This window comes from Microtus oregoni, unplaced genomic scaffold, assembly GCF_018167655.1.
Source record: "Microtus oregoni isolate MIOR12 unplaced genomic scaffold, Mior012 000101F_ref0000407, whole genome shotgun sequence".
Taxonomy (NCBI): Eukaryota; Metazoa; Chordata; class Mammalia; order Rodentia; family Cricetidae; genus Microtus; species Microtus oregoni.
Window position 1 is genome coordinate 1,703,573 of NW_024544715.1, and position 72,089 is coordinate 1,775,661.

At 42.4% G+C, this 72,089-nt stretch overlaps 1 protein-coding gene across 6 annotated transcripts; it reads left to right on the forward strand.

Moving 5' to 3' along the window:
• Positions 1–10,591: 10,591 nt before the first annotated feature.
• LOC121443159 (aquaporin-4) lies at positions 10,592–54,210 on the forward strand. 6 transcript variants are annotated; one of them, XM_041644832.1, is made up of 6 exons: positions 10,592–10,671; positions 13,959–14,373; positions 15,757–15,921; positions 16,417–16,497; positions 20,175–20,435; positions 54,119–54,210. In XM_041644832.1, the coding sequence occupies exons 1-6, from the start codon at positions 10,640–10,642 to the stop codon at positions 54,140–54,142; spliced, it is 978 nt and encodes a 325-aa protein (XP_041500766.1). In that variant the 5' UTR covers positions 10,592–10,639; the 3' UTR covers positions 54,143–54,210. The 6 variants fall into 6 exon arrangements, with proteins under 6 accessions (XP_041500766.1, XP_041500765.1, XP_041500767.1 ...); XM_041644831.1 differs by lacking the exon at positions 54,119–54,210 and adding an exon at positions 48,736–48,786; XM_041644836.1 differs by lacking the exons at positions 10,592–10,671; positions 54,119–54,210 and adding exons at positions 11,481–11,596; positions 48,736–48,786 and having other exon boundaries at positions 13,963–14,373.
• Positions 54,211–72,089: the final 17,879 nt, after the last annotated feature.

The following is a 72,089-nucleotide window of genomic DNA, read 5'->3' on the forward strand; positions in this document are numbered from 1 at the left end:
GCCATTTAAAGACTACCAAGCAAAAAAAGCCCAGGGCCAGAAGATTTTAACACAGAATTCTACTTTCAAAGAAGAGCTAATACCAATGCTCCTTAAATTATTCCACAAAATAAAAACAGAAGAAGCACTGACATCTTTTTTGTGAGGCCACAGTCACCCTTACACCTAAATCACATGAAGACTCAATAAAGAGTATTACAGATCAAGTTCCCTCATGAACACTGATGCAAAAACACTCAATAAAATACAAATCAAATCCAAGAGTACATAAAAAAGATCATCCACCACGATCAAGTCGGCTTCATTTCAGAGGTGCAGGTTGGTTCAACATATAAAAAAAACATATCAATGAAATCCACCATATAAACAAACTGAGAGAAAAAATAACACACACACTCATGGTCATTTCACTAGTTGCTTAAAAATACTTTGTCAAAATCCAGCACCCCTTCATAATAAAAGTATTGGAGAGATCATGGTTACAAGGTACATACCTAATCATAATAAAAGCAATACATAGCAAGCTGATAGCTAACATTAAATTAAATGGAAAGAAACTTAAAGCAACCCAACTAAAATCAGAAACAAGACAAGGCTGTTCACTCTCTCCATATCTATTCAATATAGTACTTGAGGTCCTAGCTAGAGCAATAAGACAACTAAAGAAAATCACAGGGATACAGGTTAGAAAGAAAAAAGTCAATGTGTTACTATTTGCAGGTGATATTATAGTATATATAAATGTCCCAAAAATTCTACCAGGGAACTGATAAACACCTTCAGCAAAGTGACTGGATGTAAAATTAACTCAAAAAGAAAAAAAAAAGATCAGTAGTTCTCCTATATACAAATTATAAATAGATAAAAAAGAAATCAGGGAAATGACACCCTTCACAATAGTCACAAATAATATAATATAATATAATATCATAATATAATATAAAATATCTTGAGGTAACTCTAACTAACCAAGTAAGAGACCTGTTTGACAAGAACTTCAAGTCTTTAAAGAAAGAAATTGGAGATGATATCAGAAGACAGAAAGGTCTCCCATGCTCACGGATCAGCAGGATTAACATAGTAAAAATGAGCATATTACCAAAAGCAATCTACAGGTTCAATGTAATCTCCATCAACATTCTATCACAATTATTTTCAGACCTTGAAAGAACAATGATTTTCATATGGAAAATCAAAAACCCACATAGCTAAATCAATTCTGTGCAATAAAAGAACTTTCAGAGGTATCACCATCCCTGATTTCAAGCTCTACTACAGAATAATAGTTATAAAAACCGCATGGTATTGGTATAAAAGTAGACAGGTTGATCAACGGGATCAAATCAAAGACCTATATGTAAATCTATACAACTATGAAAACAATGTTTGACAAAGAAGCCAAAACTATACACCGGAAAAAACAAAACATCTTCAACAAATGTTGCTGATCTAAAGGGATGTCAGCATATAGAAGAATGCGAATTCATCCATATTATATCATCCTGAACAAACTCAAGTAGAGTGGATCAAAGAACTCAACTTAAAATCCAGATATACTGAACTTGTTAGAAGTGAAAGTGGGGAATAGCTTTGAATGTACTGGCACAGAAGACAACTTCCTGAATAGAACACCAATAGCACAGGCACTAAGATTGAAAATTAACAAATGAGACCTCATGAAACTGAAAGACTTCTCTAAGGCCAAAGACATCGTCAAAAAGGACAAAGCAACAGCCTACAGAATGGGAAAAGATCTTCATCGAGCCCACATCTGACAGGGGGCTGATGTCCAAAATATATAATCAATTCAAGAAACTAGACATCAACAAAGCCAATAAGTCAATTTAAAAAATAGGGTACAGCTCTAAACAGAGAATTTGCAGCAGAGGAATCTCAAATGGCCAAGAAACACTTAAGGAATGTTCAACATCCTTAGCCATCAGGGGAAATGTAAAGCAAAATGACATTGAGATTCCATCTTACACCTCTCAAAATGGCTAAGATCAAAAACACAAGTGACAGCTCATGTTGGTTAGAAACACTCCTCTATTTCTGGTGGGAGTGTGGACTTGTACAGGCACTTTGCAGATCAATATGGTAGTTCCTCAGAAAATTGGGAATTTCTCTACCTCAAGACCCAGGTATACCACTCCTGGGCTTATACCCAAAGGATGCTCCACCATGTTACAAGGACATTTTCACAACTGTGTTCACAGCAGCTTTATTCATAATAGCCAGAAACTGGAAACAACCTAGAAGTCCGTCAACTGTAGAACAGATAAAGAAAATTTGGTACATTGACGTAATGGAGCATTGTTCAGCTGCTAAAACAATGACATCAGGAAATTTACTAGCAAATGGATGAAACTAGAAAAGATCATCCTGAGTGAGAAACCGAGACCCTGAAGACAAACATGGTGTGTACTCATTCATAAGTGAATATTAGGCATAAAGCAAAGGAGACCCATGCTACAACCCCACAGACCTAGAAAAGATTAACAGAGTTCAAGGCAGGTGCTGAGTAAATCTCACTATGAAGGGGATTTATAGAATGGACATTGCCAGTGAAGAGGGACCTGGAAGGGGGGATGGGATAGGTACAGGAGGAATCAAGTTGTGGGAGGATGGACAGAGAGAGCATGGGAGAAACAACTGGAATTGGGGGCATCTCTAGAGCTAGAAACATAGTGAAATAGAAACTCCCAGAAATCTTTGAGAGTGACCCTAGCTAAGACTCCTAACAATGGGAGATATGGCCCCAGAACTGCCCATTTCCTGCAATCAGACAAGACTTCCAGAGGAGGGATTGGTACACCAACCCAGCCAGAAGCCCTTAGACCTACAATTTGCCTGGCCTACAAGCTGTGCTGGGATAAAGATGGAGCAGAAATTATGGGAAAGGCCAACCAATGATGGACACATCTGGAGACCCATACCCTGAGAGGGAGCTCACCCCTGAGGACCAGGATCCAGAGGCAGGATACCCCCCAGAGACCTAGAATAATACCTAACACTAATGGCAAAAATAGTCAAACAATTCTTAATGATATACTGCTATTCGCATAGACTTGCGCCTAGCCCAACTGTCATCAGAGAGGCTTCACCCAGCAACTGATGAAAACAGACACAGAGACCCACATCCAAATGCTAGGCAGAGCTCAGAGAATCCTGCATAAGAAGGGGAGGAAGAATTGTAGGATCTAGTGGTGTCAAGGGCACCACAAGAAAACCCACAGAATCAACTAACCTGGGTTCATAGGGGCTCATGGAGACTGAACCAAAAGCCAGGGAGCCTGCATGGGACTGATCTATATGTTACAGCTATGTAATTTGTTCTTCGTGCAAGACTCCTAAGAGTGGGAGCAGGGGCTGTCTTTGACTCTTGCCTGCTCTTGGGTCCATTCCTCCTATTGGATTGCTTCAAAAACAGGGGGTGCCTAGGCTCACTGCAACTTGATATACCATGACTGTCTGATATCCATGGGAGGCCTGCCTGAATCTGAAGAGAAACAGTGGAGGAGTAGATGGATGGGGAGGGGGAAAGGAGGAAGAACTGAGAAGTGGGAGCAAGGGGAAGAACTGGGAAGAGGGGATGGAGGGGAAACTGATTAAGATGTAAAAACGTAAATAAATACATACATACAGAAAGCATTAAGGGCTGGGGATGTAGCTCCATAGTGAAGTACATGCTAAGCATGCTCGAGGCACTGAGTTCAACCCCTAGTAGATATAAATAACAAAAATTTAAAATATGTGATCAATAGCAACTACATGCCCTCCTAGTTTACAAAAGTCATTATCATGTGCTACTCAGAGAATCATAAAGACTATTTCAACAAGTGCGTGTCCCATGCCTGGCTGTTTGCATAAGAGAAAGGAATGGAGCTCCAGTCCACACGGATGCACGGCAGGACACTACCCATCTCCCCAATTTTGTGTGATGATTTTTTTTTTATTTTTTAAATTTCATTTTATATTCTATCCACAGTTCTTCCCACCCACTCTTCCTCTCATGCCCCTCCACCTACCCCTAACCCACCCCCATCCACTCTTCCCAAGGGATAAGGGCTTCCATGGGAGTTAACAAAGTCTAGCACATTAAGTAGGGGCAGGACCAAGCCCTTCCCCCCTGTGTTAAGGCTACACATGGCATCCCACCATAGGGAATGGGCTCCATAAACTACCTTATGCACCAGGAACTGATCCTGGTCCTACTACTAGGTGCCTCACAGATAGTCCAAGCTCCTATGTAGCCAATCTGACTACAGAGGAAGGCCAGTTTGGGCTCCCTCTCCACTATTGCTAGGCATCTTAGCTGGGGTCGCTGTTGTGGATTCTTGGAAATTTCCCTAGCACCAGGTTCTACCTAACCCCATAATGACTCTCCTTATCAAGATCTCTCTTTTATTGCTCTCCCACTTCATCCCCTGAGCATCCCACTCCTCATGTTCTCATCTCCCATCCCCTCCCCTTTACTGCATCATGAAATTTGTAGGCAAATGGATGGAACTAGAAAAAAAAAATCCTGAGTAAGGTAACCCACACTCAGAAAGACAAGCACGGTATGTACTCACTCAGAAGTGGATATTAGATATAAAGCAAAGGAAACAAAGACTACAATCCACAGCTCCAGAGAAGCTAGGTAACAAGGAAGAGGGAGAAATGGATCACCTAGGGAAGAGGAATTAGATAAGATCCCCTAGGTAAGCTGGGGGCGGGATGTGAGGACTTTTTTAAATGACTTAGGGATAACTGGTTTGGTGTATTAGTTACATTTCTGTCCCTGTGATTAAACACACCAATCAAGGCAATATGTGAGAAAAAGTTTATTTGAGCTTATTGTATCAGAGGGATAAGAGTCCATTGTAACAGGGAAGCATGGTAGCAAGCCACAGGCATGGCACTCAGGCAGGAAGCTGGGAGCTCACATTTCAGCTACTAGCACAAAAGACAGAGTGAACAAGAAGGGGGGTGAGGCCTCGAAGCCCACCTTCAGTGACATTCTTGATCTAGCAAGGCCTCACCTCCTAAAGTCCCCAAACAGCACAACCAACTGGCGACCCAGTCATACTTCAACCACCCCGATGGGAATGCTTCAAGGAAGAGGTAACTGCCTAGATGCATTTAAAGACAAATCAAAGAGTCATTTGACAGATGCTGGGAAAGGGGTCACCTTTAAGACCAAGTTAGGGGCTGGCAAGGTATGGCAGCATGAGGTCTCTACAATAGGAACACGGGCCACTGTGCAACAAAATACACAAACACGTGGGAAGACGAAGCCACCGGAAAGGACACAAAGGACATGACACTGCTGGAACCTGGTGAGTTTCTGCAAATATGCCTTTTAATTGCAGCAGTGGGGGAAAAGGAAGTGCAGAGCAGAGCAAGGAAGGAAGTCCCGCACCCAGTTCATCAAGCTCATCCAAGGATATTCTTCATGGCTTGACTCCTGCAGATCAGTTACTTTGAGGAGCCAGTCTGTAGTAGTCACTAGCTACTTCTGCATTGGAAAACATACTGATCCTAGAATTATTGTAAAAGCTTTAAAAAGAATCTAAAATTATTATTTTTACCTGCTCAGCCTGCCATACCCTGCTGAGCACAGAATTTAAAACTTGTGTACTGTAGGGGAGACATGCTTATGTGGGGTGTATGTGTGTGTGTCTGCACGTAGAAGCCAGAGACCAACATGGGGGGCTTCCACTCTATGGGGGTGGGGGACATGCTTATGTGGGGTGTATCTGTGTGTGTGCACATAGAGACCAGAGACCAGCATGGGGGACTTCCACAACAGTTCTCTACCTTGTTTTCTTTTGAGATAGGGATTCTCACTAAACTTGCAGCTCACTAATTGGCCAGACTGGCTATGAGCAAACCCTGGGCTCCTCCTGCCCCTCCTAACCAGACGCACTGCCAAGCCCGGATTTTATATCAGTGTTGGGATCCAAACTCAGGCCCTCTGCTTGCACAAGTACCACTTTGCTGGGAGCTGTCTCCACAGCTCAGGCCCTACTCATTAAACTGAGAGTACCTCTGTTGGTCCACAAGGATTCTGAGCTGCTCTGTAGTGACCACTACCAGTGATAGTGACCACCACAATACAGTCTAATTAATTCAAATTTGGAACAATCTCTACTCCAAGCTGCATTTGAATGATTAGCTAGTTTTTTAACCTGGTCCAGCTCAGTAGATCCCAAGTTCTTGACTTCCCAGCAACCCAATTTTTCCCTGCTGTGTCTACACTGGTCCTAACTTTGGACTGCCATATTAGCTGCGGAGGAGATAAGGAGCAAGAAAAGCATCCAGTCACCCAACCACATTTCTGCTTTTTTGTACAATTGCAGATGAAACACGGTCACTCAATAAAGTCCTTCTGTTTCTCTTTCCCTCCCTCCCTTTCTCTCTCCCCACTTGCCTGGACAGGGGAACCCTAGACCCTTTGGAGGTCTGCCAGTCACACCAAAAGAATCTCTTGACTATTTTCCCAGGGAATTCCTGCCTTAAATGTCAGCAGAGCACAGATCTGCAGCAAAGGCAGTGGCTTAAGGTCCGAATCAAGGAAAACACACTTGTCCTACCAACTAGAAAACCCCAGCCCATCCACAAGGCATGGGGGCAAGAGGAGATTAATGTTGAAAAGACTCTGCACTCGCTGGGAATCAAGTTTACTCACCTCTACTTCAGCAAGCTGAGTTAAGCAATCCAACCCTTGCTGCTGCTGAATCACTGTTTTTTTTTTTAATTTATTTATTTATTAAGGATTTCTGCCTCCTCCCCGCAACCGCTTCCCATTTCCCTCCCCCTCCCCCGATCAAGTCCCCCTCCCTCATCTGCTCGAAGAGCAATCAGGGTTCCCTGATCTGTGGGAAGCCCAAGGACCGCCCACCTCTATCCAGGTCTAGTAAGGTGAGCATCCAAACTGGCTAGGCTCCCCCAAAGCCAGTACGTGCAGTAGGATCAAAAACCCACTGCGATTGTTCTTGAGTTCTCAGTAGTCCTCACTGTTTTTATCTGGCTCTGTGAGAGGGAAGAAATGCTGGAAATTACCCTGAATTATGACCATAAGGCAATGCCTGATGAGAGCATGAAGCTTCGCTGGTCCTTTCGCTGTGGTGGCTTTAGTGGCTATAGAAGCTGCTGCTGGCCGGGCGGTGGTGGCGCACGCCTTTAATCCCAGCACTCGGGAGGCAGAGGCAGGCGGATCTCTGTGAGTTCGAGGCCAGCCTGGTCTACAAGAGCTAGTGCCAGGACAGGCTCCAAAGCTACAGAGAAACCCTGTCTCGAAAAACTAAAAAAAAAAAAAAAAAAAGAAGAAGAAGAAGAAGCTGCTGCTGTTTGGTTTGTGTGTTTGTTTCTGATGAATATACTGATACATAAGAACTCTGGGGGTGGGGGACTCACAGTGCCGAGATTTGTGAAACAGAAACAAGATTATTAGATGAGATTGAGTCTTCTTTACCAGGTTGCAGACACCTCCTAACCAGTACTGAGACATCGCTATGTGCGCACACACACACGCACACACTTTTGTCTTAGTCTTTAGTCTGAACACATAGAGAAATATTAAATTTCTGTGGGTGAGAGAAGAGGAAGAACCCAGAGGTCTCAAAGATATCACGCATAGTCATCAGCACCGAAGGAAAGCAGTGTGGAAGCAGGTTAACAGCTCAGAAGCACGGTGTGTCTGTTGGCCAGGCTTTGCTGAGTTCCTTTTGCTTTGTAAAATTTTCCTTGTGTGTTATTAACCTGACATCACAAGGCTCTTCAACAAAAACTGCAGAAGGTGGTCTGACATGGAAGGCCAATTTTAACATGGTGTGCCATGTGGATATGCTGTCCCCAAAGAGAACATAGCCTGTAGACTAAAAAGCTTAAGATTTAATTACAAAGTTACTTCACTCATATGGGTGTGTGGGGGTGTGTATGAATGTGTGTGTGAATACATATGTATGAGTGTGTGTATGTGAGAACACGTACGTATGTGTGTGTGCATGTGTAGGTATGTGTGTGCATATGTGTGAGTGTGTGTGTATGTATGAGTATGTGTGCGCATGTGTATGTATGTGTGTGAGTATGTATGAGTGTGTGTGTATATATGAGTGTGTGTGTGTGCACATGTGTGAGCGTGTGGTTGTGTCTTCAAGTCAAATGTCAACATAGGTGTCTTTCAGTTGCCCTCCACCTTCTTTGAGACTGGTCTTCCATTGAAGCAGGAGCTCAATGATACAGGTGGACTGGTCAGTCAGAAAGTCCCAGGGCCCCTCCTACCCCCAACTCCACAGTACTTGAATTGTAAGCATGTGTCACTCTGCTGCCTTTTATGTGGGTACTGGGGATCAAATTCATGTCCTCAGGCTTCCATGGCAAACACTTTACCAATCGAGCCATTGCCGAAGCCTCATGTTAGGGCACTTTAAAAGACTTAAGCTATTATTACCCAATGTGAGAAAACAAATTAATTCCTACTGTCCTTTGCATCTAACCCAGATGCAAATGGCTGAGTTTAGAAGCTGTTGTTACCTGGACTAAATTTCCTACCTCCTCCTGCCTCACTACCTTTACTTGAAGCTTTCTTCCTACGCTGTCTCTGCACCCATGTCCACAGGCAGGCCCACAGGAAATGTCCGTCTATATCCAACCAAGTAGCTTCTTGCTGCACTAACCTGTTACGTGTGGGAAGATGAGAAAAGCCAACTCAACTACAAATGGGATAATCATGCCCAACAAAAACTACTTCCGGTGGGTAAAGAGTTAACCCCTCCCTGTTCTGTCTTAGGCCACTATGCAGAGTACCAATGAGTATAACGGGCGGTGCCAAATAGGGTGGCTCCTCCCTTGACGAGAACACTTGCCCCTTAGGAACTGGACCGTCAACACATTAGCCAGCCAGAGAAAAGGGAAACCCTGGCAACCAAGTTTTTCTGGCAGTTTGTGAGGTGGCAACGGGAACTGCAAAGGCCACGCAGGGCATACAGATGAATCCAGGGAACCCACAGTCGTCCCAGCACCCACAGCCCCAAGAAATACTTGGCCCTGTGAAGTCTTAGATCTCAGTGCAAGGTGTTTTCACAGAGCATGAAACCCTTCAGAACTACTTGAGTTCAGGTACCCTGGCTCCATTTTCTCACACTTAGTCATCTGCCCAGAAAGTCAAGGGTTTTAGTTAGTGGGGGAAATGCACAGCTTTTTTGAAATCTAAACAGTAAATCTCAAGAGTCTGTATGAAATGCTTCCAAGGGACTTTGTGATTTCTTGCAAACTCTCCCTCCCCTCTCACCAGAATATTCTGACTTCAGCAAGAATGTCGTTAAAGGTTTCACAATAATCACAGAACGACAGCACCGTGAAGGAAGTCCATACAAACGCTGTTACCTGAGGATTACTGAGGAAAAAGTATTACAGTGTTCCTTTGGAATTCCCATTCAAAACTTTAATCCCTTTCCCAAGGAGGGCTGAGAGCTTTGTACATGTTGCCTTGTCTCAAGCGAGCAAGTCAGACACCTAGGCAAAAAAATGTAAAAGTGCAAGAGTCTTTCACTTCTAAATATCTTTCTTATCATACTGAATACTAAAAAAAAAAAAAAAATTGAGATACACACACACACACACACACAATCTAAAATGAAGAAATCAGAGAAGTCCACAGGTATTTATCACAGTTTTAATTTCTGAATTGAGCAATGTATTCCTGATAATCATTATAATGATTAGACATCATTGATCAATTATCAAGACACACTCAGAAACTAGGGGTTAAGATTACTCCTTCTCTACGCACCTGGGGTCTATCTAAGGAAAAAATCATAAAGATGATTTGATCGGCATGTAGGTGTTTCCTACGCCCTCTGCAGCATGCCAGGTGGGGACACTTTCATGACCGACCATGCAGCTATGCGTGTAAAGGGGGCCCACACTCTGCTCAGTGCCCTGCTGTGACAGTCTTACAATCTGAGTAATTTCTGAGCACTGGGTCCTGCACTCAATTTGAACAGAAAAGTATAGCGTCAGCCCTGTTCCCAGGTTTCCAAATACTAAATTTTTTCTACTGTTCCTAATAATTCTGTCCCTCTCTAACCTCTGTGTTTTTAAAATCTGCTGCTTCATCCAGAGAAATTGGTATAATAATCATTATTATTATCGAACTCAGGAAGTGGACACTGTAAGTGGAGTTACAGCTGTTTGTTATGATTATCTTTGTACACATTTCAAATAGAATTCACTGGCTGTTTGCCACTCGAAAGACAATGTCTAACTCCCAATTCATCCGAATTGCTGGGTCATACAAACCTGTTTTCTATTAGTTGTTCAGTTTCAATAAGAAAGCTACAAGACAAATACTCCCCAATTATTCGTGATCAGATTAATTCAAATAAACACTCAGGGAAGTCTTCACTTGGAAAGATTAGTAGCAAAAGACATATGTCAGCAAGTGCTTTGCATCCCTGAAATGCCTGTGTCTCCAGTGATCAGGTACAGAGACGATTTCTAGTTCAAATATAACTTAGCGATTGCCACATGGTGCAGAATCTTTCCACCCCTACACTCCAAAAACCCAATCAGACAAGTGCCCGTAATCTGACTCCCAGTTCACTGGAGCCCAGGGGCAGGCAATGAGAGCTGCACTCTGGCCAGGGACGGCATGAGTGACAGAGCTGCAGCGAGGCGGTGGGGGTAAGTTCTGCTTTGCTTTAAGGAAACAATGCTGCGTGCTACAAGATGAAACTCTTTCATTGCAGATATCCGTGTCTTCTCAGACAGAGTCTAGGCAGCGACAACGGGACAGGTTGGGGGTTCTTTGAAGCCTGGGGACTAAGTTTAGGCACAAGAGAAGCAGAGGGAAAGGAGAAGAAAGGGGATGCTTTTTAGCATGGGAAATTACTCTGTAATAATTTTCATTAGAAAAATTACTCACCCGGGAACTGTTCAGAAGTGGATGAGACAGTGTATTCAGCTAGGGTGGAACGTGTCTGGTTCACTGCACCCGGATCATATCAACAAATCCCCCTTTGTTCTGGGGGGAAAAAAATCAAAACAGCAAGAACAAATTATGTTGGTCCATTTCCTGTGAATGTAAACACATCAGGCCACGTTGATGGTGATGGTGCAGCCATGGGCAATGCTGGGGAGATTCCCACAAAGGCAGAGAGATACATAGATGCTAGAAGTTTTGAGGTTCACAGCTAGATGAGGCTGCTTTGGGGGATCAAATTTTTTGTGGGTTTTAAGAAAAAGAAGGAGCTAAAACCATTTTAAGGTTTCTAGTTACTGTTCACAGGCTTGGCTGTTTTGTTCTTCAATTTCTCTAATGAAAATTTGAAGTTTAAAGAGCTTAGGTCTCTGGAGAGGGGGACAGGTGTGCAAATGAGCAGGGAGAGGTGACAAAGGGGTGTTAAAGGGAGAGGCTGGCCATTTCCAGGACCGCCTCCCCTGGGTGCCCTGCTCCCTGCCCACCCAGCTCCCTTTACTTCCTGCTTGGTCTCTTTCCTCTGTGTGGTCGGGCTGGAGAGGACAGCGCCTGTAATAGCCTCTCTGCCACCTGGCTGCAACCTGGGCTGCTGGTGAGTTCGGAAGTGACTCTCCTCACTCCCGTTTCAATGTGAGTTCTCAGAGCTTTTCCTCTTGGGGACCTTTCCCACGCCTCCCCCAGGGCACCCTCTCTGCCCCATTCCAGCTGCTGTTTTTACCTCTCTGTTATCTCCCCTAAGACACACATCATGCATTGTCCCAGCTGTGGTCTTTATAATTGCATGATTTACTTAGAGGACCTCACTTGGGCAGGGGACAATCTGGGGTAGAGCTGGCTGCCCCCTTGGGTGGGTGAGCGTGAACACACCTTGTGTTCCCTTTTCAAGTCAGAAGGAAAGCCCCATAGTCAAACAAATAGCAAAGGAGAAGTCTTAAAGGTGAAGAAAGCCTTCCGCAGTCTGTGCCATCCGGGGCTTTCTTACTACCAATACAGAACCTAGGCTCCCTAGACCAATAAGTGATGTTCAAAAGATAAGAACCTCACAATATGTGTGGGAGGTTATGCGATTCTTGAGCCCTTGGTTTTCCAGCCAGCCCTCTACATAGTCTACTATGCTAAACGCTGCCGATCTGTCTTATGAGAGACAAAAATGAATGGCCTTGGTAAGGAGGTGACTGGGGTGACTGTCCTTCCAATTTCTGGTCAAAATAAGCAGTTGCGTGGGTGTCCTCCAACCCCACCCTTTTCAACTCGGAAGATCTAAAGACGGTAAGGAAGGGGCATGGCAAGAGCAAGTGACTCCCTTCCCAAAGCCTGCTTTGGCGTCTCTCATTTCCTGGCCTCATTCCCAGCTGCTTCCTCACCTCCTGCTCCCCTCCGCACCTCCACAAGCTCCTCAAGAGGATGCCGATAATGCTTCTCTAGCCCATGGGAGAGAAGTCCTCAACAAAAAGCACCTTAGCCCCCCTCACAGAGCCTCCGCACTGTTTCTTGACACGCCCCCTCTTTCTTGCTAAATTCGCAAGCTCTGTACCCTCAGGGAGGGTAGACTGCATGGGGGCTAGCTTACATACTCCAGGCTCCCGGATTTGGAGGTGTTTAGGACTGCTGTCCCAGTAACAGTTGAGGGACAATCGAGCCATAGGAGGCACTATTCTGCTTCTCAAACCCTTTTGAGGCTCCCCTCTCTGGTACCTGACCCCTCTGACAGCTACTTCTGTCGGTCCAACTGGGAGCCTGGCACCAGCCTGGAGTGCCCACAGCCTGCCCTTCCAGAGTCTCTCAGGCTCCCCACTGGGGACTGAGATTGTCACGTCCCAGTGCTACAAGCCCAGATCTGCCCAAGGGCTGGGGCCCCACTGGCTCCCAAGCCACTGCCACCTGCAGTTTTTCACCTTCTTGCCCAGGGCAACAGCAGGGAGTGCCCCTGTACCAGCTGAGTCCCTGCCTGTCCCCAGGGCCCACACCAGTATAGGAAGCCCTCCACGACTTTACCTTCCCAAAAGACAGTTGCACAGTCCCAGCTCCAAATCCACACGCTCTTGAGGGAAGGAGTGGGTATAGGGTTCTATTAATCCATTTTCAAAATGCCTTTGTGAAGCTACAAGATGCCAAACTGGAAACGATCTGCCTTTGTACGGTATGTTTTTCCTTCTTCGGTATTTTCTTTATTCTTCCGAAATGTATACATAATAAAATAGGATCACATCCACCCACGTCGTCATCTTATCGAACTCTCCCCATATTCCCACACCCCTAATCTCTGGATGCCCTCATCCTTGGTCATAGGAGCATCCTCTTGCAGTGGGCAGCAGATGCTGCAGAGATGCATAACAGGCGCTGGGAAATCAGTCTAAGACTGAACGCTCTACCCCCTTCTTCAATTGAGTTATTTATGTGTGTGATGAGTGATTTGCCTGCAGGTGTGACTGTGCACCACCACCTGGGTGCAGTGCCCATAGATGGTTGGAAAGGGCTCTGGGGCCTCCGGAAGTGGAATCACCCGTGGTAGATTGCCACTGTGTGGGTGCTGGGAACCAACAGAGGTCCTCTGGAAGAACAGCTAGTATTCTTAAATGCTGAGTCATCTCTCTAGCAAACTCCCTCCACTTCAAGGGCTTTCTGTTCAAAACAAAAGACACAGGGAAAGTATATGCTTTAAAGCTTGCCTAAGGGAACTAACTCCCAGTAAAATGTATTTTATTCTTAAACTCTTAAGGAACTTGGTTGAGACAGTGTCCTTTCTAGGGTCAGCTGGGGTTGCAGCCCAGTGAACAGGAACTAGAAGGAGATCAGAAGAGCAACCTCTTGGCTACTAACTAGGGAGACTTCCAGAAGCATTCTGTCTTGGTTTGCAAAGGATGTTCAACAACCCATCCCCAGCCTGCAAGACTGAAGGCCTGACCCCCTCCGACAAATTTCAATGCCCCTTTTGGCTGGAAAGCTAAGTTAGGTTGGTGGCTTCTGATTCTTATTGTGTTCCTCTTTCCAGTAAGTGTGGACATTCTTGCAGTAGAGAGAGGATCATGGTGGCTTTCAAAGGGGTCTGGACTCAAGCTTTCTGGAAGGCGGTCGCAGCAGAATTTCTCGCCATGCTTATCTTCGTCTTGCTCAGCCTGGGATCCACCATCAACTGGGGCGGGTCAGAGAACCCCTTACCTGTGGACATGGTCCTCATCTCCCTTTGCTTTGGACTTAGCATTGCTACCATGGTGCAGTGCTTTGGCCACATCAGTGGTGGCCACATCAACCCCGCTGTGACAGTGGCCATGGTATGCACAAGGAAGATCAGTATTGCCAAGTCGGTCTTCTACATTGCTGCACAGTGCCTGGGGGCCATCATTGGAGCCGGAATCCTCTACCTGGTCACACCTCCCAACGTTGTGGGAGGCTTGGGAGTTACCACGGTAAGAACTCTCATGTGTGTCTCATGTTAGGATACCAGGATGCTTACAAACTATGCTCCAAGCTGGCTCAGGGCCGTGAGAGACAAACACAACACAGCCTGATCAAGGAGCGAGGGATGTAGCTCAGTTGGTGGACAGCTTGCCTGGCATGTAGGTCCTGGGGTACAGTGGCGTACATCTACAATACCAACACATGGGAAGTAAAGGCAGAACCAGAGGTTTGAAGTTGTCCTCATCTATGTATCGAGTATAAAGCCAGTCTGGACTACATAGAAAATCGTCTTTTAAAAAAAAGTGGAAACTTATTATAGTAGTTTTTAAAATACACACAGAAGAGCCAGGCATGAGGGTTGCCTATCATCCCAGCCCTTGGAAGGTTAAGGCAGGAGGATCAGGAGTCAAGACTGAAACCCAGTCTAGACAGAGGAAAGGCATTGAGAGGACATCATTGTTTACTGTTTAGTGACTTAAACATGATTAAAAAGATCTCAGCATGCTTTGTTTCTCTCCCACCACAGTAAAGACGTAACGATATGAGTATGTTTTTGTTTTTTGTTTTTGAGGCAGGCTCTCACATTCATTCTCTAGCTCAGGCTGGCCTTGAACTTGCAGCAATCCTCCCATCTGGGCCCTCTATGTGCTGGGATTACAGGTGTAAATCATCGTGACTGGCTTGACTGTATTTTTATCATAAGGCCTTACAATTATTTGTTTCTTAGCAGGGGCAAGAATTTGTTGCTTTTAATGTCGGGGACTTTAGATGATCGGTGTAAAGTGATAGGCCTTTAATCTCAGCACTCAGTAGGCAGAAGCACTCAGATCTCTGAGTTTAAATCCATTCTGATCTACAAAGTAAGTTCTGACAGCCGGGGATACACAGAGAAACCCCTGTCTCAAAATTAAAGGTGGGGGAGCCCACAGTCATTGATCTTCACCTTGCTCTTCGTGAGTGGGCAGGATTACTGGGTAGCTCGGCACCAGTCTGACTTTAAACTCGTATTTTAGTTGAGATACCCAGGAGCTAATCTAAACCTAATCTATGGGGCTAATAATTGCCTCATGATATTATAAATCTCTGAAGAAAATCCTTTACACTCTAAGTGCAACAGTAACACATTTTGCTTTGTTGCTAAATACAACATTCAGTAAAAACTCAGTCACTGTAAAAGTAATTATCTACAATGGTCCAAAATGAGTGTAAATTAATTCCTTCATTCTAGGAGGTGAAAGGATGGAAATTTCAACCTGGGGTTGGTAGAAGACTCAAGTTAACCATCACTTCCCATGCCAAAAAAAAAAAAAATACACCCTTCAAACTGTTGCATTGCTTAGAACTAGACTCTTGATTCAGTTCTGATGGAGTATCTTTCTCTCTCTCTCCAGGTCCATGGAAACCTCACTGCTGGCCACGGACTCCTGGTGGAGTTGATAATCACATTCCAGTTGGTGTTCACTATTTTCGCCAGCTGTGATTCCAAACGGACTGATGTCACCGGTTCAATAGCTTTAGCAATTGGACTCTCTGTCGCAATTGGACATTTGTTTGCAGTAAGTTTTAAGTCCATTTGAATAATTGATCGTCTCATTTAGCCTCACCCTGAAGCAGGCCTGAAGATGCTGTTTGCAGTTGAATCTCTCTTTGGTTGTTTTTAGTATTAAGCAGCTGGGAACATTGTACTGTTTCCTGTGACCATCCATCCCTCTGCAGCTTTTACCAGTAACCAGTGACCTGGCCAGTACAAAACCACTGCAACATTTGCATTATTTCAAGAGTGCTGTTTATTTCAGTGTTATCATTTTAATAGATACATGTTAAACAGTCTGCCAACTAGCTGGACATACCCATGTACCATACTGCTTGTGCCATACAATATAGAGCTCATTCAGATCCAGCCATATCTGTCGATGTGAAGGGACCATGACAACTACAAAGTGGCTAAATGTCAGTGCTCCTCTGAAGAGACAGCAGCAAGTTACAGCAAATGGTCCCTGTTAACAGTTCTATTTCCAAAATGTCTGAGGTTTTGTTCTTTTTCTCCGCAGATCAATTATACCGGGGCCAGCATGAACCCAGCCCGATCTTTTGGACCTGCCGTTATCATGGGAAACTGGGAAAACCACTGGGTAACTACTAAATTGATAAGTCCCATCTTACTGAAGTTAGGAACAATCGTCCACAAGACTCTCTCTTTTTTTACTTTGGCCTAAATTAGTGCACTAGTTTCTGTTGCTTCCCCTCCCCCAGCCGCCCAACTCTCTAGTTATTATTGCATCTGTCACAGGGAGTAAAACAGTCCAGTAGAATCCTGCTACAAAAGACCTCACAGCCTTCTGTTCAAGGTTTTCACTGAGAGTTGGGTTTTCTTGAAGCATTAGTCTGGACATGTATCTGACAGATAGCAGCAGAATGCTTGTACATAGGGTTTCCTATGTAGAATAAATTTAAATGATAAACGTGTACTGAATATTAGTGTTAAAATCATTGAAAGAAAGGCTTCCTAGCAACAACAGAAAGCAACGTTATTGTTTTAAAAAGAGAGAAAGAACTACTTTAAAGTACCGCCTATGACAAAGGTATTTAAGATCCTAGTTTGCATAAGCAGAGCATAATTCATAGCACAGGGGCTGGAAACTAGTGAACTGTGGTTGGTACCAAATAAATGATGCAGATGTTTATGCCACTGTCACCACAGCTGTAGCCAGAAAAACAAATGAGTGCCAGGAAGGTGCACTTTTTAATCTCAGGACGAACCTTCCTGTCAATCTGGGCCGGGAGTAGTGAGAGACATAATCATTACTGTTTCAATTGTTTCTATCAACAAGAGAATTTATATCCTTTAAATCACAGACAATTGTCTATGCCACTCATTAACTTAAATAATCTACAAACTACAAGAATAAAACATATATAAGCAAGCTTGAAAAGAGACTTAACTTTTACTGCCATTCACATATTGTGAATGTGATTTCACACTTTTAAAATTATGACTGTAACAATCTGTTGTTTGTGCTTTGATCTTATGCATGTGACTACAGTGGCTTTGGGAACAGCTACTCAAGGATGACATGGCCCAGCAAAGAAGGAAAATATCATACCATGACTGTATAAACTCCTTTATACAAAACGTGTACTAAGTTGTTGAGACATAATTTGGGCACAGACATGCAAAATCTTGATCCCCAAAGTCATTCTTTGGACTGGTAGTTTTGCCACTGATATTTCTGAGAGGACTTACTACATTAACAAAAATAGAATTTACTTTATGTGTGTGATGTATGTTGAGGAGTGTGTGTGTGTGTGTGCTCATATGTGTAAGTATAGACACACACATGCCAGGGTATCTGGATATCAGAGGACAACCTTGGGTATCAGTTCCCATTTTTTATTTTGTTCACAACAGGGTCTCTAGTTCACCATTGATCACCAGGCCAGCTCGCCCTGGGGATTCTCTTACCTCTGCTTGCTGTATACTATCTTCCTGTAGGAACACAGCAATTACAGCCATGCACTATGGTGTCTGGATTTTATGTGGGTCTCAAGGACTGGAATTTACATCCTCACACTTGCATGGAGTCACTTTACCCATTGGGCAATTTCCCTATCCCCAGAGTGGAAAATTTTAACGATAAGTTTATTGATTGTACAATAAATGGGTGAGTTTTAATTAGGTAATATAATGTCAATTTAGGAAGTTTTTAAAAACACTTTTATGTAGTTTATGTGTTTTTCTGTTTTCATCAATAAAATTATTCATAAAAATCAAAAAGTACTTTAAAGTTACAGAACTCTGTGTGGGAATAGCAATTTGTCACCCAGATTTATCTTTGAGGACACAGAGCCTGCTGTCTCCTCCGGAGTGTTATGGAAAGGGTAGTGATTGTTTGCTGAGGCTGTTCTCCTTGTGGGACTTGAGACCTGTGAAGTCGCACCGATCTAATGAGTTCTTACCAAGGGAACAGAGAGCAAAGGCATTTAGAGGAGGGCTCTCGTTTCTCCTTTGAAAGGGCACGGGGAAGATAAACTCTCCTTTGGGCTCTTTCATGTTCAAGATAAGGAGCTTGGCTGGTCCAGCGACTCTCCAGCTACTTCCCTGTTAAGGACATGTGCTCAGCTTCGGTGGGAAGCCTGGCTCTCCTTTAGGCTGTACAGTAAAGATACCAAGTACAGTTAATTTCCAGATGGTGTTTTAAGCAAGACATAGTAATTCTTTTCAGATAAGAGAACAAACAGTAAGTTGGTAAAAGGGTGTTCTAAAGACAAGTAAACTAGACAGCTCAACTCAATCACTTAAGTATGCTATCTTAAGTAAGCTTGTAACATCTCCAACTGTCAACTTTCCAATGCATAAGAATGTATATTTTAATAATATCTGTATCAAAGGTTATTAATGAGATGAGAAAAGTGCTCTATACAGTCCATTAGAGTGCTCAGTAAACTGGGGCGTGGTCCCAAATGACTCTATTGGATGAACGCCTAACACTCTCCAAAGTGCATGTACTCTACAGCACACGTCCCAGCCTAACCAGATGAGAGCTGGCTCATTCTAGGTGCATTACTGAGTGATCAAACATGCTGTTTACTGACCTCCGTAGAACCACTGACTAACCCTAGTCTAGTCACCACATGAACAGATCTACACCGCAGCACTATGTGGAGGGGAAACACTCTCCAGTGAGAAAGATGCATGAACTCTAGCATTTCCTCTACAGCGGCGAAGACATCAAACTTTAAAGAGAAACTAATTAACAGCCAAGTTGGTTGCACACAGTTTTAAATTGTCTAAGAAGTAGAAACCTAACGATTTTCATGAGCACAAAACTGCTAAGTGGCATTCCATTTAGTCGCCACAGCGTGGGAAATATATATATATATTATAGCCCTGCTTTGCAGATAAAGAAAGTAAAACACAGAAGTCACTGGTGGTATAATCTAATTGGTGAAGTGCTTACCCAGCATGACCACACACTGGGCTTGGTAGCACATGCCTGTAATCCCAGCACTCCAGAGGAAGACACTGCAGGTTCAGCTGTTCAAGGCCATCAGCCTCAGCTACATGGGTATAAGAGACCTTGCCTCTAAGTGGAAACTATCCCTTATCTAAGCACTCACACTGCTAAGTAGCGAGGAGTGAGCTGTATTCATTATGTATACTGAGTAGCAAATACCTTAAATGATAAAAATGCATGATTATACAGACAATCAAGGTAAGAGGCTACTGCAGAATACATAAGAGAAACATGCAGCAAAAACTTCTTTTTTTCTTTTTATTTGAAGGAATTACCAGTAGAGTCTGCTTAAGTTGTGGGGCCACCAGAGCAGAGTTATTTCATGTTAAGGTTTATCATAAAGTTGATAAGCCTGATGTGATGGTACCCACCAATATTTTAAACACTCATGATGCTGACAGTGGAGGAATGTGAGTTCAAGGCTATCCTGAGTTATGCAATGAGTCTTAAAAACAGCCTAAGCTAGACCTTGTCTCTAATAATATTAATAATAATCAGAACATTTAAAATATAATATTAAAATAAAGAAGATAGAAGACATTATTCTTTCTTATTTTATGTTCAAATGCTCTTTAATAATTTATGGATCTTTGATGTAGACTTGGTATATTTTATCATTTATTTTCAGATCCATCGTGTGTGTGTGTGTGTGTGTGTGTGTGTGTGTGTGTGTGTGTGTGTGATGCAGTTGCTGACTTGATTAAGTCTGTTAAACTGTGTACTCACAAGCTGTCGAGTGAGACCACTTTTCACCCTCCTCTATTTATTGCCTCTCCTCTCCCATTTTTCTCCAGATATACTGGGTTGGACCAATAATAGGCGCTGTGCTCGCGGGTGCCCTTTACGAGTATGTCTTCTGCCCTGACGTGGAGCTCAAACGGCGCCTTAAGGAAGCCTTCAGCAAAGCTGCACAGCAGACCAAAGGAAGCTACATGGAGGTGGAGGACAACAGGAGTCAAGTGGAGACGGAGGACCTGATTCTGAAACCCGGGCTGGTGCACGTCATTGACATTGACCGCGGGGAAGAGAAGAAGGGGAAAGACCCGTCTGGAGAGGTATTGTCTTCGGTATGACTAGAAGACAGCACTGAAAGCAGGAGAGACTCCCTAGAGTTCACCTCAGATGTCCTGCCACCCATCAAGGAAACAGATTTGTTATAAATGAGCCACCCGAGGTTCCTTGTTTCATGTCGTATTACTCAGTTTGAACAACACATAGTTTACTATTATCAATGGGGGGAAGAAGAAACCTATAATGAATATGAAATGTTAAAAAAAGGAAATATTTTTTTAAATATCCCCCAAAGTTCCCTTCGTTAATAACAACAGAAAATGCATACAAAGATTCGGCTAAGTCTTGCCTTACAGAGCATGTGGGTGCCTCTATGAGGAAGCTGGTATTGTCAATCCTCACCTGAATATTGACTTCACTGGCATGACTTAACAATGACAAAATGTAGTATGTCACAGTGCCTTACTCATTCAAACGAAGAAATGTAGTAAGTTCTTTCATGATCCATCCCTTATTTATAACTACGTCGGAGAAAAACAGTAGCCGGGGTCATTGCTGATATGCCATTAGTATTTATATGACAAATATCTGACCGGCAGATCCCAATCTAAGTTCATTATAATCCTTCTTCCTCCTCAACTCCCAAGAAACTATAGGGCTAAAATTACGAAATTTGGAAAGAATATTATTTTGTGTCCATGTGTTAGCTCCATCTAATGGAATATATACATGGGACATCCACTGAGGTTCAGGATAGACAGACCCATGGAATCTGATGGCAGAGGAAGGGGGAGTCTGTATCCCTGTTAGCAAATGACTGATCTGTTTTCAGTGCTCGTTCTGAAGTGCGCCACACAAGCTAACCACCTGAGCTTTTAACTGCTTCATTTACTTTTTAAAATTTATTGGCAAAACTGGGGAATTTGTCTGTCATGCTGTTATCTATAATGAAGCATTAGCTGAGACATTTTTGACAAGATCTTTACTAGCTGTGTCCTGACTCTCTGTTGGTATCTAAGCCCTGCTTATTCTAGAAGGTGTAAACTGGTCCTGCCCATCCCAACTTCTAACGCCGCCTCTCTTCCCTCGACATCTGCTGATGAGCTTCACTGTGAGTGTATTAATACTTAGCGTGAGCCAAAATATGTGGCAGAGAAGGCACAACACGGTTGTCTAATTAAAAGGTGAGGAGACAGTCTGTTTCAAGTGTAACATGTGACCCATTTTTCCTAGCGCACATAGAACTAAGTGTTTTTAAAGTATTTACCCCACTACCTGGTTTATCTGTTAAAATTGTTTGGTCTTCCCATACTGTTTTGCCTTCTGCCAATAGAACACTGTGGAAACCCCAGTTTCTTCCATTATAACTATCTAGTCTAGCACTTACCTTGGACAATGCACTGCAAATGTCAGTTTCTCTTAACAAAAGTTAGTAGTGGGAGAGAGAAGATCCATTTCTGTGAGGACTAGCCAGCTAGCAAATGGCTGATAATCGAGGGCTTTCTTCTCCCAAGCACAATTCCGACTGTGTGACTTCTCATTGTTAATGGCAGTTTTGTGTCTGTGGCAGCAAGATAAAGGACCACTATTAAAGCTGATTCTCTTCGGTGCTAGGAAACTGATGTGCAACTTCCCAGACAGCCACGACCCTAGCGGATGCCTCTCAGTGCCACCGGCATCCTCTACGGTAGATGCTGGAAGCACAAGCTCCCTTTGTGGGGCGTCAAATATACTACACCAGAAACAGAGGTTCCTCCATAACTGAGTGGCACTCACAGAACCAGGGCATAAACCTCCCAAAGGTGGGTCGTGCGCATTATTTCAAGTATCTTCACGATATGCTACATAGGCTTAAAGGTCAGGGTGCTTCAGTTCAGGAGGTGGTATCAACCATCAACAAACATGTCAACTTCGTTGGCAGGATAGCTGAGCAGATGCCTGGTCCCCCTTTCAAAACCCTGGCCTGTGGCTGTTTCTGTGTGCCGTGCAGCTTACTTCGTGCAGACGCCTTTAACACTCATGTCCAGTGACCGCGTTCAACATGGTAGGGACTGAAAAGCAGTGAATTCTGGCTTTGTGCTTTGATTTTTAGCAACTGGCATAGTGCCAGGCACACAGTAGGTAATCAAATCAAGCATGTTATTCGATAAGAATATATGACTCTCATTTAAGATTATCAATAATCTTTTCTAATTTTTAATTTTGCTCAATATTTAATAAAAGTATAATTTCTCGTAGCATCAAGGGAAAGCAACATGGACGTGAAAACAAAGAGCGTGTTCTTACAATCTAGTGTTTAAGAACAGAGGGGAAGGGCTCCAGCACTCTTCATCTTTGCATAGAAGACAATATGTCTTGTATTTCACTCAAGGCTCTGCCAGTAAATAAGTAATGAAATTGTACCTTTCTAATGACATCTTTGCAGCAGGGGTCTATTGCCTTGTGGGTGGCACCAAATTATCCAGTGTATTAGGAGATCAGGGCTTTTTCCTTTAATCCCTTCTTATTAATGAAGTGCGTACTGCTGAACAGCACAGTGCTGTTCCCAAGAGACAGCCCGTGACTGAAACAGCGCAGAGATCAGAACCGAGAAACCGGAAAGACATAAAAGATTCATACGAGCCACGGAACAATGCCAGCTGTGTTCCCTCGGGAAGAGAACAGACACGCCCCAAATTTCAAGGTGGTCCATACAATGAAAATGTGCATAGTCTGTCAAAACAGTAAAGAAGGGAATCGTTTCCTTTAAGATTTGGGGGGTTTTTAAAAAATGTAGGGCTCAGATTTTCAATGTGTGTTTTCATTTTCTTCCAAAACTCCTAACTTTTTACACTGCTAAGAAGTCTTTTCTGGAACCTAAACCACTGGTAATTTTAATTATTTCTGTCATGTGACGCCACTCATAAATCCTTTTCTTCAAACATTGGAGGGGTGTCCTACCACAGCTCATGGACACCGCTGGCCAGAGCTTCTCTTAGTTAAAGATTTCATAAGGAGATTAGAAATCTCTGGAAAACGTGCATGATATAAATAAACTGATTTACTAGAGGTCAATTCCAAAAAGCACAACTCTTCTAGATGAATCCAGGCAATGTGTGTACTGATCTAACCTCATTGTGGGAGCAAAATTTCAAAACTGCATAACAGATCAAAATGCTGGCACTAATCCTTGCATGGCCCTTTGCTGCAACTCGCCGACACCTTCCCCAGATGTCACAAATGTGACAGAGACACTGTCTCTTTGGCAACTGAATAGACAGCTTAGTAAAAAAAACTACAAATAGTTCTTATGATGAGACTACAAGATATGTAAATTTGGAACATTTGCAACCTGAAAGTAGTAACATCTTCCCCCAGTAAACTCAAAGAGTGGAAATTATTAGGAAAGGGTGGTTGCTATATTAATAACAAAACTCACTTTCTTTACCTCAAATTTTCTGAGCTCATGTCTAAACTTCATTGCTTTTCAGAAAACCCTAATAACACAAACCTTTGAAAATTGTAATTCTCAGAAATAAATGTTAGACTTTAACCTCAAAAATCAAAAACTGTGAATACTCACTTTTTGCAAATAATTTCCCATACCTTTGAAAATACACAACCAACATGTTCTAGAACAATGCCGTGAACACTATATTTAAGAGCAGTTACACAGTTACCCTTTTAAGTAAACAATAAAGAGCTAAAAAATAAACCTAAGTTATATGTCCTATTGTAATGTATTCCTAGAGCCTTTTCAGGGTTGATTAGGCAAACACACAATTTACGGAAACATATAAACAATTATTTGTCATTTTATGACCCAAATCACAATAAACTTGTAACTCATGATGAACTAAAGAAGATAAAATAAATGTATCGTTATATTCATAATAATTTATTAACTGAAATGTTATTCCAACATTAAAGTTAATGCTAGAGAGATTTAAACTGTAATGTCTAATATTTGAAAAAGTCTATTAAAAGTCTTAGCAGCGTGACTGGGCTCCATGTCTTATGTTGCATGTCATGTTACTGAAGGTGAAGTGAAACATGCCCCGCCACTGCTGAAGCATGCACGGGCAGCCCGTTTATACTGGGTTTCATGGTCTGAGTTGAGAAGGATGACTGACCAGTTCTCTTCTTCAAGGAACAGGTTCCACCAAGATACGAACTCAGATCCTCTGGATTCAGAGTCCAGAGTGTTAACCATTGCACCATAGGAGCTAGTGGCATATCTAATATTACTAGACTCGCACAAATAAATCCGTAATGTTTTTTAAAGTAAACTGTATATTTGATAATGTTTTAAAATTCAGTTGCAGTATTTGTACTTCCATTAAAATGCATGGGGCCGTTGATATTTGATTATAATCTACACCAAATGGTGGCAGATGCCATAAGTTCATTTGTATTTTCTGAAAGCCGGTATAATTTATACTTCAGTTGTCCCTGACTGCAAACAGTGAAGATTGGGTTTTCTTAGGCTTCTTTCATAATGTCCACATCTACAAAATAGACAATAGGGTTAACAGCTATCATCAGAGTGAGTCTAAACTCCAACACCTGACTGGCACTGCTGCATAGATGGTCTACCTTCAGAGTGTTTGGCTGCTCCTGTCCACCCAGATGGATAACATAGGCTCAGTAAGTTCTTATTTGCCCCACCCCCATTCTTGGTTTAAAGGACTTCCCAATTTTTAGCAGTTATAGACCTTCCTTGCAAGGTTGGGGGAATCATGATCCTTAGGAGAGAGATGAATATGTATCCCTCAAAGCATCTGTCATATTATGGTGAAACGGTTTGTTTAGGTGCCTGTCTCCTCCACTAGATTCTAAACTCCTTAGTGGCTATTCATGTGTCTTATTTATCCTCTATGTTTCTCTTTCCCCACTCTCATCCCTGTGCTGCAAGAGGCTTGACACCCACTGGATGAGGGCTCGCTGCAAAGACAAAGCAGTTAAAGAGTGTCTTAGAAACATGAGAAAATGCCACAAAGCTTTGTTCTTTATCATGGTTGCTTTGTGCTGCTGAGATGTGTGCACTAAATATTTAAATTCTTATAACTCCAAGTAGGAGCTCAAAATTAGTTCAAACACAAGAAAAGAAAAATTCACACAGAGTATGCAACACTAATTGGATTTCTAAAATGTATACCCAATGCGGAGGCAACGAGACATGTTTTCATTGCTGTGTTTGTGCAATGGCCAGATGTTAGATGAGATTTAGTTCAGTTGAACACTTCAGCAAGCAAAGTATTTTAACAAGCATGGAAAGCTTAAGGTAGAAATGTCTACTTTTTGATGATTATTTGGTTTGGGAAATTTCCAAATATGTATGTCACCTGAACTAATTCTTACCATTTTTTTTAATTTTCACACTTCTTCCTTGTCTGTGTTTTTTTGTTGTTTTGTTTATTTTAAATCCTAACTACGGCCTCTGCTATCCTCTCATCCTGGTCTTCCCCTATCCCTTATCGTCCCTTCCACTCCCCAAACCTTTCCTCTTCTGTCTGCATCCAGGAATGGTCAGGTCTCCCATGAGTGTAAACAAAACATAGCATATCAACTTATAGTAAGACAAAGCAACTCGCCACGTATTAAGGCTGGACAAGGCAGCCCAGTATGGGGAGTAATATCCCAAAAGCTAGTAAAAGAGTCAGAGACAGCCCCTGTTCCCTCTATTAGGAATACCACAAAAGAGCCAAGCTACACAATTGTAACATGTGCAGAGGGTCTAGGTCAGTCCTATGCAGTCTCCCTGGTTGTCGGGTCAGTCTCTGTGAGCTCCTATGAGCCAAGGTTAGTTGATTTCTGTGGGTTTTCTTGGGATGTCCTTGACCCCTCTGGCTCCTACAATCCCTCCTCTCTCTCTCTACAGCAGGATTCCCCAAGCTTGGCCTAATGTTTAACTGTGGATCTGCATCTGCCTCCATCAGCTGCTGGGTAACACCCCTCTGATGAAAATTGGGCCAGGCATCAATCTGGTTACAGGTGACAGCCAGTTCAGGCTACTAATATACTATTGCAAGGAGTCTAAGCTGGGGTCCTCCCTATACACTCTCAGGGGATCCCCCTATGTCAGCATCCACCCAACCTCAAATACACCCCCAGCAATTCCCTCAGCACTTCACCCCTCCATGTCTTCCCCCATCTGATTACTCATGTTCCTATCCCTATCTGACCTCAATCCACTCATGAAATTTTTATTTTTTCTTCCCAGGGAGATCTGGGTGTCCCCAGTGAACCTTCCTTGTTATGTAACCTCTCTGAGTCTGTGGACTGTTGCATAGCTATCCTTTATTTTACATCTAATATCCACTTATAAGTGAGTACATACTGTGTTCGTCTTTCTTAGTCTGGGTTACCTCCCTAGGATGATTCTTTTTATAGTTCCATTCATTTGCCTGCAAATTTCATGGTGTCATTCCTTTTTAATACTCATTGTCGAAATATACCACATTGTCTTTAACCATTCTTCAGTTGAGAGACAGCTAGGTTGTTTCCAGGCTCTGGCTATTATGAATAATGCTGCTATGAACATAGTTGAGTAAGTGTTCTTGTGGTATGATTGAGCATCCTTTGGATATATACCCAAGAGTGATATAGCCGGGTTTTGTGGTAAGGTGATTTCCAGATTTCTGAGGAACTGCCACACTGACTTCCAAAGTGACTATACAAGTTACACTCCTACTGACAATGGAGGAGGATTCCCCTTGCTCCAAATCCTCTCCAGCATGAGCTGTCAATTGTGGTTTTGATCTTAGCCATTCTGGGAGGTGTAAGATGGAATCTCAGAGTCATTTTGATTTCTATATCCCTGATGGCTAAGGATATTGAAGATCTCCTTAAGTGTTTCTCTACCATTTGAGATTCTTTTGTTGAAAATTCTGTTTAGATCTGTACCACACTTTTAATTGGATTATTTGGCTTGTTCATATCTAGTTCGTGGGTTCTTTATATATTTTGGAAATAAGCTCTCTGTCAAATGTGGGGTTGGTGAAGATCTCTTCCCATTCTGTAGGCTGCCATTTTGACCTACTGACAATGTCCTTTGCCTTACAGAAACTTTTCAATTTCATGAGGTCCCATTTATTAATTCTCTTTCTCAGTGCCTATGCTATTGGTGTTTTCTTCAGAGAATAATATCAATATATTTGATGTTTTTTCCCACTTTCTCTTCTACCAGGTTCAGTGTAACTGGATTTTTGTTGAGGTCTTTGATCCACTTGGACTTGAGTTTTGTGCAGGGTGGTAAATATAGATCAATTTGCATTCTTCTTCATGCTGACGTCCAGTTAGACCTGTACAATTTATTGAAGATGTTTTCTTTTTCCTATTGTATAATTTTGGCATTTTGTCTAAAATCAGAAATCCATAGGTGTGTGGATTTACATCGGGGTCTTTGATTCAATTCCACTGATCTACTTATTTGTTTTTCTGCCAATACCATATGGTTTTTATTACTATAGCTCTATAGTAGAACTTGAAATCAGGGATGGTGATACCTCCTGAAGTTCTTTTATTATACAGGATTATTTGAGCTATTCTGGATTTTTTGTTTTTCCATATGAAGTTGAGTATTATTCTTTCAAGGTCTGTAAAGAATTGTGTATTTTAATGGGGATTGCAATGAATCTATAGAATGCCGTTGATAAGATAGCCAATTTTACTATGTTGATCCTATCAACCCACGAGCATGGAAGATCTTTTTTTTTTTTTTGATCTCTTCCCCAATTTCTTTCTTCAAAGATTTGAAGTTCTTGTCATACAGGTCTTTCACTTACTTAGCTAGAGTTACACCAAGATATTTTCTATTATTTGAGGCTATTTAAAGGGTGCTGATTCTCCAATTTCTTTATCAACCTGTTTATCATTTGTATATAGGAGGGCTATGAAGATGATAGAGGTTGTTGTCTGGGTTTTAAGAAGACACAAGAGACTTAAAAAGCTGAATTGTGTTCTTACACATTCATATGTTCTGGTCTCTGAAAAATCATGATATCCATGTTAATAGTATTTTTATGTATCATGGACATCGAAAATGGCTAGTGCTCATGAAATATAAGAGGAATGGGTGACCAGATACACACATGCATGGATGGATGCATGCATAGATGCATGTGTGGATGAAGAGAAGAAACACTATGATCTAAAGGCATCTGTGTGAAGAAAGGGAAATCTTAGCCTACACTCTTTACCTCTTGCAAGGGACCACTTATCACAGAAGAGTACAAGTTTGTGAAAGTATTGTCCAAGGCAAAGGAAGACAAAGAAAAAAAATCTAGACTAATTAGCAACTATAAAAACATGTGGTTATAGTTATATATAATAGTTATATAGTTATAGTTATATATATAACTATATAGTTATATAGTTATATATAATTTTTAATCATTTTATCTCAGGACTCATAAGGTAAGCATCACTATCATTTCAATCTCCAAAGATAAAGAAAACTAGTGTTTCAGGAAATAAACAAATTACCTCACACTACACATAGCGGAAAATCCAAATCTGGAACCTGGTTCTCAATTCCAACCATCTGCGTGATTCTCCTGCACCTACTACAGATCTCTCATAATCACACCAACCCAGTCTCTAAACAGCTATATAGCCTTCAACGACATGCACACACACATATGTGTGCATGAATGTGTGTAGGTATCATGTATGCAAGTAGTGCAAGGGGAGCCCTTATTTTACCATATAACCGTAGAGCAATAAATTAATACTGATAATCAGGAAAATTATGGATCTTAGAGAAGGTTTTGCACAAAGGAATAAGCTGCTGCTATAGAGGATTTACTTATTCTTTGGAAAATTTAGAAAATTGAGTTTTTTTCTTTGAGAAAACATCATCAAAATCACTATTTAAGATAGAGATTGGTAGGTCCTGATGTGGCTAAAGGTGGGAATTAATTATAGCTACTGTTAAATGCTTCTATAGCTCCATAACAATAGTGGTTGAGCACTCACTGTGCACTCAATATGTGACTTCCCCAATTCCCCACCCTTATAGAAACCTTACAGGGTAGCTGTTGCATTAAGCAGATACAAGGAGAAACTGAAGTTTAAGAAAGTCAATCAAAGTGTTCAGTCACAGAACTACCAGGGAACAGAAGGGAGATTTTAACCCAAGCAGTTGTCTGCACTTCCCTGCTCCAGGCCACTGCCCTCTGAAGACTATTAGCTGAGGAACATTCTGGTTCCAGTAACTCCAACTTTCATTGTCTATATTTTTCATGCCTTTGATTTTTATATCAATTGAGATTACAATATACTGGAACATTTCAGTTGTGCCCGACCTAATCACTCACTATCGCCTTCGGAGGAAGATTAAAGCCTCAAGAGCAAATTCCACACAGATAAGCTAGCTAAACTTACAAAGTGTTTTTTACAGGAGACTTAGAGAAGCCAGGACTTTCTTTGGTGCGCAAGAGTAAACCAAAGACTTCTCCCACAATGCTTCATCCACACTTTTGCTCAAAAACAGCAGCTCTTTATCCAGAGACCCACAGAAAATTTTGATTTTATCTATTAAATATATATGTAAATAAAATATTAAGAAGGACATTTGTAAATAGTATTTGGAAACAATCCAAACTTCTGTATGATCACTTTGTCTGGAAGAGACAATAGAGTTAAAAGACAACTTTTGGAAATGTTAAAGATATTTTTGAATGAGTCAAATTGTAACACTACCACAGTGGCGACAGCTTCATAAAATAATTGGCATTATAATGCCTACTGCCAATGTTATCTCGTTCCGTAAGAAGAAAGCGGTTTGTGCATAAGACTGAATGTACCTATTATTGTTGTATTTCCAAATTACAAGACGGTAGGCAAATGCAGAATGGCAGAAGACAAAAAAAAAAAAACCCACAAGGAAATGAGTCTTTGAATACTCGCTGGCAATGAGTGTGGGAAATGGTTTCAGGAGATGGGAAGGAAGGGGAAGAGCATCAGTGCCTCCACAATAAAAGTGAGGAACAGGGTTAGAAGCTCTTCTACATCCCTCTCACCACAAGCATTGCTAAAACTGCCATTGTCTCTACACAGAGAAAAGTCCATATGCACCCAGCCTGGCATGGTGACACAGGACTATACTCTCTGTAACTAGCAGGCTGACCCAAGAGGATGGCAAGTTCCAGGACAGTCTGAGCTACCTAGGGCAGCCTTGTCTGGAATTTTTGTTCTAAGAAGGAATTAGGGGAGACAATTCAGCCAAAAAAATGTTTGCCTTGCAAGCAAGAATTAAATCCTCTCAGAGTCCATATAAAAAATATCCAGGTGCACCGGCATATGAGGTAACCCTAGCAATAGCAGATGGGAGACAAAGATGGATGAATCTTGGAAGCTCACTGGCCAACTAGCCTAGCTTCCTGGAAGTCCCACACCAATGAGGGGCCGTGTGTCAAATCAAAAGTGGAAGATGCCTGAAAAATGGTACTCAAGATTGTCCTCTGACCAATGCATGCAAACACACAGACTGCACACTCTTCTCTCTCTCTCTCTTTTTCTTCCTTTGTATGTGTCTGTCTCTGTGTATCTCTCTGTGTGTATCTCTCAGTCTTTGTCACTCAGTCTCTTTCTCTATGTGGGTCTATCTCTGTGTCTCTCTGTATCTCTCTGTCTGTCTCTGTGTGTGTGTCTGTCTGTCTGTGTGTATCTTTCTGTCTGTCTCTGTGTTTGCCTGTCTGTCCATCTATCTGTCTCTGTGTCTCTCTGTATTGCTCTGTCTACCTGTGTCTCTGTCTGTCTCTGTCTCTCTGTCTTTGTCTTTCTCTCTCTCTCTCTCTCTCTCTCTCTTTCTCTCTCTCTCTCTCTCTCTCTCTCTCTCTCTCTCTCTCTCTTCTCTCTCTCTCTCCCTCAAAATGGTCCCTGTGCTAAGTCAGCATCATTAAGTTGTGTTGTTCTGTGTTACCATTAATGCCCCAGAAAGAACTGATCTGTGTAGCATCTGGAACAGACTAAAGTTCTAACTTTAACTTGCAAAACCGTAAGATAAAAGGGAAGGTCTTCCTGAAGGATGAGAAAAGAATTTTGGCATCCTGATGTTCAACACGAAATGTTGGGAGAAGAGAAGATTTCTGCATTTCTCTTAGGAAATTTTTGAAAATTGTTTCTTTAAAAGTATGAATAAGGGGCTAGAGAGATAGCTCTGTGGTTGGAGCCATACTGTTTTATAGAACAGAGCCCAATCGGTGCTGGTGACTCACAAGCTTCTGTCAACTACAGCTCCAGTGAACCTGATGCCCTCTTCTGGCCTCAGAGAGCACTGCACTCATGTGAATAAACACATATACACACATCATTCAAAATAAAATACTTGCAAATTAATAATAAAACAAGAGTATGAGCCTAAATCTTCGCCCATGTTTCTTGGAAAGCTATTCCAAGATTTCAATGTCAAAGCTTATCACAAAGGACTTGAGTTGATCTTATGGTTCCCAGAGAGCTGATAATATGGAAATAATCAAACCAGGGAAGGAGAGGGCTGAGATTTCTCCAGTGGCCTGCAATAAAGGAAAGTCAAGAAACACTGACGGAGATTATTCAGCCCTGTGGTGTTGGTGCATTGTGACTAATTCATTCATAGTCTTTGAACTCTAATAAATCCTTATCAAACAATGATGACATTTTCATCTCATCAAAGTTTAATCACAAGAGTATTGTAATTCTGATTTTCTCCACCTCAGCTCAACCTGAAAGTAACTGTTAAGTCTCCCCATTACCCCGTTCACATGTCTCCTGTGTGGTGTTACTCGAGCCCATTTCATCCTCCCAGAGACATGCCACGGTTTCTGTTATTTGAGCAACCTCAGAACTCTATCCTTTACTTACTAATAGTACAGGTAAAGCTCATTTAAAGCACATTTCAGATTCATTAACATGAAAGGCCATTAGTGCTTTTTTCCCCTTTAAATGCAGACAGGCATGAGTGGGAATAAATTCTATTGAATTATTTTATATTGGAAGACTTCCTAATTGCCTGAACTCTTGATTGCTTCACAAAATTGTAACCAGACCCAGACTGATGGGCTTATCATGCACAAAAGCAGAGAGGGAAGCACCTGCTTCACTTCGTTGCCTTAATGCTTGGAGAACACTGCAGAATAGGGCAGAGCTTTACCCAAGAACAGGAAGAGTGACCTACTCTTTCTTTCTGGTGTGTGCGGTAAGTGCGTATCTCTGTGTGTGGTGTGTGTGTGTGTGTGTGTGTGTGTGTGGTAAGTAGGTGTGGTGTGTGTCAATGTATTGTGTGTGTGTGATTTGTGTGGTGAGTGACAATGTGGTATGTGTGGTATGGGAGTGTGTTGTCGGGGGTGGTATGTGAGGGGTAGTATAGGAGTGTGTATGTATGTGTCTGGTGTGAAGGGGTAAAAGGGATGTATGATGTGCGTATGTGGTATATGTGTATGTATGTGATATGAGACTATGTGTATGTGGTGTGCAGTTTAGGAGTGTGTGTGTGTTTATGTGGTGTGTGGTATAGGAGTGTGTGTGTGTGTGTGTGTGTGTGTGTGTGTGTGTGTGTGTGGTGTAGGAATGCAGGCCAGAAATAAGGCTGCTATTGCTCCCCAGAGATTGTCCATCTTGGTTTGTGAAATATAGTTTCTCACTGGCCTGAAACTTGCACATGCAGGTAGGCTGGCTGGCCAGTGAGCCCAGGGATCACTAGAGTCATCTTCTGCAGTGCTGGGACCACAGGCACATGCCACCATTCAGGACTTTTCTCAGCTGGATTCTGAGTGTTGATCTCAGGTTCTCACATGTGCGTGGCCAGGTTTTACCAAATGAGTTATCTCTCCAGCCCCTGTACAAGTGAATTCTAATCATAGCAGCCAAGATATTCAGAAAACTGGCAACAAAATCCAAGCAGAGTGTAGGATTTGAGAATATCTATGCATTTTGTGTGCTTGTGTTTTCTGTTTCTTTCCATAAAGGATGAAGAAAGAGGATCAGTTCATATAAATCTAAGAGGTCTGACTTACATATTTCTATCAGAAAGCATAAGGGATACATATGGGGCAGAAGGGGCAGAAGCCAAAGCAGGGGCCTTAGGCTTCGATGTGCACAGGAACAGGCAGACAAGCAATGTGAGAAGTCAAGAGGGCTATGGGGAGTCTGAGCCACACTGGACAAACTTGCTTCAGCAGATTTATGCTGTCTGAGTACTTGAATACAAAATCTCTGATTTTTCAGACAAACTTGACTTTATATGTAAAGTCTCCAGCTCTTATCCATTCAATCATTTGCCAAATGGAAGGAAAGTCCCTTAAGCCCCTATTGCCTTCCCATACTGTCTCTGTTTGGCTCAAGCTAGTAAATAGAGAATTGTACACACACGAGAGAGAGGGAGAGAGAGAGAGAGAGAGAGAGAGAGAGAGAGAGAGAGAGAACGAAATTATTAGACAGAAGTGACTTTACCTTTACCTTCCAGGAAATAAGCAGTCATGTAGATCCTTTTGGGGTTATCACCACCAGAAATGAGATCCTTGAATCTAGTGGAGCGATGCCATGAATGGTCTAAACATCCTACAGTGCAGAGAACAGTGCTCCCCTGCCCCCCTACAGATTTGACTCTGTATGTCAGTAGTGCAGGGTCATGGCCCTACAACTGGCTTACCTCCTTCCGTCTTGTTTCCCGCTAATCTTTCACACTACAGCCAGAATCTTCCAAAAGTAAAAATACAGTCCAGATACAATGGCTCACATCTATAATCCCAGCACCCAAGAGGTTGTGGCAGCCAAGATTATCAGCTTATTGTATCAGGATACAATAAGCAAGACCCCATATTAAAGCAATTAAATTAAAAATAGATACATTTTTCAAGGTTTGGTTCTATCCAACTTCCATATGTGTATCTCTTTGCAGAAAGAATTATTTGTTTTGTAGAAAGATAGGCCTTCATCACAAGGAGTCAAGCTTCATTAGGCTTATGTAGTCAGGTTAGAGTGGTCCCTACACACACACACACACACACACACACACACACACTTCACACAGTGGCCTCTCTAGGTCTCCATTCAGGGACACTCCTGACACATGCCTTTCCTCAGCAACTTTACTTAGTCTTAGAGGAAGATTCACAAGCCTCTTCCTTTATCCTGACTCTAAAGCCAGAACCACATGGCCAAAGTTGCCACATTCTGCTGCTTGCTGGGACTGGAATATAGCCCCTCATTCAATTACACCTTCATCACCTCTCTGTTTTTGAAGGTTTCTTTCACTGCCAAAGTTTGACTATTCTGGTATTTGCTTTGTAGACCATACTGACTTCAAGCTCAGAGAACCACCAGCCTCTCCCTTCTGAGTACTGGGATTAAAGGTGTGGGCCACCACACCCAATTCTAAACTTTTCTTTAGTTCCTTTCACAAATTAAAAACTTAGCTGGGTGGGAGCTTACTCTGAGGTAACCACTCCCTTTATTTCACTTTTTAATCTGTTTATCTCCTTGAATATAGAATTTAGCTTCATTCCACTTCCTGGTATTCTTTTTCTCGTCAAATTGTACTATATCCGTCTTGTATTTTTCCTTGCTCAGCATTCGTTATAAATATTCATTAACATTAACACTAATATCCACATGACAAAGTCTATACTATGCTGACTTATTTCCTCTATCAATGTAATTAATCCAAAATGCTTCAATTTAGACTCAAGCAGACTTTTTGGACAAGGGCAAATGTAGCCACACTCTTCACCAAAATATCACAAGAATGATCTCTAGGCAGCATACTAAAATTCCAGGGTTCATTGAATCAGTACTGCTGTCTTCCATGCTCCTACTAGGATGGCCCATTAAGCAGCATTTTTAAAGCATTCAATTGCTTTTCTAACCCACAGTACCAAAGTCCATATTCCTTCAAACACAAACATGCCCAGGCCTATGACAACAATACCCCAGTCCCTGGTACCAACTTCTGTCTTTGTTAAGGTTTCTATTGGTGTGAAGATACACCAAGACCATAGCAACTCTTATTAAGAAAAGCATTTAATTGAGACTGGCTTACAGTTTCAGAGGTTTAGTCCATTATCATCATGGTGGGAAGCATGGCAGTGTGCAGGCAGACATGGTGCTAGAGAAGGAGCTGAGAGTTCTTCATCTTGACCTGCAAGTAGCAGAAGAGACAGGGTACTGGGCCTAGCTTGAGCATGTAAGACCTCAAAGTCCACCTCCACAGTAACACATTTCCTCCAACAAAGTCATACCTACTCCAACAAGGCCACACCTCCTAATTGTGCTACTCCCTATAGGACAAGCATTCAAACACCTGAGCCTATGGGGCTACACCTATTCAAACTACCATGTGCATACATGTCTGTGGAAGCCACAGAAGGGCCTTAGAATCCCTGGGACTGGAGTCCCAAATGATAGTAAACTGCCAACACAGGTACTGGGAACCAAACCTGAGTCTTCTATAAGAGCAGGAAATGCTCTTAAGGGTCTTGTCATCTCTCCAGCCCCCACCTTCACTTTGAACTTGGTTCAATGGTGAAAGTTTTCTCTGTGTCTCTGCTCTCTCCTTTCCCTGTTCCTATCTTCACATGCCCCATTTCTTCTGCCTGAAGTTCTCTGTTAAGACAGTTACTGCACTTTCCATGTCAACTGATGAAAACTGTAGACAATTCAGCTGGGGGACCACCATGCTTAGCACATGCTTGCTCCCAAAAAGCCCTAATTTGATCCTCAACCACAGTGGGGAAAATGGGTTAAATACAAAGCTTATTTTAATAGTTCTAATAACTTTGTGCTACCAAAGACAATATGCTAAGGTCACCCTTTCCCCCTCTTTCCCTGGAGTCAATCATTTCCACGTATTCTAATAACTATGTTGGTAATACTTCTGTCTCTAAACAACAGCTTGTGCTGCTATGTGTTGATTTTGCTAGTGTTAGTTTTAGGTATTTATCTGCTGAGTTGACACCAGTAAGAATATCTACAGTCCCTTCTTCTTTCTTTCCAGCACGCACAAGCACATACCTGCATCCTCTTGGGGCCTTCTGCCCTTTATCCCTCTCTTTCCTTTTCTTATTTTTGCTTTTGTTTACACTGACAATTTTTAGTCTTGCTGATTATGAAATGTTTAATGACTTCTGGTTTATAACAAATAAAGAAACTGATGCAATTGTATTCCTACTCTCCTATCCTTCCCTACAGATTTTTATAGTTCTTTTTCTCTAGTGCATTGAATTTTCATGATAATGTGTTAGTCCTTTTTCATTCATTTAGTTTTACTAAACACACAATGATCACTTTCATTTAGAGCTTGACTTTTTTGCTTGTAAGAGATCATATCAGCTAGGACACCCCCCCCCCCCCAAGACCAAGTTTGCAACACAAAGGAGATTTATTTGCCCTAGAGAGACAGACTGTAGGAAATAAGAGACTAAGACAGGAGACAGAGGATGAAGGAGAAAAAGGACGAAACAAAAGAAAGGGAACAAGGATATTTGTCCCAAAGGAACATAGGAATGCCTCTGGATAAAGAGGAGACAGACAGGACCCATAGGGAAATGGCAACTTATAAAGGTACTTATAAAGAAACCCATGTTAGGTGAGGTGTTTAATTTTAATTGGGCATGTTAACTGTGTGATCAGAAAGGGGAAATTTGGTTACTGGACTTCAGTACTTTGATAGCTGGACCTTGGTAATCAGCCTCAGGAGGAAGAAGTAGCCAAATAAGGAAATAGACCTTGGTAGCTAGCTTTAAAATGTAGCCTAATGGTTTTTAGCAAGGCAGAGGGAATGGGGAGAAGTCTTTCAGAGCTCAGGACAGAGAGTCCCTTCCATCAGTTATTTATCTGCTTATCAATTCAAGTGCCAAGTGCAGGCCTAAGTGCAGCAGAAAGATGATCAGAAACAACTGTGACAGGAGGCCTGAAAATCTCTTTTCTAAAAATGTTTGATGCAAGCTCCATATTTTTTACTTAAAATGTTTCAGTTTCTATTCTACTAGGAGTCAAATAACATATCCAAATGAGGGGGATGCCTGAAATTCATAAGTCTGGAAACACAACACCCTCTCCCCTCATTTCCAAGGAAAAACTGAAACTAATATGCAATTAAGCTGGTTAGGCCTCTTTTTATTGTTCAAGTCAAAATGCAGTGTAAAAAGTGAACAAATTGTATTCTTCTAGAATTCTATCATGTGAAGGATAGAAAATAATTCAGACTTCTGAAATGCTTCCTGCAATAGGTTTACAATTTTCAGTTGCAAGTATTTGTAACATATGATATCAGAATCTCTTTACTGAATCATCCCCACAGTAATACTGAATTGAGTCGTTCTGTGAAGACGTCCATGAAGGATTAGAAAAGAAGATTTTGGATAACATAAAATTTGCCTGAAGTAAATATCACTTCCTGTATCTTTTTTCCTAACCCATTGTTATAGACTTTAAAAATTTGCCATTTTTTGCCGCCCCTGTCTCTCAAAAGGATTTGAAATGGATTTGGATGTTTGGAAAAATAGAAGATACACACAGAAACTAAGATAAGAAATAGCAAATGATATGGGCATAATGATAACTGCCTATGTACAGTCAAAGATGAGATACTGTCTTAGAACTAATGTTTCTGATATCAAGTCAAAAGAGAAAATGTAATGTTTATATTTAATCTCTTTTGATGTCAAAGAAGTTATAATACCCATAGATTGGCGATTCTCTCAATGCCAGGCAAAGAATACTCTTTTTAACGTGGCCAGCAGTTAATGTAGACTCACAACTGCTCAAGGCACTACAATAAGTGACTGTTGAGTGCTAAGCCCTAAGTGTGACAACTTTTGAAGAATTGCTATTTTAATTTTGTGCTAAATTCCATAATTTAGCCTATCGATATTTATGACTAGATAGCTACAATATATTGAATGCTTATTATGGATCAGGAACTTTCTTTGTATGATCAATGATTTAATTCTTATAACAGCATAGCAAGACAGACTGTCTCTCTACAGGCTAAAAAATAAAGGCACATAGAGGAATAATACCCATGATCCTCTCCAAGAAGCAGCAGCTGTCACCTAACACAGGTGGTCTACTGACAAAGGCCCACCTTCAGACTTTCACATTGTATTAATACCTTCATCAGTGGTCACAGATGCCCAAGGTCAACGCTCCATCAAACCAGGAATGGTACTTGCTCTTTATTTACCCACAGCCCTGATGTTCCTGAGTGAAAACCATTAAGCTAAATTGTCCTCAACCACAGGGTATGTCAATCAATAAAATAACATCCTGTAAAGTTTATTATTTAAAATTTAGTTTCATTAAAATTCAGTCCTCCAAAACGACGACCTACAGAATGGGAAAAGATATTCACCCATCCCACATCTGACAGAAGGTTGATCTCCAAAATATATAAAGAACTCAAGACATCAAAATACCAAATAATCTAATTTTTAAAAATGGGGTACAGATTTAAACAGGGAATTATCAACAGAAGAATCTCAAATGACCAAAATATACTTAAAGAATTATTCAACATCCTTAGCAATCATGGAAAAGCAAATCAAAACAACTCTGAGATACCATCTTTTAGCTTTCAGAGTAGCTAAGATCAAAAACACTAATGATAGCTTATGCTGGAGAAAATGTAGAGTAAGGGGAACACATCTCTACTACTGGTGGGAATGCAAACTTATATAGGACACTTTGGGAATCAATGTGGTGGTTTTACAGAAAACTGAAAAAAATCTACCTCAAGACACAGCTATACCAATCTGGGGTATGTACCCAAAAGATGCTCAATCATACCACAAGGATACTTGCTCAACTATGTTCATAGCAGCATTATTTGTAACAGCAAGAACCTGGAAACAATCTAGGTGCCCCTCAACCAAAGAATGGTTAGAGAAAATGTGGTACATTTACAAAATGGAGTATTGCCCAGCTGTAAAAACCAATAACAACATAAAATTTGCAGACAAATGGATGAAATTAGAAAAATCATTCTGAGTGAGCTAACCCAGATTCAGAAAGACAAACATTGTATGTACTCACTCATAAGTAGTTATTAGGAGTAAAGTATAGGATAACCAGGCTGCAATTCACAGCCCCAGAGAGGCTGGGTAACAAGGAGGGTCCAAAGACAGATGCATGGATATTCCTGGGAAGGAGAAATAGAAGAGATCCAATGGACAAACTGGGGCAGGGGGAGTGTATATGGGAACATGACGGAATGAGGGATTCGGTCAGGTGGGCTGGGAGTGGGATGGAGGGGAAGAGTAAGGAATGAGAGGTCTTGATGGAGCAGAGGGCATTTCCCTGGTGCCAGGGAAACTCCCAGGAATCCACAAGGCTGATCCCAGTTAAGAATCCTCTCAGTAGTGGAGAGAGTGCATGAACTGGCCTTCCCCTGTAATGAGATTGGTGACTGCTCTGTCATCAGAGAACCTTCATCCAGTAACTGATGGAAACAAATGCAGAGATCCACAGGCAAGTACTGGGCTGAGCTCCGAGAATCCTGCTGAAGAAAGGGAGGAGGGGACTGTACAAGGCAGAGGGGGGCGGTGAAGCTCATGACAGGGGAACCATGGAGACAGCTGATCTGAACTCCTAGGAGCTCACGGACTCTAAACCAACAGCTAGGGAGCCTGCACGTGACTGACCTAGGTCTTCAGCACATGCGTGACAGTTGCATAGCTCGGTCTGTTTGTAAGGGCTCCTAGCAGTGGGATCAGGAACTGTCTGGGTACTTGAGATGGCTTTTGGGAACCATTCCTCATGCTGGTTTGCCTTGCCAGTCTTGATGCAGGGGTAGGGGCTTGGTCCCACCTCAACTCAATATATCATGTTTTGTAGATGCCCATGGGAGGCCTACCCATTTTTGAAGGGAGGAGAAGAGGATGGGAGGTGGGGGACGCTGGAGGCATTGAGACTGTATTGGGGTGACTGGGATGCAGTGAGGGAAAAGTTGGGACAGTGATGGAAAGCAAGCTTTCACAGTGCCAGAAAAATGAATTGGCATTGGGTTCTGTTTCTGTGGCCTCTGAGAAACAGTTTGTGTGAACAATTGAAGGTGCTACGAACAGAACTAAGTACAGACAGAAACCAAATGTGCAAACAGAATTCTCTCCGTACTGCTGCTAGAACAAAGGAGGAGAGGAGAGAATGTGATTGAAAGAATCTCCAAGAAAAGTAGGAGTAAGAGGCAAAGAAAGGCAGTGAAAATGGTACAAATAGTTTGTTGGGGGAAGGCTGGTCCCTATAATGGAAACCTCCGTGGGTCCCATCAAATCCTCAAGTCCTTTTGGAGACAAGCACCAGGCTAGACAAATTGAGAAAAGCCACAGAGATTAAACTGAGGTTTGTGGGTCCGGGTAACCAGAGAGCTAGATTTAAATCGATCTAATGACACATGATGTCCTGAGCAGCCCAGCTTCCATGCCACTCCAAGAAAGGAAGCTCCGAAGGTTGGCAGCCATGTGACAGAGGCAGGAGATACAGCATTCTATTCAACTCAGTCCTCAACAGCCAGGAAACTTTTACTTAATAATATTCAGAAACTTTAGCTATGTAATTCTCCTCTTCCCACCAACACAGGGCTGGGGTGAAGGTGATCTTTAAAAAATAATAATAATAATTATCAAAGCAACAATGGATACCTTGATATCATACAAACTTGTTCAGAAAGGATTACAATGACTTTGTAAAAAAAATTAAAGGGGGATAAATGAACCTGATGTATAGTAATTACTAATAATCTGTTGATAATTATGCCCTTTTCCCTTATTTTTGCTCTTCAATTATTTTGAAAAGACATTCCCCAAAGGCCAGATGTTTAGGCTCAGGATATGACTAACTGACAGACAAAATGATGTTGATGACAAGAAGCAACAATAGTGATCAGAAGAAATAGCCTCCATGATAGCAACAGCACCAGAGCAAGCGTTGCTATGGAAACTGTGAGTAGAGGGGGTGAAAGGCATAGGAAATCTTTTACAATGGAATATGGTGTTCCTGGAGAGGATGGGCATGCTGTATTGCATCCTAAATATGATTCAGATAAGTAGCAATCATGTGTGATATGCACAGCAGAGTGAGCACAAACGGCTTGCAAGGTGGGCAGCAGAGCTGGGGTGAGGAGCGGAGGCTTGCCTCTAGGTTGTGTCTCTGAGAAACAGCAGCCCAACATCCTTTTAGGAGGGAATCTGAGCAACTGCGCTGAAAGGAATATACACAGCAAAGTGAAAGCGTTCCAGCGTGGTCCTTCTTTTCCGTCTTCACCGCTGTGCAGAGTCGCTCACGTTTAATAGTGGCACACACCGTTCTCTAAGACACAATATAGCAACTTTCTGAGCCCCTTGTTTCTAATCAAAGGCTTGTAAAAATCTTTCTGGTGATTCTCCAAGAATGAAAAGGGAAGGCTGGCATAGAAAGTAGTCAGAAAGTCCATCTGGATGGCTTTTTGACTGTCCATACGGTATGGTTTTTGTTTCAAAGCTTTCATCGCTATGTGATGCAGTTACATGTGCAATCATCCATCCTGTTAGTCCACACATCAACAAACTCAGAAAACCACTCTCGCTGCATAGTCCACCCCTGAAGCATGAAGGGAAGGAAGCGGCACAAAGCAGGCTCCAGAAAGCTTGCATCTCAGAGATGGCCAGCCGCTGCTAGGCTAGGTGTTCCCCTCAATGTCACCAGGCAATGACCTCACCTGATGGTAGTAGCTTGCCCACATATATCTTGCTACAAGGATCCGGAGCTTGGCATCTGGGTGACAGGGGAGCTGGCAGCTGGGCTGGTGCCATTAGTACAGACCAGTCTCCATTCTCCCTCCCATTTAGGAGACCCAGCTATCGACTTTTTTTCATATATGGCAAAAATGAGGTCACTGCTTTGCAGTGTGCATGCTGATCTATTAATAACACAGTAATTTAACCTAAATTGTGTATTTTTCTAGTTACTCTCCTTATCCACAAGTTGGGACGCTGGACAGAATATTATGTGCTTCTCTCATCGAAGCAAATAGAGATGAATAATACTTGCTGATCTATTAATAACACAGTAATTTAGCCTAAATTGTGTATTTTTCTAGTTACTCACCTTATCCACAAGTTGGGACGCTGGACAGAATATTATGTGCTTCTCTCATCGAAGCAAATAGAGATGAATAATACTTCATGTGGACCTCAGAGAGCACCATCAGGGGTGTAGAGGGACAGGCAGAACAGTATTTAAAACCCAGCTTTACGACTTAGCAGTTATGGAACTTCATCTCCCTAAACTTCTGGTTGCCCTTTGTAGAACAAACGTGAGAAAACTACTCGGACTTTGGGGAGGATTCAGAGGAAGCCAGCTGGCTGCTGTCCTGTGGGTGAGAGCTCAGTGCTCTCATTACAGGTGAGCAGTGGGACATGGGAAGTTGTTCCCCCAACAAAGAGTAAGGGAGATGCTGAAAATATCCATCATTTCAAGTATAAGCAAAATGCTGATCCGGAAGGGTGGCACTTGAGGGAGGCCAGTGAAGGCCAGAGGTGTGACAGCCTTCATAGACTACGTCCTAGAAGTTTCCAAAGAGACAACTCTGCCTTAAGAATTGCCCCCAGATGGGTTTAAACCCCTCTGAGGACAAAGGACTGCACTAATCATGGTTCTCTAGAGAAACAGAACCAATGGAATGAATATGGATCACAAGACAGGTCTTAGGAGATTCCATAACGTAGATTAGTAACCCAGAAGTGACTGTGCGCCTGGTGCTGCTCACTCCATGCGGCTGGGGCCTCAGCCGTCCCAATCCAGCGCTGAAAGTCTGGAGGATTCTTAGAGAACCTGTGGTCTTCAGACCATGTCAGCAGGCTGAGAGAATGGGTTCTGATGGCGGAGAAGCATGGTACCAGCGACAGCAGGAGAGCCACAATCAGCAAAGTTGTCTAGCATACAAAGCTGCTTTTTCCTCAGACCTGCTCATATCTGGGCTTTTCTCCCCTCAGTCAGTCCTTCCTGGAGACACTCTTACAGATCCAAAGGTGTGTCTCTTAGATAGTTCCAAACCCAATCAAGTTGACAACCCTGAGTGACCCTCCCTCCCAGCCACTTTCGCACATTGGGTCACCTGACAGGGACTAGCCACTGTTTCCGTGCAGAGGTCTTCTTAGATCACAGACCTGGCTGCAAACTGCGTCTAATGTTTCTCTAAGTGGCCATTTCCACGGAGTGCCTTCCTGCTGCTAATTTAGAATTCTGCAAACAGTCTAGAACAAAGACCTCAGGCCTTTTCATCTCTAAAGATTCACTTCGCCTAACACCACCAATTGCAAGAAGAATCATAAAGTGGTATGAAGCACACGTGGCGTTACCTAAGTGCTGGGTCCTGGAGTCCCCTTTGATTCCACTGAAAGTAATCACTCAGAGGACATGGTATCCCAAACAAACAGACCGACATGAAGCGGGAGCTAGTGATTTGAATTCTAAGATGTTTTCTCTTGAATAAAAGCTGTGTCGTGAGGCTCTGGTGCCCAGACAAAAAGAAAGGGAGCAAGCAGAGCTGCAGAGAGAGCTCGGCTCGGGATGACCTGAAAATCAAATGCAGTCTTCACATTTTAGGAGTTAGAAGCACACAGTGAGATCTCAGCACTCCGTTCTTTCATTAAGATTTCTATTCTGTCTACTAGGAAGGCTAATAGCAAGCACTGGGCAAGCACAGAGTGTACACCCCACCCCTACCCTGGAAGGTTCAGAGGGCTCCCAGTCAAGGTTGGCCCTATCATTAGTCGGAACAAGCAGTAGCCCTGAGCTGCAAAATATTCGAAGCAATGAAAGCACAGAGTGACTGCAGGTCCTGTGACTGACTGCAGGCCGGCGGCAGCAGCACTTACCAATCCACCTGGAGCAATGGGAGTCTTCATTTCCACTCTCCCATTCGTTCAGAAACATACAGTATTGATTTCCAACATTAAACTGCACAGAGAGTTCTTCAACTGTTGTGACTGAATATAGATATTCCTGATATATATATATATATATATATCAGGAATATCAGGAATATATATATGAAAAAGGGGAAAAGTTTGAAGGAGTTACACAATTTGATATACTATGCACTCAAACTTATTTGAATAAGCAAATTGCATTGATTTATTTAACACCTTTACTACCTGAATTCCTGTGAAAAGATGAAATTTTAAAGAACTTTAAACTGAGTTTGTTTAAAGACAAGATGCATCCCGAAGCACTGTGTTTCTGTGTGGTAATTGTAAACTCTCCTAAGTAGGCCCCCCATTCACACACACACACATCTACTGGTCTCTACACTGTGCACTTAGCAAAAGGCAGACAGCCCTGTATCTAAATCCAAAGACACTGCATGTACACTTATTGTATAATAGAGTTAAATAGTATTTAAATGTAGGGTTAAGACAGCCCCTTGAGGGGGCGGGGTTTGCCTCGGGCGAATGCCTACAGATAAATGGGCATGCGGCAGCTCCGGCCCTTTTCTTCCTATCTCCTGTGCCACGCAGGAACTTCGGTTCTGTAAGTTTATCATTAAAGTGTAAATATTCTTTAGTATCTGCATTGCATTTATTTACGCCAATACATTTAAAGACAATTTATATCATGTCTGTAGAAATGACTTAGAGATTAAGAGAATCTGCTCCTCTTGCAGAGGATCTCAATTTGGTCCCCATACCAAATTCAGTGACTCCCAGCTGCCTGTAACTCCAGCTCCAGGAAATCCAGTGCCCTCTTCTGGCTTCCACAGGAATCACACACATGTGTACAAACTCACAGAGGCACACATGGATATAAATAAAAAGTAATTTGTAAAAAAACAAGTCGTAGACAAATAGGGAATAAAAATTACTCTTTATAAAAATCCTATCAGAAAAAAAGTATGCAGACAAGTCACCTAAAACTCCATCCAAGCAAAGAAGCTAGTGAGTGGAAGGACTGGGGAGGCAGCAGTCAGGAAGCCAGGAGCACACCAATCTAGCATCATTCTGTATGCTCCTTACACCCTTTCCACTCCAGACTCTGAGACTGGGCACCGTAAGGGATGCTGCCTGATGTCCTGTGTGAGCAGAGCCAATGAAGAGCATCCCTGAGGGACACACTCAACAGTGAGGTCTTGAACTACTTCGTAAGGCTAAGTATAATTGTGAGTTTTAAGCGTAAATGAAATATGTAAGAGCCACGTAAAGTATTTAACGTGATTTCTATTTTAACGTTTTTCACTGGAAAAAAATGCTAAAGTATCAGAGAATAGCAAATTAATAGTGATTTCATCTCACTCCAGTCAAAAGAAACCCTGTCCCGAAAAAACAAAAAAAAGGGGGGGGGGGGGGGCAATTATCAAGGAAACAAATGACAGCAGGTGCTGGCCAAGATGCAGAGGAAAGACAAGTCCTCACACAGTGCTGGAGGAATGTAAATGGGGCAGCCATTATGGAAGCCAGTACAGAGGTCCCTCACAAAGCTAAAACCAGAACTACCGTAGGGCCCAGCTCTACCACTCTCGGGTACTAACCCAGGGACTTGCATCCGCATAAGAGAGAAATGTGTGCACAGCTCTGCTTACTACTGCACCTCCCACAACAGTCAAGTTATAGACTCACCTGGATGTCTGTCCACAGATGGATTTTAAAATATGGGGTACACATAAGGAATGGAATTTTATTCAGCCAGAAAAAAAATGAAATATGACACTTTCAGAAAAAGATGGATTGAACCAGAGAGCATCATGTTATGCAAGATAAGCCAGAAAGATGGATATTGTATGTTTTCTCTCCAATGTAGAATCCAGATTGTGAGTGTGTGTGTGTGTGTGTGTGTGTGTGTGTGTGTGTGTAAAGAGGAGATGAGGGAATATATGTGACACGAGAACAGAAAGGGTGCTACTGGGGGGTGGGGAGACCAGCAGGAAGAAGGAGAGTGAGGAAGGCAGGAGGGCAACTTGGGAGAGGGATAAACAATAAGAGTATATAATGTCACACATCATGAAAAGGCCACAGTGAAATGCATAACTTTTTTGTCAACTTAACAATTAATTTAAAATAAAAACATAAATATACTTTCTCTATATATTTATATTTAGAAAGACCAAGATGCCGTTAAGGAAGGAGGCTCAGTGGGTAAAGTATTTGTCCACGAGCATCAGGAAACCTGAGTTCATACTGCAGAACCCACTTAAAGCTCTGGTAACATAGGAGGCAACCACAACAGCAGGTTTGCCAGAAGTCCCTGGGCCAGCTAGCCTAGCACACACAGTAGCAGGCAACAAAGAGTTCCTGTCACAAACAAGAAGGCCAAGACCAACACCTGAAGCTGTCCCCCTTCACCGTGTGCTGTCACACACATGCCCCTGCACTTGTACATGTACACATACAAATTTAAGTTCTTAATTAAAATAAAAATAATAATAGGCTCTCAGGCTGGAGAGCTGACTCTGGCAGTAAGAGAGCTTGCTGTACAAGCAAGAGGACCTGAGTTCCAATCCTCAGCATCCACTTTCCAAAGCTGGGCATGGCCATGTGCACCTGTGACCCTGGCACTTTGGACTGAGATAGGAAGACCCCTGAAACTTATCTCCGGATTCAGTGGGAAACCCCCATCCCAGGAAAATAAAGCAGAGAATGGTAGAATGGGACACCCAATATCCTCTACAGACCTCTACCAATAAACCTATATACACATGTGCACATGTAACAGACACACAGAGAATATGTTCTAACCTAAAATGCTGCCAACAAGGCAAATTCTACAATGTCTTGAAGGGGGATACAAAGCACCCAAAATACACTATGTCCCGTTTATCAATAGCCTTGTGGCTTTCTCACAGAGAACTTCGTAGTAAAGCCTGATGCAACATCACGGAGGATTGGCTGACTTTATCTACATGCAGCATGTCATTTATTCAATCAATCAAAATCCTGGGGGCTTACCTACTCTCTTCCAGCAACTCTGACCTGTGAGAATTCTTTGTAAAATAGAAGGTGCTCTTCAAAAAGCAGTGACTGTTTTAGCAGTTCCCAGACACTGGCTTCCCTTTGGCATTTCTTGGCTGCTCTTGAAAAAGAAAAGAGACTTGATAAGTTTCACAGAGATAACAGAATTCTCAACCTCGGCCACCTTTTGTATGGGAATTGGAGGATATTCTCATGTAACCAGCACTAAAGGCAGCAGAGCTCAGGTAGGTGGCCTCACGGAAGACAGAATGTTGGGTAGGCAGCACCACCTAATGGCTGCTGGACAGAGCCTGTATCACCACCTTGAGAATTGTGGCTGCTACTTTTTCATATTGATGAGTTTTAGTTATAGGCAGAACAAGCATCTGTGATATTATTTTTAACCGAAGTCCAAGGAGGCACATTGCCTGGACCACTTCCTCACATGCTGATACAAACAAGACTGGACAATGTGAAGATTACTGGAACTAATAGCAACCACCTAGTGTATTCAGAGTTGATGGACTCAGGGCTCAGGATACACTGATAAGGGTTCATCCTGTGTCCTGCTGAAGTCACCTTTTACAACCCTTGTGCAGCCAAAGAGAACAGAAACACCACAGCTTAGCATGGACACCGTTGTGATGCACGATGTCTTAGCATCTGTCCAAAAGTAAACTTCAAGAGAATCCAGCTTAGACTCTCTTTCCAAAGAGTAACTTCAGAAAAGCTGGTGGAGACAAGAGTGTGTCTCCTCCTTCTCATCGCTAAACCTGGACCTGAAGAAATGCTGCCTTAACCCTTTTCCACCCTGATCACGAATTAATATCGATCAGACACAGTCCAAACTCTTGTATGTCCAAAGGAACAAACCATGTATGTTGTATTGGGCTAATTCTTTAAAACATTCAATTTCATTACTTCCACATAACTTTTCTTAATAGAACCTCCCTCCTCCCACCATCCTCTCCTACTGCATCTGAATCTGGCTTTTGTCTTTGGGGTTCACTTCCCTGATTTTTCCTCCTCACTGAGTCTCTAACTACTCGTTGATTTTCTCATCAGCACCCTAATGTTCGAGGGCCCATGTACCTACCTCTATGCCCTCCCTTCTAATTTTCAACCTTACATTATTTCAGTCGGACATCCTGGGCTGTGTTTGCTTTGTGGTTTCTTTATGCAGAATCTCAACACGCAGCCTACGATGATGATGTATGTATGATCCTCTTGCCAAAGTCTCCTTGAGTGCTGGGATTGCAGCTGTGTGCCACCACATCTGGTTGCCATTCTGGTCTTGATCCATGTTTTGAACAGTGAGCAACACTGAGTAACAAAGCCACATACCCTTGGATCTGCCCATAGATGTGATCTATAACACGTCCTTGGCATTTAAGCCTATCTCACCTGGGTCCACTGGGAAACCCTTCATTATCTCTACTGACTTCTACTGTGTTTCTATTTTTAGCTCTTCCATCTCATTCCCATTCTCCTCAAGTCCTGAGAAAATCACAGCCAGACCAGCACTTACCTCCCTGGGTTCAAAGATGACTTCCATTTCAGCTTCCCTGATGGCCCACTTTTGAAGCACGACTAATACAAACTTAAAAAAGAGAAATTGGGGTTCAACATGAAGATTCGCAAAGCAAAACAGCCAGACAGTGGCTCTTAGCCCAGCCTCAGTCTGAAATGGTGAACCTGTCTCCAGGAATCTCAGAATGAGACTGAGACTGAGAGCTGTCTCCTCCTATTTTATATTCTCTCTATGGCTGGGATTAAAGGTGTGCACCACCCAGTTTCTATGGCTACTGGGATTAAAGGTGTGTGTTATCACTGCCTGATGTCTAAGACTGATCAGTGGGGCCGTGTTAGTCTCTAATCTTAAGGCAGGCTGTATTTATTAAAATACAAATGAAATACCACTACACATTTTCTGAAATATCTCTCCTTCACTTGGTTTCCCCTTCACTAGCATTCTGCCAGACATTTCCTTCACAGCTCTCCTCTTTGCCTGAGATCCTTTCCACATTTTCCATCTCTCCCTCTCTCTGGAACCTTCCTTCTGTAGTCTTAGCCTGGGTACAGCAGCACAGACCTATAATCTGAGCCCTTGGGAGGCTGAGGCAGCAGGATAGCAATGTCAAGATGAACATGGGCAGCACAGCGTGCCCTCAAAATAACAGCCACGGCGACAGGACTAGAGCTCTTCCCTCGATCCTCTTGCCAACAAGGCCGAGTTTCAGCCTGCCTTTCTCTGCGTTAAACTCCTAGAGCTAGCAGCTTTCACTTTGCCCCTGTGTCTTTCCATGTTTTTAATTCCCTAATTACTGCCAGATTTTCCAGTCACCACCAATGGCACTGTGACCACAAATGCACTAGTAGACTTGGTTTTGGAGTTCCTCTCCACCGTCTCTCCATAGTGCCAGCCTCACTACCAGGGTTCTCAAATCCCTTCTTGTTTTGACTTCCCAGCACTTATGTCTCCTCCAAACTTCTGCCTCAGCCCCAGTTTTTCTTCTTTTCTCCCTATGTTTTGTTATGACCTCTATAGTAACCACATCTATATGTATCACATCTAATGAATGTGATACATAAAAAAAAATGACTTAGATAGCTCTGACTGTCAAGTTGATGTATCCCAGGGTAACCTGAGGAGGGAGTCACAACTGAGGGATTACCAGGATCACACTGGCCTGTGGAAATGTCTGAAGGGGATTATCTTCATTGATAGTTGATATAGGAGGGCCCATCCCACTATGCTGTATACACAGCTAGACTTTGAGCCAGCAGGAAGAACTCCTCCAGGGTTTCTGCTTCAAGCTCCTACATGAGTAGGGGCCTGCTCTGACTTCCTTCAGTGATGGGCTGTGACCTAGAAGTGTAAGCCAGATGAATCTTTTCCTCCCTAAAGTTGCTCTTAGAGTTTTGATCACAGCAATAAGGAAGCAAGTCAAAACACTGTTTCTATGCAGCATACATTCCACAGGGAAGCAGAACATTAGGTGGGCAAATTATTTAGCATGTGAAAAAAATGAAGCAACTCTGAGTCTTATCTATTCCACATACGAGCGAGTAGAAGCCCAACGAGTAAATGCTTCCCACAAGTATTTATAACACAAGTATTTATAATCTACATTTAAATTTTTCCAACCCAGCATTCTGATTGAAGCCCACTCTAACCCACAATGCTACCCAACACCATCAACATCCAGGCAAAGACCCCTTGAAAATGAATTCTCAGATGGAAAAGAGCTCTTTCTATCTTTTACTTCACTTCTTCCCTTGGCGCCTACTTTGGGGAAGGACCCTGACCACCGTTATTAGCCCTGCAGTAGGTCTCTCTCCACATACAATCCCAAACACAAAGAGGAAATGAACCACTGAAGCTATCTTTACTTTCTTGCAATCATCTAGGACAGATAGCCTGACATCTTGAAGACTGTCAGTCTTCTGTGATTTGAATATAAAATGCCTTCCATAGACTCATCAAGTATTTGAGCACTTTGTCCCCAGGTGGTGGCACTGCTTGGGGAGGTCATGGAATCTTTAGGAGGTGGAGCCTTGCTGGAAAGGGAAGTAGTCACCGGGGACAGGGAACGACAAGACACAAAGCAACATGCTCTGATGTTTCGTAGCCTGCCCTCTCTCTCTCTCCCACTTCTTTTCCCTCTCTGTCTCCCTCTCCCTGCTCATTCTCTCTTCCCCCACTGTGTGTAAATGAGGAAAAACATGGAAAATATGAAGTACAGGGTTATGTTTTAGATATAAATATGCAGCCATTTAAATGAAAATGGCTCCATAGGTTCCCAGTTGGTGGAACTCTTTGGGAAGCATTGGAAGGTTTGGCCTTGTTGGAAGAGTTGTGTTTCTGAAATGTGCTTTGAAGTTTCAAAAGACTGGAGCTATTCTATTCTTGTGTTCCCTCTCTCTGCCTGTGACTGGTGGATCAAGATGTACGCTCTCAACTGTTCCTACTGCCAGGCCCATTCTCCACCATCATGGACTCTAAGCCTCTGCAACTATAAGCTCAAATTAAACAAGTTTTTATATGTTGTCTTGGTTATGATATCTATCGCAGCAATAGAAAGGTAACTAAGACAAAATATATAAGTGACAAACCCAATTTATCTATTCTATTTCTCTCCATCTTCTGGAAAATGACTACAGATAATATTTTCTAGATTAAGGAACCCAGAAGAAAGCAAGGTAGATGCCCATTGTGCCCCATGGCTCATCGCTGCAGGTAGAGATTCCTAGATTTCCTCTTCCTGTTACACATTTCTACCATTCGACAATTCCCATTAAACTGACAGTCATACAAAAGTCAGTTGGGTGTTCTCATCATGGGAATCCATAGAGTCTACTGGATGCCAAGCCCCGTGTGTGGTATAAGTGACAGATTAATCATTATTGGCTGAATTATGCTGGGTAGAGGTGCTGGCATGCACCTCAGGCCTGACAACCCGAATTTGATTCCAGGGTCCCACAAGGTGGCAGGAGAGAATAGACTCCTTAAAAGTCTATTGTTATGGCCCTACATGTGTGCAGATACATTGATGTGCCTATGCTCACATACATACATGTGAACACACACAAACACACATATACACACTAAATGAAATAATTAATTAAGAAATAATAGTTGTACGAATAAACTACTGAATCTTTGCTTTGCCATTTGCTGAGGCTACACAGGTGACTAGGGCATAATCCCAGCCTTCAAGGAACAGTTTTAGCTGCATGTTGAACATACAAACACTCAAATTTAACATATTTAAAATGAAAGGGCGGTCTTGTTTCCCTTCTTTGCTTCCTCACACCACTAAGCTCATTTAACTCCAGAGTCACTGTGCCTCCCTGGGGGCCTCCTGGTCGACCATGTCCATGGCTCAGTTCCCAGCTACTGATTTCCACAGCCATAGCTTTTCAGCTCTCTGCTGAATGGCTGCTGCAGCTGATGGACACTAAGCTCTAGTGTGCCCTGGCCCCACATGCTGGACACACACGTGATGTCTGTCACCATGAGAGAACATGTAAGAGATGAACTTACGGGATGAAGGATCACCATCACCATGCACTTGTGGTGGTGAGAGCAGCAGCAGCAACAGAGAGAGAGAGAGAGAGAGAGAGAGAGAGAGAGAGAGAGAATGACTGCACTCGCTTTCTTTCTCTTTCGCTCTTTCCTAGTCATCCCGGCCTCCAGTGTATGGAATGGTGCCACCATCATTCTCTGAGAAATCTCACAGAGATACCCGGAAGTGCGTTAAACTAATCTTTTAGTCACTTCTCAATCAAAACAGTCAACTGTCAAAATCAACCATTAAGGTTCTCCTTCATTGATGCCTCTCGTTCCTTCCTAGTTTCAGGTTGTCTTCTGTATTTCTTAGACTATTGCCACACCAGCTCCTGATTTCACTGATTCATTTCCCCACATCCTCTGCTGTCAGCCATAGTTCATTCCCAATTGAGCCCCAGTCTCCACCTCCAGTCTTACCTACCGTACCTCCTCCCTGGCCCGTGCACCTTACTACCTTCCCTACTGTACCTCCTCCCTGGCCCGTGCACCTTACTACCTTACCTATCGTACCTCCTCCCTGGCCTGCCTCATGCACCTTCCTTCCTCACTTCAGCCTTGTGGGGGTGGCTATAAAACTGCACTCTCCAGCCTCAGCTCCCTCTTCCTAAAATACTGCCATCTCTGCTCCCCTCAGGGTATGACTCAAGTTCCTTCAATCTGTCATTAGTGAATAGGGTCAGATCTATAGGTTCCCATACTCTTGGAGTCTTAATTCAAAATGAAATAGGGCCAACAGGCTGGCTTAGTCAGCAGAGGCACCTGCTGCCATGCCCCAAGCCTGACAGCCTGAGCTTGACCTCAGGGTCCACATGGTGGAAGGAGAGAACCAACTTCCCTCAAGCTCTCCTCGATCTTTACACATAGGCCTTGACACAAACAAACACACACACAAAAAAAAATCAATTGATTATTAACACAAGCATACAAAATAATTGATTAATTTTTGAAAAGAACAGAAATAAAGATGCACAGAGATTACAAAGAAGCAAGGAACCTTTCATCTAGAACAATGTGATAGTACACATTAGAAAAAAAATACACTGTCCAAATTGACAGTCTGCACATCAGTGAGGAGACTCGAGGACCCTGGAAGCTCCTGAGGTTCACTTATGCGGTTCATAAGAAGTATGACTAGTAGCGGTATAGTTTAGGTAGTTGTCCTTTTGATTGACAGATTAAATTACATAACCTCTTTTTTGCTCTGTATGCCCCTTCCCATAATGCATCTGAATTTAATAATGTACTCAATTGTGTATAGGCATAAGATAGTGAATAAGAGACTTTTCCTGAAAGTTCTCTTTGAGGACAGTTTACTTATTGCACACGGATCCAGAACTAGTTCAGTGCGGGCTGGACTTTCTGTTCTCATATGCTTTCCAGTCATAAGGAGAAGCGGGTTGGAGAGAATCTGAATTTGATAGTTATTAAGGGAAGAAGCTCATTCCAGGGTTCAGAGGTGGACTTGTGTACAGCCTGACACCAGGGACAGGGCCTGAGTGGCTAACGTGGTGCTAGGTAATGTAGGAGTGGGTTGAGCGTGCAACGCACATGCAGGGAAAGGCCTCGGGCTGCCAGGCGCATAGCTGGAAGAGGGATGTATTCATGTGCCAAGTCAGACTCCAAGCTACCAGACTATCTCTGCCGCATGCACCTAGGCATCGTTCTTGTTGGATAAAATCTTTTCCCTGTGTGATTCTTAGTAAAACATTCACACTTTTCCTGTGGAATTTTTCACTGTCTTACATTAGAGTTGTTTCTGTCTTCTTCCTTGCAGAGTTCCAAACCCTGGGAAACTTGAGCTCCTTCAAACTCAACCGTGACACACTCAGCCTAGTTAGAGCTGGATTGGCAGCAACTGTGTCCATAGCTAAGATGAGTATAAAACAGTACCAACGCAGAGTAATGGGGCATTAAAGACAACTTTTTAAAGAAAATAAAAAATTGGCTTTTCATGAAGTGAACCATATCCCTGGCCTAACAGCTTTCATCAGTCCTTCAGGAAGAACATTGTCTTCCTAGAAACCTCATGACTTCCCCACAAACGCAAAGCCACACTCACACGGGAGACTCGGGAGAGTTTTACTAAATCAAGCTTAATTCATCATCACTACAATAAATACAGCTCAAAGTACATGCCCTGCAGACAGTAGGTCAATAACAACATCACTCTCATGAAGGATGGCCTTTGCAAAGGACTAGCTAGGCTGGGAAAAACACACACACACACACATACACACGAGAGAGAGAAAGAGAGAGAGACAGAGAGAGACAGGGAGACAGAGAGAGACAGAGAGACAGAGAGAGACAGAGAAAGAGGTTTTGTTTTCCAATGTTAGTGTCCAAACTACCCAGAAGAGGGTCTCTTAATGACTGAAAGGAGGTAGGGTAGGAAGGAGGCTGCAAAATCAAGAGTCTTGCCCATCAAGTGATTCATAACCAATGAATTCCATTCTCCACAACCTGGTTTTGTTGGCTTCCTAGACACAAATGAGGTCTCTTTATATCCTCCTGGAATGAATAGCAATTCTCTCCCTCATATTGGCCACACACTAATGTGTGCGGTTTTCCCTTTCTTGTGTTACTATATGAAGTATGGGATTCTGCACTGATCCTTGACTCAGCTATTATTCTCATGCCTCTGGCTGGCACAGAGGAACTAATGTCTCTGTTCCCCAAATGTCCCAGTCTCCCACAGCATATTAAAATACTGGCAAAAGGATGAACTTAAAGATGAGCCTGTCTACAACACTGTGCACTTGCCTGTCATGCCCCTCTGCCTCACCTCCTACATAACACATAATTAGCCAAAGACACGTGATAATCACAAAATGTTGGACCATCTCTCTAAGAAAGAGATATGATGAGAGTGAACTGTAATTCTTACAAGTTGATGCCCAGCCTTGACATCCACCTTGCTCCTTGAATGTCAGTCACCCTCAGGCTTACACAAGCAAGCTTAACCCTATATGACATCCTCACTGAAGGTCCTAATGCCTTTTATCCCATTTTTTCCCTCATACCTAACACCAGTTTTTCCCTATACAATGGTCTGAATATTTGTGTCTTCTCAAAATTCATACAGAAATCTAATCCCCTTAATGGTAGTACCAAGAGGTAGGACCATGTTTTGGTTATTCTGGCATAGTTGTGACCAGTTACCTGACAGAAACAGCTTAAGGCAAGAGATATTTATTTGACTCTCTATTTCAGAGAGTTTTAGCACATCACAGCAGAAAAGGTATGTCAGGCAAGGTGATTCACCCACAAAAGTATGAACCTGCAGCTGCTGTTTCTCTCACCATAGGTGACCGGAAAGCTGAGAGTAAAGACTGGAAACATAGGCAGGGATTGTAACTATCAAGACCTGCCCCAGAAGCCTGCCTCCACCAACCAGCCCCATGTGCCAAATGTTCAAAGCCCTGAGTCTGTGGATGCGAATGAACATTTAAACTGTAATACACCAGACCAGCACCCCTATAAAAGAGGTTTATGGGTCTTTTCCACCATGTGACAATTCAGAATGAATCATTCTGATGCCTTCTAAGCCTTCACAATGCAATAAACTTGCTAGTGCCTTGGCCATGTCCCCCAAAGTTAAAGAAGTGGTCTATTCCTATTTATAAATTAGCCAGTTTGGGGTGATGAGATGGCCCAGTGGGTAAAGGCATTTGCCTCTAAACCTGATCACCTGGATGCAATCCCTGGAACCCATGTGGGGGAAAGAGAGAAATGACTCCTGCGAGTGGTCCTCTGACTTTCACGTGTGTGCCACAACATGTGTGTATCCACATCTACACACCCACACATCACACACAATAGTAAAAGTCATTTTAATTACCCAGTGTAAGGTAAGTTTATCAAAACAGCTAACATGGTTGAAAACATGCCATTTAACTATCTTACTGTGCAATTATTAATGTCAATGTTTATTTAAGTGATTTACTTTTTTAATGGCCAAAGCTCTTTAACCAGAATCTGGCTAGCCAAAATTTTGATTAACTTTTTGCATAAAAATCAATTAAAAAAAAACTCAAAAGATAATGAAAACTAATAGATGTTAAGGATTTTAGGAAATAAATTTCTAGATGTCCTGCCATCAATTTTCTATAATTTTTCCAAGTAAAATATTGTACAATAAGAATTTAGAGTCTGACTGTAACCCTCAGGCCCTTTAAAATTCTTAATAATCAAAAACGCAATTATGCTCACTATATTGTAATTACTGAGAAGAGCACAGTCATACATTTTACAAAGGTTTTCTAAGGGGAGGAAATGGTGGTGGGGGTGGAATCTCTAATTAACTTTCAATTAATCAGAAATTCAAGTTTAACCAGGAAAGTCCACTTCTTAAGCATGCTAGGTGCCACACCCTGTGTTTCTTGTACCTTGGTGAAGTACAAGCAAGGTCATTTCCTAACTGATGGACTGGACCCCTGTCTGGAAAACAGTTTAACACATGACTCCACCCTCCATTTGCATGTCAAGGGAGGTCACACATAAGGATGTCAAGCTTTGGAAGATTTAGATATTTTAGATATGCAACTCCAAATGAGAAATACTAGTTTTGAACTGTAGCCTAAAAACCAGGAGTTCCGCTTACTGGCACAGGATTACAAGGTTCTAACTATAATACACAGCTTCAGTGGGAACCCTTTATGCTACACATGATGGAAAGAAATCAGCTGAGACAGATTAAATGAAGGGCATTTGTTAGTTGTAGCCAAAAGCCTAAAGGGAACTGCCGTGAAGTTAGAGTCAGCAATTGGAAAGACATTCTGAGCGGCAGAGTTCTGCCTCTCCCTGTGCTGAGTGTCATCTAAAGTTAGACCATTCTGGAATACACATCCTCAAGCTACCTCCTCCAAAAAGATAAGAGGACTCATCCAAGAGCATTTGGAGAGAAATTTTTATTTTTCAGAAACCACAGTACAGGTCTCCTTAGGTCTTTTTGGTCCCTGGCGGTTTAAAGATCCATCACTGGACCAATCACAGAGCCAGGAGAGTTTGATAGTTTCACACCATAGGACAACCGGGGGTCACCTTGGAGCCAACAGTAGCTCTAATTTTATCCCATCCCATAGAGCTGAGAAGAGAAGAAAGTGGTCTCCCTACTCACAGATAACAAGAAAAAGAAAATAAGACTGAGGTTAAACATAAAAAAGCCCATGAACATCTAACCAGATCAGCAAGCAGAAGGCAGATTAGGAGACCACTTTCCTACCATTAGCTTTGTGATGTGTTTAAAAGAAGGCTGTGTGTGATGTGTGCTGTACATGTGTGGACATGTGCACACAAGCATGCATGTGTGGGCCAGAGGTTGACATTGGGTATCTTCCTCAATTACTCTCCACTTTATTTGGGGGGACAAATCTGTCATTGAACCTGGAGCTCACCTATTGGAGCCTGAGTGGCCAGCAAACCCCAAGAGTCCAGCTGATGCCATCTCATACTCTCCATCCCAGCACTGGAGTTGCAGGCACTTGACACAGTGCTCGACTTTGGATGTGGGCACTGAGCATCTAAACTCAAGTCCTCATGCCTGTGCCGCAAGCACTTGACAGACAGAGTGGCCCACCCCCTTAGCTGCTCCAAGGAACTTTGTGTGTGTGTACCCGTGTGTATATACATGTGTGTACAGATGTATGTGACCATATCTGTGCATGTAGGGGCCACAGGATGATGCCATATGTCTTCCTCTGTCTAATCTACTTTATCTATTGAGACAGGGCCTCACTGAATGTATAACTCTCAGTTGGACAGACAGAAAGCCATCAAGCCCAGGGGCTCCTCTGGTCTCTGCCTCCCAGCAATAGAATTGTGAGCACACACCACTATGCCCAACCTTTTGTGTGGAGGCTGTGATCCAAACCGGTCTCATGCTTTCACAGTCTGCACTGCACCCGCTGATCCATCTCCCCAGCCCCTCGAGGAACTTTTTTAACTGATTATAGAAAAGAGAAACCAGCTCAAGGCTGCCCACACTCCTCTAGAATTCTAGTGAACTAGATAGAACCAAATACCAGAAAAGCTGAGCATGAAGTCTCCATTGGCTCTTTAGAAAAAATAAGAATGAAGTGGTCGGGAGGAGTTCCATCTGGACGGGTGAGTGTGTGCTACCCAGGGGCAGATTTCCCGGAAGAGAGCACAAACCCCCCTCCCCCAGCTCCTTCTGCAGGGCTGTCTTTCTTACGCACGACCCCCACCCCCAAGCCTGCGTTTTCTGCAAGGTCCTTTGCTCAGGAATAGTTTTCTGCTCCTACACTAAGGCTACCCACCCAGAGCAGTGAGGGCCTGCCTACTGGGCAGGCCTCAAAAACCCCCAAAAGGGAGCACACACACCTTCAGCTTGTGCGGCAGGGTCACCTGTGTTCTACTCTTCCCCGCCCTGCCCTCCAAGTTCCCCCTTTTGTCTGTGGGTCATTGGACTACCAGGCGTCCATGTTTTGGTGCTGAGGAGTTCCATCTGGACGGGATGGGTCCTGCTTCTACACTGAAGAGATACACCCAGAGAGTCAGTCACAGCAAAGACTGGACCAAGACACCAGGCCTCTCCTGGCTCCATTTGAAGGAAGAGATGGGAAGGTGCCAATACAAGAATTCCTCCAACAACCTGAAAGGCAACATGACATCACCAGAATCTAGGGATCCCGAAATAAGAAGAATTGTACACCCTACTCCAGAAGAATTAGAAGAAATCAACTCAAAAGTTAATTATATGAAAATAATAGAAGACCTTAAACAGGAGGTGAAAAACTGCCATAAACAATTAGAGATTACAAACAAAATGGTAGAGGAAATTAATAAATCCCTCAAAGATACCCAAGAAAACCAAGAGAAACAAGAAAAAGCAATCAAACAGGTAAGGGAAGCGGTTCAAGACTTGAAGAATGAAATGGAAGTAATGAAGAAAACACAAACCGAGGGAAGGATGGAGATGGAAAATCTGGGTAAACGAACAAGAACTACAGAGACAAGTACTACCAACATATTACAAGAGATAGAAGAAAGAATGTCAGACATTGAAGATACCATAGAGAAAATAAGCACACTGATCAAAGAAAACAGCAAAACCAAAAATTCTCAACACAAAACATTCAGGAAATCTGGGACACATTAAAAAGATCAAACCTAAGAATAATTGGGATAGAAGAAGGAGAAGAAGTACAGCTCAACGGTCCAGAAAATATATTTACTAAAATTATAGAAAAAAATTTTCCCAACCTAAAGAAAGATATTCCTTTGAAGGTTCAAGAAGCATACAGAACACCGAATAGACTGGACCAAAAAAAAAAAAAAAACTCCTCGCCATATAATAATCATACAGAATAAAGAAAGAATATTAAGAGCTGCAAAGGAAAAAGATCAAGTTATTTATAAAGGTAAACCTATCAGACATACACCTGACTTCTCTATGGAAACCATGAAAGCCAGAAGGTCCTGGATAGTTGTACTTCAGAAACTAAGAGAACATGGATGCAAGCACAGACTACTATACCCAGCCAAGCTTTCATTCACTATAAATGGAGAAAACAAAATTTTCCAGGATAAAAACAAATTTAAACAATACGTAGCCACAAATCCAGCCTTACAGAAAGTATTAGAAGGAAAATCACTAACCAAGGAGTCCAACAATGACCACAATAACTCAGACATCTAGAGACCCTTCACCAGCGCAACTCAAAGAAGGGAAACACACAAACTCTACTACTAAAAAAGTGACCGGAGTTAACAACCACTGGTCATTAACATCACTTAATGTCAATGGACTCAACTCACCTATTAAAAGGCACAGGCTAAGAGATTGGATACGAAAACAGGATCCAACATTCTGCTGTTTACAGGAAACACACCTCAACCACAAAGACAGGCACCTACTCAGAGTAAAGGGATGGGAAAAGGTTTATCAAACAAATGGACCTAAGAAACAAGCAGGTGTGGCCATACTAATTTCTAACAAAGTTGACTTCAGACTTAAATCAATCAGAAGAGATGGAGAGGGACATTTTATACTCACAACAGGAACAATTCATCAGGATGAAGTCTCAATCCTGAATATCTATGCCCCTAAAATAAAAGCACCCACGTACATAAAAGAAACATTACTAAAACTCAAGGCTGCCATCAAACCGCACACACTAATAGTAGGAGACTTCAACACTCCTCTCTCACCAATGGACAGGTCAATCAGACAGAAACCTAACAGAGAAATAAGAGAATTCATAGAGGTAATGAATCAAATGGACTTAACAGACATCTATAGAACATATCACCCAAATAGGAAAGAATATACCTTCTTCTCTGCAGCTCATGGAACCTTCTCAAAAATTGACCATATACTCGGTAAGAAAGCAAACTTCTACAGTTACAAAAAAAATATTCGTAACCTCCTGTGTCTTATCAGATCACCATGGATTAAAGTTAGAATTCAACAACCATGCTACCCCCAGAAAGCCTACAAACTCATGGAAACTGAGCAGTCAACTACTGAACCACACCTGGATCAAGGAAGAAATAAAGAAAGAAATTAAAGTCTTCCTTGAATTCAATGAAAATAAAGAAACAACCTACTCAAACTTATGTGACACTATGAAAACAGTCCTAAGAGGAAAGTTCATAGCACTAAGTGCCCACTTAAAGAAAACAGAAAAAGCACACATTGGAGACTTAACAGCCCACCTGAAAGCTCTAGAAAAAAAAGAAGCAGACTCACCTAGGAGGAGTAGAAGACTGGAAATAATCAAACTGAGGGTAGAAATCAACAAAATAGAAACTCAGAAAACAATCCAAAGAATCAATGAAACAAAAAGCTGGTTCCTGGAGAAAATCAACAAGATTGATAAACCTCTATCCAAACTAATCAAACGGCAAAAAAGGGAATATGCAAATTAATAAGATCAGAAATGAAAAGGGGGACATAACCACAGACACAGAGGAAATTCAGAGAATTATTAGATCTTACTACAAAATCCTGTATGCCACAAAACTGGAAAATGTAAAAGAAATGGACACTTAGTTAGATAAATACCATATACCAAAGTTAAACCAGGACCAGGTGAACAATCTAAATAGACCTGTTAGTCACGAAGAATTAGAAGCTGTTATCAAAAACCTCCCTACCAAAAAAAGCCCAGGACCAGATGGTTTCAATGCGGAATTCTACCAGAACTTCCAAGAAGACCTAATACCTATACTCCTTAATGTATTTCATAATATAGAAACAGAAGAGTCATTGCCAAATTCCTTTTATGAAGCTACAGTCACTCTGATACCAAAACCACACAAAGACTCAACCAAGAAAGAAGAATTACAGGCCAATCTCACTCATGAACATCGACGCAAAAATCCTCAACTAAATACTGGCAAACCGTATCCAAGAACACATTAGAAAAATTATCCATTATGATCAAGTAGGCTTCATCCCAGACATGCAGGGCTGGTTCAACATACAAAAATCTATCAGTGTAATCCATCATATAAATAAACTGAAAGAAAAAAAACATATGATCATTTCATTAGATGTTGAAAAAGCTTCTTACAAAATTCAACATCCCTTTATGATAAAAGTCTTGGAGAGATTAGGGATACAAGGGTCATACCTAAATATAATAAAAGCTATTTACAGCAAACCGACAGCTAACATCAATCTAAACGGAGAGAAACTCAAAGCCATCCCACTAAAATCAGGAACACGACAAGGCTGTCCACGCTCGCCATACCTCTTCAATATAGTGCTTGAAGTTCTAGCAATAGCAATAAGACAACATAAGGGGATCAAGGGGATTTAATTGGAAAGGCAGAAGTTAAACTTTCGTTATTTGTAGATGATATGATAGTGTATATAAGCGACCCCAAAACTCCACCAAAGAACTTTTACAGCTGATTAACACCTTTAGTAATGTGGCCGGATACAAGATCAACTCCAAAAAATCAGTCGCCCTCCTATACACAAAGGATATGGAAGCAGAGAGGGAAATTAGAGAAACATCACCTTTCACGATAGCCACAAACAGCATAAAATATCTTGGGGTAACTCTAACCAAGGAAGTGAAAGGTCTATTTGACAAGAACTTTAAGGCATTGAAGAAAGAAATTGAAGAGGATACCAGAAAATGGAAGGATCTCCCTTGCTCTTGGATTGGGAGGATCAACATAGTAAAAATGGCAATTCTACCAAAGGCAATTTATCGATTCAATGCAATCCCCATCAAACTCCCATCAAAATTCTTTACAGATATGGAGAAGACAATAATCAACTTTATATGGAAAAACAAAAAACCCAGGATAGCCAAAAAAATCTTATACAATAAAGGAACTTCTGGAGGCATTACCATCCCAGACTTCAAACTCTACTACAGAGCTACAGTATTGAAAACAGCTTGGTATTGGCATAAAAACAGAGAAGTTGACCAATGGAATTGAATAGAAGACCCTGACTTTAACCCACAAACCAATGAACACCTGATTTTCGATAAAGGAGCTAAAAGTGTACAATGGAAAAAAGAAAGCATCTTCAACAAATGGTGCTGGCACAACTGGATGTCAACCTGCAGAAGAATGAAAATAGACCCATATCTATCACCATGCACAAAACTCAAGTCCAAATGGATCAAAGATCTCAATATCAATCTGAACACACTGAACCTGATAGAAGAGAAAGTGGGAAGTACCCTACAACAGATGGGCACAGGAGATCGCTTTTTAGGTATAACCCCAGCAGCACAGACATTAAGGGCAATATCGAATAAATGGGACCTACTGAAACTGAGAAGCTTCTGTAAAGCAAAGGACACTGTCATTAAGACAAAAAGGCAACCCACTGACTGGGAGAAGATCTTCACCAACCCCGCAATTGACAAAGGTCTGATCTCCAAAATATATAAAGAACTCAAGACTTTAAAATGCTAATCAACCCAATTATAAAATGGAGCACTGATCTGAACAGAGAATTCTCAACAGAAGAAGTTCAAATGGCCAAAAGACACTTAAGGTCATGCTCAACCTCCTTAGCGATCAGGGAAATGCAAATCAAAACAACTTTGAGATATCATCTTACACCTGTCAGATTGGCTAAAATCAAAAACACCAATGATAGCCTTTGCTGGAGAGGTTGTGGAGAAAGGGGTACACTCATCCATTGCTGGTGGGAATGCAAACTTGTGCAACCACTTTGGAAAGCAGTGTGGTGGTTTCTCAGGAAATTCGGGATCAACCTACCCCTGGAACCAGCAATGCCACTCTTGGGAATATACCCAAGAGATGCCTGATCATATGACAAGGGCATTTGTTCAACTATGTTCATGGCAGCATTATTTGTAATAGCCAGAACCTGGAAAAAACCTAGATGTCCTTCAATGGAAGAATGGATGAAGAAAGTGTGGAATATATACACATTAGAGTACTACTCAGCAGTAAAAAACAAGGACTTCTCGAATTTTGCATGCAAATGGATGGAAATAGAAAACACTATACTGAGTGAGGTAACCCAGACCCAAAAAGATGAACATGGGATGTACTGACTCATAATTGGTTTCTAGCCATACATAAAGGTCATTGAGTCTATAATTTGATATCCTAAAGAAGCTAAATAAGAAGGTGAACCCAAAGAAAAACATATATCTATCCTCCTGGTTATGGGAAGTAGACAAGATTGCCAGGCAAAAAATTGGGATCTTGGGGGTTGGGTGGGAGGGGGGTAAGGGGAGATGGGGAGAGAAAAGTGAGAAGGGGAGGATGGGGGAGCTTGGGGAAACGGGATGATTGGGATAAAGGAAGGTTGGATAGGGGAGCAGGGAAGCACATATCTTAATTAAGGGAGCCATCTTAGGGTTGGCAAGAGACTTGGACCTAGAGGTGCACCCAGGTGCCCAGGGCAATGTCCCCAGTTAGTTCCTGTGGCAGCTGAGGATAGGGAACCTGAAATGACCCTATCCTATAGCCATACTGATGAACATCTTGCATATCACCATAGAACCTTCATCTGGTGATGATTGAGATAGAGACAGAGACCCACACTGGAGCACCGGACTGAGTTCCCAATGTCCCAATGAGGAGCAGAAGGAGGGAGAACATGAACAAAGAAGTCAGGACCACAGGGGTGCACCGACCCACGGAGACAGTGGGGCTGATCTATTGGGAGCTCACCAAGGCCAGCTGGACTGTGACTGAAAAAGCATGGGATAAAACCACGCTCTCTGAATATGGCGAACAAAGAGGGCTGCTGAGAAGCCAAGGACAATGGCACTGGGTTTTGATCCTACTTCATGTTCTGGCTTTGTGAGAGCCTAGCCAGTTTGGATGTTCACCTTTCTAGACCAGGATGGATGGGGGAGGACTTTGGACTTTCCACAGGGCAGGGAACCCTGACTGCTCTTCAGACTGGAGAGGGAGGGGGAGAGGAGTGGGGGTAGGGGGAGAGGAGTGAGAGGAGGGGGAGGGAAATGGGAGGCTGGGAGGAGGTAGAAATTTTTTTTCAATAAAAAAAAAGATTTAGATTCACCCTAAAAAAAAAAAAAGAAAGAAAGAAAGAAAGAAAGTAGAACCTACAATTAGTATATTTATCAGTAAAATACCCACTAGACTGTGATAAATTTGTGTGTTTGAAGGCAAAAGAGAAAATATGTTCAAGATGCATTTACTTAACTGACATTAAAAAATAAAGTTCTGTTTTGTGCTGAAAAAAAAGAATGAAGTGGTCAGTTCAAATATTATACGAGCTGGAGTTGGAATTGTTGGCATTGCTTAGGAACTTGCTATGAGGTATTATCGATCTATTGCATGCCTTAAACCATGCAACCCCTCACAGCAACCCTAGGAAGACCCTGTGTTGCTATGAGGAAATCCAGAAAGGTTACCTAGCTTAGCCAGGGTCACACTACTTATAAAGTGGGAAAAGCCAATAGCTGTCGCAGCCATGTACCAGGAGAAAGAAGAGGATCCAAGGGTCCTGGGCTTTAGTTTGGAGTCAGGATTTCCTGGAGGTGGCAAGGATCATCTTTTAGGGTCTCATCATTGTTACTTCCCCTAAAGCCTCCTCCAATTTGGCATCCAGAAAGTGTGTTCCAGCATCCAAGATGAGAAGAAGAAATATATATATATATATATATATATATATATATATATATATATATATATATATATATATATATATATATTATATATAACCAGAAGTCCAGGGGCAGAAGTTAGCAAGGACATCTTCAGCTGTAGGATGTCAGTGCCAACGGGAGGGGCAGGACCAACGGAGACAACACAGATGCCTCTGAGAAACCAGAGTAAAAGATACCAGGTGAAAAAGAAGCCCTGATGGCCTCCAGGAAGAATCTGGGTCACCTGCATCCATCAAGAGGAGCTGGGAGATGCAGAGCTTGCACCCTTAGACTCTACTAGCAGAGGACCTGGGGCCAGAGACCATCTTGCCACATTGTTAACTGTACTTTGTGATCTGTCCCTCCAGCCAGTGTGAACTGGAAAAGTCAAGGTTACACATTATGGGACATGATTAAAGGGAAAGTATTACATTAGCCATACAAAAATCCTGGTAATTACCATGATTTCATCTTTTAACTAATCTTCTGTGCTTTTTGCCCAAACGTTGGAAGACAGGAATAGAAAAACATTTGCTACAAAGGCCATCAACCCATTAGATGCATTCTCTCATCTTACCAAAAATGTACTCAATAGAGAAAAGTAGAGACTGCAGCCCAAATTCAATGTAGGGTAGATGCACACATTGGAGCCACAAATGGAAAGTCCCACGGCCTGGAGGAGGAGATGAAGCAGTGGGAGGTAGGCAGCTCAGAAAGCCCAGGAGGATAATAGAGTTTGAATGAGCAGTCTTTGGAGTTGAAGACCAAATGCTAAGACACGGAGCATTCGGGGTGCACAAAGAAGCCTCCTGCAGGCTCCTTCACAGTGACCTTTGCAGTCTTAACAACTGGTGGGAGAGGTCAAGAATCTCTCCCTTGTTGGCATTGCTTCTACCCAGGCCACAGATAATGGCCAGCTCATGACACAAGTGGCTAGTGGCACTTTTCAAAATTATGACTTTCCCTCTTCACTAGAAATGAGAAGATAAAGACTCTAAATTGCTTCATTAGCAGCTCTGAGCAGTAGCCTTGCCTGGAGTTTTTCATTGCTATAATGAAGATCTTGAGTAGGCTTTAAAAATTAAAATTCAGATTAACCACCAACTAGATGTAACGACAGCTAAAAACATGTACAGATGTGTTACAAGACTTAATGGCTGTAAAATCTGGGAAGGTGTCAGCCGAATTACGGCATTTCTTCAAATCAGAGAATTTCAGGCTCAATTTCCTGCACCTTTACCCCCCATCAGTTCTGGACTCGTACTGTTAAGTGGTGGTCCCGCACAGCGTTTTCAGTGCAAACCTGTTAAAGCTAACGGTCCTTTCCGAAGACACACATTATCCGCACCACTGGTTCCTCGGGACACATTCCATTTTCATTTTACGCACAGGACTTTGAAGACCTGCTTTTGAGCGATGTGCCCTAAAGCATACACCTGCTTCATTCAGCTCTGACATCACAGACTGAGTCGACACCACATTCATAGCCAGGATAAAACTAACTGGGCACGGGGGGGGGGGGGGGGGGGTAGTGGGGTAGGGATACTGAGAAGCCAGTACAAAGGAAAAGTCCTAGACTGCAGTGCTGCCTGGTCTCACAGACATCTCCAGATGCGTCAGGAGGTCCATGGTGCTCTCCACACTCAAGTTTCTCCTCCTGACAGGTGTAAACGGGGGAGGTTTCTGCCCTTGCTTGTTCCTTCATTTTATTTTATCCCCCTTTCCTCTCTCTTTCTTGGTTCAGGTTACTGAGCAGAAGGCCTCACACACTCTAAGCATGGATTCTACCATGAAGTGGCAACTCCCTAGCCCCAAATGCCAATGATTTGTTCACGAGCGACCCTCATGTTCAGTTTTAAGTTAGATACATGGGTGTGTGAATGCTCACATGCCCAACATAACCTCTGGTGGATTTGGGCACTTGCATGCCCATAGTGAGTACACATACCACAAAACCATTAAGTGAATAAGAGAGTGCTGGAGGGGTTCTCAGGAAGAGATCATCACCAGGAAGCTGTGAACAGATACGTGCTTCTTTTTTTTAACTTTTCATTATTGATGTCCTATTTAATGGTTTAGCAACAAGTGTAACCTTAGTGCATATGATGCCTCATAGAAATAGGATGGTGAGCTGAAACTGCAGAGTGTGTGTGTGTGCATGTGCATATGTGTATATGTGTGTGTGCATGTGCATATGTGTGTATGTGTGTGTGCATGTGCATATGTGTGTATGTGTGTGTGCATGTGCATATGTGTGTATGTGTGTGTGCATGTGTGTGTGCATGTGCATATGTGTGTATGTGTGTGTGCATGTGCATATGTGTGTATGTGTGTATGTGTGTGTGCATGTGCATATGTGTGTATGTGTGTGCGTGTGTGTGTGTGCGTGTATGTACAATTAGTGTTGATTCTCTCCTTCTACCATTTGGGTCCTGGGAGGCAAATTCCTCATCAGACATTGTGACAAACAGCTCTGCTATACCATCTCCTGACTCCAAAATGGTGATCATAAGGGCACAAAATCTGCCAATTAATGGTTAGGAGTTAGGTTTTTACCCTTTCTCTCTATTACCACACTGGTAAAAGTTAAATGCCCAGATTACAGCTGGTCAGTGTTTAGAGCCGGGTGTCTTATAACCTAAGCAAATCACACAAAGAAGTCCACGGTGCATAGTGACCTCACACACTGGTCCCATTAGCATCCTTAGGAAAATCCTGAGGAACAAGGAAAAAAACATTTAAAAAAAAAGTATGCCTTTGGTGAAAATAATAAATGGTGTTGCCAATAAATAAGTCAAGTGGGATGGGCTGTGTGGTTCTCTTGAATGAGTTCTGTGTGCAGCTGTGAGCTAGGGCACACCCATTTGTTACTTGCTTTCCAGAAAGTGCTAGGCTGCCAAGGCTGTTGTATATTGAGGGAGGTGCTCAAGGGCCTGTTGAGTACAACCAGCACCCCACAGTTGTGGCTCTTCCACACAAGGGTTCATTTTCCTGCCTTCTGAATACAACGGCCAAGGTTTGCCTTGCCATCTCATCTGCAGATCTGGGCTTCAGGGTTGGCAACCACTTCAAAGGTTGCTTCTTTGACTTAGCTTGGAATTATCTCTTCTTCCAACACTCGGTTGTTTTTCAGCTTAGATATCAGAATGCTTCTGTCTTTGGTGGACTCACTATTATAATTTGGTCAGGAGAAGGCTTTCATAATGGAGAATGGGGAATGGCGATTACAGGGGAATGTCTAGGGGGATGTAGAAAAGCCAGCCCATGAGGCGAGAAAGTCTGGAGACTACTACTGCCTCAGACCACTTCGCATCTCCATCTGGGAGACCCCCACCTTTCTAGTCACCTAAAAGACCCTGGCCTATTCCCACACCAGACATTCTCATGTTGGTTATCCTAGACAGGACCTAGACATCAGTATTTTTTCCACACTCCAGGCCTTCAAATTAGATAGTCAGTATTGAAACAGTTCCTTTCAAATGGAGCTGATTTACATATTCACTAGACGTCCTTTAAGCCTACTGTGGGGATTCCAAAAAGTGTTATGAGTGATGGACTCTAACGGTACCTGAGAAACACCCTCAAGTGACCTCCGTGTGGTCCTAGATCTCCAGGGTTATAAGAGGCTGATAGAAAAAAAGTGATTTTCTTGAAACATCACAGAGTTAGAAGCACAGGCCTGCCTCCTCGCTAGTTCTGTAAGACCTGCTCTATTTTCCCTCTATTAAGATAGATCATTAGAAGGATTCTGTTGTCTTTATTCAGACTGTGTGCTGCATCCCTATTCTCTCGCTCATCTTGAAAGTAAAAGGAAAGCCAGCCAGCATCACGGTCCTTCCCTGGAGGCTTTTTAGATGAAAGCGACGGCACCTACTGACACAATAAAAAATCATTTTGTGTTAAAAATAATGATAAGAAGAAGTTAATTCCCACAAACCTTTTAATAATAACTGAGAATTAGCCACATTCCTCACAAGATCAGCCTTCCATGCTACTAAACTTCTGGGAAGGAGTATCTTGAGAAGCAGTTGTTACAAGAGGGTCTTAAGACCTTTGCTTGTATCTCCAGCGAACAGGCCGGCAGGGGATCCTCAGACTGGACTCAGTGTCGCAGATCCATCTGCTTTCCTGACTCCATCAAGTGACCCCACAGAACTCAGGGCTGTTGTGTGGAAGGCGTCATCACCTCTGATGCCGTTTAGGCCGAGAGGTCAAAGACACCAGCAGGCAACAATGACTTTATCAGAGGCTGGGCTACTTTTCTGCTACCCTGACAAAGTTTTTGAGATAATAAGCTTAGAGAGGAAAAATCTTATTTGGGTTCACAGTTTCAGGGGTTCAGCCTACGGCCAGGTAGCCCCACTGTCTTGACTTGTGAAAGCACGGTGCAGCAGGCAGAGCATGAGGACAAAGGAAACCTGTTCATCTCATGGGAGCGAGAGGAATCAGAGAGAGGAGAGGAGGTCGAGTCTTGATACCCCATTCCAGAGCATGCCCCAAATGACCCTAACTCCCTCCCACTAGGTCTTATATTTTAAACAGCGGGCCACACATCTTTGGGAAACACAGCAGCTGTAAACTACACAAACGGCTGAACAAGGAACTGCAACTCCCGCCCCCTTCATGAAGGTTTTATAATATTATGAATTTATCATTTAAAAACCATTTCTAAGCCCACTTCTTAAACTGTGGATCGCTGCCCAATGGGGGCCATCATGAGACACCTGGAAACAGCAGTTTCTGAATACACAATCATCAAAATGAATGAAAATAATGTGTAGTGGACCCGAGGTGCTCCTGGCAAGCCTGGCCCACGATGCATCATGGGACTTACTCCAGCGTCCGTTCTGAACACACAGCAGGCTCAGCTTGCACTATGCATCCCAGTACAAAATGTCAATGAACGCTGCCTGGAACGCTGGCTCAGATTCAAGACCATCGTGTGTGCATATGAAGTCGGTGGCTCTCATCGAAATACAATGTTCGAATTATGGTAAACAAAGACTTTCAATATTTTCCTAACATCTTTCTGCAACATGTAAGTATCAAATGAGACTATCTTTGAATTGTGTTACTAGGATGTTAGCTTTTTAAACATTCATGTTTGAGTGGCAGACTTGAACTCCGTCAAAAATTCTTAAGGGTATTTTTTATCTTTTATTTTTAGTTATTTATTTATTTTGGGTTTTTGAGACAGGGTTTCTCTGTAGCTTTTGGAACCTGTCCTGGAACTAGCTCTTGTAGACCAGGCTGGCCTCGAACTCATGGAAATCTGCCTACCTCTGCTTCCCGAGTGTTGGGATTAAAGGCGTGCGCCACCACCGTCTGGCTTTTTAGGTGTATCTTGGTTTGAGATTAAGACAGAATTTTCATGTTTCTGACTTGGCCCTAAACTTACTTCTATTACTTTATACTATATATTTATTTAAGCATAGGTGACCAGAAAACCAAAATATCAAATACAGATCAACCTGAAAACCGATGAAGATGACCTTTGTCCTGCAGTTTCTGCCAAGTTTCTTGTTTTGTAAAAACAAATAACAACCATCTCACTAGTATGCGGACTTTCAAAAATCTTTGATGAGAGTTAAAATTACATACACAATAAAGAATTGTTTTAAGATAAATTTTTATGATTTGTTCTCAGCATACTTAGATTCTTTAGATGCTTAAAGTCACATAAAAATCTCTAGGGCAAAAAGCATCATAAGCAGAAAGCAGTTAGGAAACTCTGTAACATATGTGCTGAAGTTGAGTCTATTCCACATACTTGTACCAAAGTTAATAAATCTTCCAGATAATTCTTTTTAGAAAGTAAATTAACATATATAATCTAAGAGTAGGATTGTGGTTTCAAAGGGCAGGGGTGGGGCTAGGTGTAGAAGCAGGAAGATGCAGATCAAAGGGATGAAAGATGGTCCAGGGTGGGGAAAGTCAGAGAGCCCATTTCCAGACTGGCTATTGTAGGGAGCAATAGTGTGCCTTGAACTGACACCTACTGAGAGAGCGGATTTTACATGCTCTTACCAGAAAAGAAAAAACAGTTTTCATGAATGATCAGCTATGTTAATTTGCTCAATTATAGATGATCACCTTAATAAATATATCTATATTGAACTATGGTACCAGGCAAGGTGGCACATTTCTGTATTATCAGCAGTTTGAAGACTGAGGCAGGAGGATGGTTTTTAGGCCAGCCTGGGCCGAGAACAAGAGTGATCTCAGAAAAGCAGAAAAAATCAGTTGTCACCGTGAGCTCGGCAAAGGGTCACATCACTGCAATCTTCAGTCTCAAGGGTCACATGTATAGTCAGGGCCAGCCTGGACTACCCAAGGACACATTTTCTCAACTAAGTAAACACATAGTTGTCTTCCAAATAGTGCATAACAATTATTTACAAAAAAAATGGTAACAATCAAAAATTGCAGAGATCATTAAATTTTATTTTATCAATTAAAGACTTTGCATGACAGGTAGTTGGTTATTAAATCATATCAAACATGTAAAATCAATCAAGAAGTCAATATTACATAAATCATAACATTTCTAGATATATCTAAAGTATATACAAGTATATAATAATAGAAAAAATGCTTTGAACAACAGTGAGGTTATAGGGAAATGCCCATAAAATAATGGGTAAAAGGTCACCACACTAA

Excerpts from the sequence above, each read along its gene's own strand:
- LOC121443159 (XM_041644831.1), top strand. The coding sequence starts at position 10,640 with ATGAGTGACAGAGCTGCAGCGAGGCGGTGGGG. Across the intron at positions 16,498-20,174 it reads GAAACTGGGAAAACCACTGG|ATATACTGGGTTGGACCAAT; the intron begins GTAACTACTAAA and ends ATTTTTCTCCAG. Across the intron at positions 20,436-48,735 it reads GGAAAGACCCGTCTGGAGAG|CTCTTCCATCTCATTCCCAT; the intron begins GTATTGTCTTCG and ends TTCTATTTTTAG.